The sequence below is a fragment of the Vanacampus margaritifer genome, chromosome 1, assembly GCF_051991255.1.
Source record: "Vanacampus margaritifer isolate UIUO_Vmar chromosome 1, RoL_Vmar_1.0, whole genome shotgun sequence".
NCBI classification, from domain to species: Eukaryota; Metazoa; Chordata; class Actinopteri; order Syngnathiformes; family Syngnathidae; genus Vanacampus; species Vanacampus margaritifer.
In genome coordinates, this window is record NC_135432.1 from 35152139 (window position 1) to 35224227 (window position 72089).

Below are 72089 nucleotides of genomic sequence, written 5' to 3' on the forward strand. Positions count from 1 at the left end.
TAATATTGCAAAAAACAAAGTGTGAAACAAAGTTCTGTGCAATGAACAACACAAGGAACGAAGTTAAACAGTAAATATATAAATTAATAATTGATGTTACCTTAGTTTTGTCAGTATGGTGGGGCTTTAGGACCCAGATGCGGGAAGGCAGAGCAAGGAGGCAGAGGTGCAGTCCAAAAGAGGTTTTAATATCTACTCAAAAAAAGGCTAACTTCAAAGTACAAAACAAATGGAACTAACAAAACCTGAAGCAAAACATGAAAAAACAACTAAGGCGAGACTAACAACATGACATGGATCCGGATAAGGCAAAGAGGTCAGCGTGACGTGGCGAAAGACTTACGAACGTGGCAACAGCAAAAATGAACCGACACAGACGGGGGAGACAACCGACTAAATACACCAACACTAATGACATGACAAGACACACCTGGCTGAGGGCACTGATTGGATGACACATGAGGGTAATGGGGAAAGGTGGACACAATCAAGGTTGACACAGACACCACACGAGGAAGGGCAAGTGACCAGAAACGAGAGGAGTCAGACTTTTCACAATAAAACAGGAAATGACAAGACAAGGGGAAAACATGACAGGGAGTAAACAAGACTGAAAGTAAACATGACAAGTTTCTTGTGCAGTTGTTCTTCAAGAACGGAGCCTCCCGCACTCCGAATTCGAACCCACGTTGGACTCAAATAAAGCACAAAAAATAAAGATTTGGTGGGGTAAGACGGATCTCTCAGTTTCGGTCGTGACGACGTACGCGGGTGCATCGCGGAAGGTAAACGTCGACGTCTCCCTCTCAGCCATGCACTGATTGCGGGAAACCGGGGACATTGCCAGCCTGCGCCCGGCGAGGAGGCTGTCATACTTCATAAACTGTATTTGTTTGGATCGGTGCCACAAAAATCTTGCTCGTTTGGAAACACGTTTGAAATCCTGCGCGAGTGGATGACGTCAGTGCGCTGGTGTAGGTAAATGGTTGCGTTCAAGTGTGCCATGGAAAATCGTCAACTGTTCTACTCTCGCACAGTCACAACTTAGAAAGACATGCTTCAGAACCGAAACATGGCACCGTTTAATTCTACGTAAATCGGTGCTCGGAAATACCGATCCCAATAGGTCCATACCACAAAAAGTACCGTCTTCAGTACCCATCCCTACTAAATAGTCTGGTCTCAGAATACTCAGTTGTCTCTCAGGAGGAGCTAGAGGCCCTTTATATCAGTGTGAAGTTTACGGTTAGTCTTCAAGTTATGGTTGACTAGTCAGGTCAAGTCAAATCAGCATTTATTTTTGTCTACAGTGCAAATTCAAATGGTGAAAATTATGATTGATTTTTCATGCTGGGGCCTAAAGCAGTTAAGACTCTTGGAAGACATTATGATTCCTAGAAATGTCCTTCCCTTGAAAAACATGGTGCAGTGCTATGGTAAATGATAGCAGGTAATATACACATTGGAGTATGATGAATGCACACAACTTTGCACTCTTGTTTTCTTTGCTGCAATGTCTCTATTTCCAGGGACCTTCAACCTAATTCTTTCTATAAGCACCCCTGCATGATAATTTTCCACCAACACCTTCATTATAGACATCATCCATCAAAAATCATTTGCAAATATCACACAGCGACAGCCATGGCAACAAGGTGATTACAAGCCGCTAATGAGAAAATAAATGTTGGCCTGTGCTGGGATGCGAAATCAAGGCAGGAGAGGAGGGCAGGGCCCACTGGACAGCGCTCCTCTGAGCTGGGATTTACAATCAAACATTGACATCAGTGTTTGCTCCCCAAGGGAGCGCGCGTCTGATGTGATTACAGACTGAATTAAAATGTATTTGCATAATCACCATTGACTTCATAACATTTATTTTGTTGTTGTTGCCTTTTTGTGTGTTTTTACGATGCATTTACCCAAGAGATCAGATGGGCCGAATGACACTTGAGTGATTCAAGACTTTGATACAATTTTCCAAATACCAATAGCAGGGGTATGCCCAATGAGCCATGGAGCAGGCGTGTTCTCAAGTGGCTCCACTTAAAACTCAATTACTCTAACTCATTTACTTTAAGTTACAGCAATTTACTTTGACTCTTAGCTTGCTGAAATGGAAATGTTTTTTACACTTCTGGTTTACTCAACAATTTGTAGAATCTATTAGCATGCCAAGCACTTTAATGACATACACCTGTTCATAAGAATATTGTATATTGGAAGAATAATGTCTTCCAGAAGGGTCCACTAGAAAATAAATCGGTGTAAAATGTCCTACATTATGTTGTCATCAGCCACCTGTCTCTGTCGTATCCATACAGCTACTATTTGTCAGTCCAAGTTTCAATAAACAAAGAACAGTAGTTTACTTTTCAGTTCTATTATGTTGATGGAAACCAATTTTATGCTGCACTGCACTGAACCTGTTTTTGGAACAGGCCAGGTTAAAAATAAATAAATAAATAAACTCTTAAAGCCTCAGTGGTCAGCTAAGCTTTGTTAAGTGTGCACCCACGTTTCCTCGCTAAGGACCAATAGGTTCCTCCTCATCAAATATATTTCCCCCTGCAATAATGTCTTTTTATAGCACAAACATATTGATCACCCACTGCATTACCTTCTGCAGCTTGGCCCAGTGTGTAAAAAAAAAAAAGTGTGAGGGCTGCATTATTGCCCTCTATGACTATCCAAGGGTGTGTGGAGGGTGGGGGACTTTGTGTGTGTGTGTGTGTGTGTGTGTGCGTTTGTTAATGTGGTTTAGACCGACAAATGATCTGACATTTGACCTGGGAAAAGTTGACACTTGTGTTTAGAGCGACACAGGCAGTGTCGGCCTAATTCAAGACTTGTTTTTTAATTTTTTAGGGTCTATAAAAACGTTTTTTTCTGTAAAAAGAGAAAAATATGGGCCTACTACTCAGCTAGGACAATAATTATGCATGAATTCATTTCTAAATATCTTATAAATATGATTTTTTGATCTGTCAGTGTAATCCCCTCGTCTGAGATTTTGTGTGTGTGTGTGACATCCTACTGGCCGTTTTTTGTTATTGCACTTTCACACACACACACAAAAGTACACACAAAGGGGGCGGTGGCATGACGTGTAATGTGGGCGTGAGGTACACTGGATCTCCCGCGAAAGCGTCATGCGTCAACGTGGGATGCAGACAAACACAACGCAGAACTGCACAGTAAGTAACAAGCATATATTCATTGTAAATAAACCCAATTTAATGAGAACACGGTTATTTTTGTTGCGGTGAGGTAATTTCATCAAGGCAGTGCAACTTTTTACGCTGTTTTAGAAAGGTTTCATGATAGAAAATGAAAACTTTTTAATTTGTTTACGTAGATGCCTCGTTCGGTTGTTGCTGGTTATTCAGATATCTAATTTAAATACGTACGTGACGGTTGCTCCACCATAATAATTATCTCATATTAGGACAGGCGGTTGGGACTAAGGATGGATGGATTCATTTTGTCTACGAAGCGGATATTTTGCCGTGTTTTAAAAGTTCACGTAGCGTTAGTTTGCCGTGAACCGCGCGAGAACTATACAAGTTTGAATTCTGTGTCGGCAAAATAGCGCTAGCAGGAGAGTTGCCGGTAGCCTCTCAGTACTATATTTTGCTGTGAAACGCGAGAGAACTACAAGTACTAATTCTGCGCCGGCAAAATAGCGCCAGCAGAAGAGTTGCCGGTCTCGCCTTTAACAGCTATCTTGCCGTGAGTCGCGCAAGAACTACAAGTAGGCCTACGAATTCTGCGCCGGCAAAAAACCGCTAGCAGGAAAATGTCCACTGCCTTTTCTCTAACGTTTGTATTTATCTTTGGCCATCTGTTACTTAATTAATGAGCGAGCTTGAGCATTTTCACGTATTGACAATTCCGAGGTGACGTCATCTCTCATTGAAAAGCATTAGACTTTGGATCGTTGTAGTTTGATTTGTGAGGATTATTTTGATTTTAAAATATGAGATGTTTATATTATTGTTTATAACAATCATTTAATTTTTTGAATATTTACTTTTTCTTTGGGTACAGAGGCTCTTGATTTAAAAAAGAAAAACATGCCAAGGCAAAGGTGTTTGAATCCAAAAAAAGAAGCAATGCTTTATATCGATACCGGAAGAGACAAACATGGACTTGATGTGAAATACATCAGTGAATTCAAAGGTAAGATACATCTAACAATAACAGTTAACTAAAAAGTGAATCTTCCACCTGACTTCATTATTATTTTTGTCATTACTAGGGAGAGGGGTCTTTGCTTGTGCTTCTTTTGAAAAAGGAAACTTCCTGCTAGAATATCATGGTGCACTTCTAAGCAAACAAGAATGTGAGAGGAGACAGAGATTGTACCATGACAAAATGAAAGCATTCATGTTTGAGTTTCACTTTGACGGAAGAACTTGCTGGTGCGTATTAAGTCCATGCTCCATTTAATTAGTCCATATTAAAAGTCCATAATTTGTTTAGACTCATTAGCTTTGAGTCAAAACCCGAATGGGATCTTAAATCAAGAAAATCAACACTACCGAGTTCTAACTATATAATATTAATAATTGGTTTTCTATTTGAAGTGTTGATGCAGCAACAGAGGATGGGTCACTAGGAAGACTGGTCAATGATGACCACATCAACCCAAATGCCACAATGAAGTATTTAAATGTGCAAGGAAAGCCCCATCTGTGTTTATTTGCGACACGGGACATTGACCCAGGAGAGGAGATTACATATAATTATGGTGACTCTGACTGGCCATGGAGAAGCAAGGTAATCATATCAGAATGTGATGAGTGGTTAGTGATCTGAAAATCTGTATTGACTGAATTAAACTCATGATGTTTGTCAATTTAAACCTCAGGAATCTGGCCAACAAAACACATCCACATCCAAGCTCACCGTGGAGGAAACTACATCTACAGCGCCCACAGATGCTCTGAAATCTTTTCAAGAGGTAAATCATGTACACTATTTTAGTGCTCTTTTACAGTCCATACGCTATGTACAGGTTAGGGTTGTCACAATACTAAAATTTCAAACTCAATATCGATACCCAGGAAAATACTTGATGCTTAATACCTTTCAATACCATACCAAAAGATATACTAATCCTAAAATAACAAAAATAATTAAGACAATCATTTTTTCACATGCAAATAAATAATTTAAACAAATGAAAGAATACGCCATATTAAAAAATGCCACTTTATTCTACGAATGACTGTCTGAGCCTGTCGTATCACTGGTCTTAATTTTCTTTGCGGTTGGAAGTTTTTTTTTGTTTTGTTTTTTAAAGACAAGCATGTCAATGTGCTCCTGTGCCCTTCTTGGCTTGCAAATGAGCCCTGAATTTACTAAAAATGAGGCACAACTTGAAGCAGCAATGCACGAGCACACTAAGCTAACCATGAGGCCGCGGCTAATGGCTAATAATAAAACAACAGTCACTTACTGAGCATAAGTCTAACCGCGGTAGCCAGCTAACGGCTAATAACAAAACAACAAGGCATCTGGCTTTTTCTTGTCCACCAAAACTGGCACGTTTAGCCCTCCTGCCACCACACTGGTCATACTAAGCAGCTGTAAAACATAGCTGAACAAGCAAGGTTGCAGTGTGGGCTCTCCTGGGTGCGGGAGCCTGTCTTCCGAGGCAGCGATGCTAGTGGAGTGTGCACGGCTGACGCTGCAGGAACGCTACCATGTATCGATAGTATTGATACCATTACAAAGAGATATTGTATCCGGATACGACGTGTTTGAAAAGTATTGATACTTTTGACAACCCTATTAAAAGTACACAACGTGAATGGATTTTAACGCCATCTTTAACTCTTAAAAAAACACACAAAGTTTACCACTCATACATGTCTGTGTTAAATGTTTCCTTCCTGTCTCTTTTGCAGCATTCTGACGCAGAGAAGTCTGCCCAAACCTCCAGAGTTGAACACATTGAACAGGTACATGTAGTTGTTCAATAGATTTCAACGCCATCTGGCAGTTAAAAACTGTATGCATATTTCTGCACTTTCAGTGAATTTGTAATCAAACATCATTTCTGTGTGTATTGTCTCTGTATTTTTCTCTTTCAGTGCATGATGGAGACAAGGCACTCCTCAATGAGTTTGAGCCAGAATGACCTGAGTCCACCGCACAATAGTTCTCAAAAGGTAAATTACTTTATCACTAATGAGTGTCATTTAGCATCCAACTACAGTAATTGTTTGCAGTGCTCTATCAAGTTACCAGTAATATTTTGGTGTACAGAGAAACTTATTGAAGGCTTGATAATATTTTGAATGGACCGAGTGTATGTGTGCGTGTGTTATCACCCAGATTTATTGTGTATTGGACTGACACATTTCGTGATAGTATTTTCAAGTTTTAAGTCACAACCTCATCCATAGGTTTGAATGTGTGTGTGTGTGTTGTGTCCAAGTATGGCATAGACTGACACTGGCATACACTGACTTTCGCCGAGAAAGCATTTCCTGTAGAAGTTGTCGCACTCACCTACTTGTGTGTGTGTGTGTTCACATAATCTCATGGTTTAGAGGGACATTTAACCTCATTGTATCTTTAAGTCTTACAGTCACCCAATATCACCTTTCTGTGGAGTTGAATCACTATACATACAGTATATAAATATACTTGGTAGGCTATTGTTTAAATGACCTAACATAAACTCTGTGTTTCTTGATCCTGCATCACTCTGAATCAGCAACGTAATGTAAAGCGTTGTCTCAATGAAGGTATGTCTATGTTTAATGTTTCCTTCCTGTCTCTTTTGCAGCATTCTGACGCAGAGAGGTCAGCCCAACCCTCAGAGGTTGAAGATATTGAACAGGTACATGTGGTTGTTAAATGGATATCAATGCCATCTGGCAATTAAAAACTGTCAAAGTTTACCGCTCATGCATATTTCTGGAACTTGAAACAAATTTGTAATCAAACAGTCTGATGGCACCTGTGTGTATTGTCTTTTTATTTTTCTCTTTCAGTGCATGATGGAGACAAGGCACTCCTCAATGAGTTTGAGCCAGAGTGACCTGAGTCCAGTACGTCGTGAGCCACTCAACAATTCTCAAAAGGTAAATTACTTTATCACTAATAAGTGTCATTTAGCATCCAACTACAGTAATTGTTTGCAGTGCTCTATCAAGTTACCAGTAATATTTTGGTGTACAGAGAAACTTATTGAAGGCTTGATAATATTCTGAATAGACCGAGTGTGTGTGTGTGTGTGTGTGTGTGTTATCACCTAGATTTATTGTGTATTGGACTGACACATTTCATGATAGTATTTTCAAGTTTTAAGTGACAACCTCATCCATAGGTTTGAATGTGTGTGTGTGTGTGTTGTGTCCAAGTATGGCATAGACTGACACTGGCATACACTGACTTTCGCCGAGAAAGCATTTGCTGTAGAAGTTGTCGCACTCACCTACTTGTGTGTGTGTGTGTTCACATAATCTCATGGTTTAGAGGGACATTTAACCTCATTGTATCTTTAAGTCTTATAGTCACCCAATGTCACCTTTCTGTGGAGTTGAATCACTATACCTGTACATACAGTATATAAATATACTTGGTAGGCTGTTGTTTAAATGACCTAACATAAACTCTGTGTTTCTTGATCCTGCATCACTCTGAATCAGCAACGTAATGTAAAGCGTTGTCTCAATGAAGGTATGTCTATGTTTAATGTTTCCTTCCTGTCTCTTTTGCAGCATTCTGATGCAGAGAGGTCAACCCAACCCTCAGACGTTGAAGATATTGAACAGGTACATGTGGTTGTTAAATGGATATCAATGCCATCTGGCAATTAAAAACCGACAAAGTTTACCGCTCATGCATATTTCTGCAACTTGAAACAAATTTGTAATCAAACAGTCTGATGGCACCTGTGTGTATTGTCTTTTTATTTTTCTCTTTCAGTGCATGATGGAGACAAGGCACTCTTCAATGAGTTTGAGCCAGAGTGACCTGAGTCCAGTACGTCGTGAGCCACTCAACAATTCTCAAAAGGTAAATTACTTCATCATTAATGAGTGTCATTTAGCATCCAACTACAGTAATTGTTTGCAGTGCTCTATCAAGTTACCAGTAATATTTTGTTGTACAGAGAAACTTTTTGAAGGCTTGATAATATTTTGAATAGACCGAGTGTTTGTGTGTGTTATCACCTAGATTTATTGTGTATTGGACTGACACATTTCGTGATAGTATTTTCAAGTTTTAAGTCACAACCTCATCCATAGGTTTGAATGTGTGTGTGTGTGTGTGTTGTGACCAAGTATGGCATAGACTGACACTGGCATACACTGACTTTCGCCGAGAAAGCATTTGCTGTAGAAGTTGTCGCACTCACCTACTTGTGTGTGTGTGTGTTCACATAATCTCATGGTTTAGAGGGACATTTAACCTCATTGTATCTTTAAGTCTTACAGTCACCCAATGTCACCTTTCTGTGGAGTTGAATCACTATACATACAGTATATCAATATAATTGGTAGGCTGTTGTTTTTGAAATTACCTAACATAAACTCAATGTTTCTTGATCCTGCATCACTCTGAATCAGCAATGTGATGTAAAGCGTTGTCTTTATGAAGGTATGTCTATGTTTAATGTTTCCTTCCTGTCTCTTTTGCAGCATACCGACACAGAGAGGTCCGCCCAACCATTAGAGGTTGAAGGTATTGAACAGGTATATATGGTTGTTAAATAAATTTCAACGCCATCTGGCAATTAAAAACTGTCAAAGTCATGCATATTTCTGCAACTTCAGTGAATTTGTAGTAATTAAACAGTCTGATTACACCTGTGTGTATTTTCTCTGTATTTTTTTTTTCAGTGCATGATGGAGACAAGTGACTCCACGTTGACCTTGTGCCAGGGTGACCTTAGTCCAGCACTTGAGCCTCAGACCAGTTCTCAAAAGGTAAATTACTTCTTCTTTAATGAGTGTAATTAAAAGTACAATTACAGTTAACGGTCAACAATTGTTTCCTGTGCATGTCAAGTCATCAGCAATATTTTTGTGCTCTGAGAAACTTCATTGGATGCTTGATAATTGAAGTCAGAGTTTGTACATATTTGTTCATCTAAGTTTTTTTTCTGCTAGCAATCCCATATGCTTATTAAATATTTTGCTAACACTTTTTAAATAAATACCCCCCCCCCCCCCCCCCCCAGGACTGTTGGAAACACCTTCTTGAGGTCTCAACACTGTCACCCTTTGACAAGTGTGTTCTATGCTTGGGACATATATCTTCTTTTACATGGACTGGATACAGATGCAAAGGTAAACCATATATTGATAGCATTGCTTTGAGTCCAAATTTAGACGATACAGCCAGAAACCAAACAAATGATGCCATTGGCCACCGAACAGTTGTCTGCATTGTGGACATGATGTAACAATTTAATTACTGGCAACTCTTCTTACACAATATAAAATACAGCACTGATTGGTACAGAGAAGAAAATTGTTTAAAGAAGTTATGTTGAAACTGTAACTGGCACTGTTTGTTTGACCCAACATTTTCTAACTCTGTTCACAGCATGTTCAAGAGTCTGGCATCTGTCCTGCTACAGACGAAAGAAAGCAGAGGATGAAATATTAGACTCGGATGAGGAGCAGAACTCTGGAAGCAAATATGTCCCTGATTCAGATGAGGATTCAGATTCAAGCATGACTTTGGTGCCTCATCAGTCTAAAGTACGACAGAAGGAAGGAATACCAGCCTTACCCACTAACAACTCTAACAGTTTGGACACACATTTTCCAAATGACGCTGGCACATCAAAATGTTTGCTCACAGATGTCATTGCTGGCGAAACGTCAGATTCAGAAATTTCTAGCAAAGACTCATCAAATAAGCATGTGAAGAACAAAGATAAAAAATCTCTAGAACATCTCAATTTGACCAATAGAAATGACTGTTTTGTTTGTGGTAAGCCACAAAGCAGACTGACTCGCCACCTGAAAGTACACATGTCTCACCCAGAAGTTTCATATGCATTTTACCTCCCTGGTCACTCTCAGGAGCGCAAGACTTTGTTTGAAAAAATGCGAAACAGAGGAAACTTTCATCATAACATTGCCATACTCCAAGGTGAAAATGGACAATTAAAAGTGAAAAGGGTGCTAAAATCTACTGCAGTGGCTGGAAACTTTGTGCATTGTATGCACTGCCAGGGCTTATACGCACGCAAAGAACTGTGGAGACATGTCCGAAGATGTTCGTTAAGGCCAGAAAATCGCAATCTGGATAAACAAGCTGGAAGAGCCAGAGTTCTGTGTTTTGCTACAGCCCAAGATACCGTATTCAGTCAACACTTCTCGAGTGGAATGTGGAAGCTTCTTAGCACAATGAAGACGGATGACATTGGCCTTGCTGTACGAAATGACCTATCTATTGTTCATTTGGCCCAGTCCCTGTACAATAAACATGGTCAAGATCCCACAAAGTACAAACATATTCGACAAAAGCTCCGAGAAGTGGGACGACTGCTGGTATGTCTGCGAGCAAACTACTCTGTACACAGCCTGGAGGAAGCCATAAAGCCCTCAAACTCTCAAACAGTTGTTCAAGCAGTGAAGCAAGTTGCTGGATTTGACGAAGAAAGCCTCTCCTACCATACACCAAGCCTGGCTTTGAAATTGGGGCACACACTAAACAAAATCTGCGACATCATTCATTGTCGTGCACTAATGGCAGAAGATGCAGCACTGGTGAAGGCAACTGAAACATTTAGGAAACTATATACCTCCAAGTGGTGTGAGTTGATTTCCAACAAAGCTCTGAGCACATTGAGCAGTGCCAAGTATAATAAGCCAACAACACTGCCCTTTACAGAGGATATCCAGGTACTTCACCAGTACCTTCAGAAGACTGCTGACAGTGCTGTTAGTAACTTGATGGAGGAAGCAACACCGAAAAACTATGCTGAAATTGAAATTGAAGGTGAGTGTTCAGAATGTCAGATGATCATGTTTAGTAGGGGTGGGAAAATATGGGTACCTCAAGATTTGATTCACTTCCGATGCATCATTAGTACATTTGTATTTTTAAAACAATTGCAGAACTCAAGGAAGAGCAAAGATTTATATTTCATACTGACTTTTATTAAAGTGGCAAGGCAACCTGGTTTACAATAGTGTGTCAACACACATTTCAAAAAGTGCCAATGGCAGCGTTTGCTGTAACAAATGTTTAACTTCTCCCAGTGCAATATGCAGAAGACAACAGTGGCTTTTTATTTTTATGTAAACTTTAAAAATCTATTTTTAGTATCGGTAACTCTGAATCGAAGCAGAATCTTTTTAATACGACGATTGATGCATGAAAAAAAAAAAATTATCGTTCTCACCCCTACTACTAGATGTGGCATCCTTTCCATCTTGCATCTGTTACAGCTGTACTTCTGGCCAATTCTAAAACTTGATGCCTTGGGGTCTGATGCCTCACTGATCTTTTATTATGACTATCTTTTTCTAGGTAACTTATCATTCAGTGAGAATGAAAATAATGAAGGCAGTGACTCAGAGGGCAGCGGCACAGAGGTCGGAGGACCACTTTGTGAAGATGGCAAAGACCTGGATCCAGCCTCAGACTCTATGATCCTTGAGCAGGAACAGAACTCTGGTGGCCAAGGTAGGTTCTCTGTCTACTTTACAAATTTTCTCTCAGCAGACGGGGCAACAAAGGCCGCCCGGTATCAGTATTTGTTGATGAGACAATTTTCACACGTCGTTTTTGTTTTTACCAGATAAGCTGTCACATGTGACGTCTACAGTAGGAGACACAGTCCCTTCAACTGGCGGTAAGACAAGCTTTAGGATCTTTGGATTATGTTATGAAAATATGCAATGATGTAAGGCCTCCTGAGCAATGAAATGAGCTAAAAAAAAACATAAAATAAAGTCACGTAACTGCTTAAGACTAGATGCAGTCGGTAATGGTCTTTTCTTTTGCCATCCTGCAGCCACACAATAGCCTGCATTAGGCCATAAATAATGGCTGTGGAGAGTACTATCTACTTCCTGTTTTTGTGTTGCAGCCACTGTAATTGACAAATAATCTGTGACATTAGTTAGATTTACCTTCTGATTGTTCAAGTATCTGTAAATATATATATATATATATATGTATTTTTTGTTTTGTTTACTTACAGTCCTCTCAGGAAAAGACGATGCTGATCAAGAAAGTGAGGCAAGGAGACAGCCAAAGAAAATGTGGAGCAAAGCCGAGGTCGCTGCAGTGATGCGACATTTTGGAAGCCACATAAAAAAAGGAAAACTTGCCTCCAAAGTTGAATGCAGCCAGTGTAAGCGGGCAGAGGACCCTGTGCTGTCACAACGGACTGTACAGAATATTAGAGACTTTGTGAGAAACCGAATAACCACAGCCAAAAGGCAGGCCCAGAAGAGACGGTAAACCTATTTGCTGGTATCTCACTGAGCAACGAATGCTTGCGAACATAGAGAATTTGGAGTTTTTGTCGGGATTCATAAAAGGTTGCAGAAATGTTCAGTTTTCACTTGTCAGTTTTTCCTGTCGCAAAGTTTTTTTTTAACATGTTCAGACAGTTTTTCACTTTTTGCAAGCATCTTCTGAAACCTTTTATGAACCGTGACAAAAAAAAAACAAATTTGCTATTTACCCAAGCATTCATCACTCAGTGAGATACCAGAATGAGAGTTTCATTTAAAACTAAATTCAGGGAACTTTTTATTTATGTATTTAATTATATTTTCACTTAATGCTTCAGACACTAAGAACTCCCTGCACTTTTTCTCTTAGAAATTAAAACAAAAATCTTAAGGGAGATCTGAAGTATATGCCACAAAGGAGGTGGGACTTACGACTTCTGTAGGTCACACACACGCTGTTTCTGGTTACTGTTGCAACATAAGGGTGGAAGTGCGAGTATGGGGCACGGCCTATATGGCGCTACAATAACTGGTATCAGCGTAGGTGTGTGACTTACGGAAGTTGCAAGTCCCGCTTTCCCCGTGGCATATACCCCATTTACTTGCCTAATTTTCAATTGACCTTAACACAAGCTAATGACCCTGGCAGCACCCAGCACTTTTTGTTAGCAAATAGACCAATTTGTTTTAAAACTTAATGTTTAAAATTAAACTAAAAGCCTTTAACAAATTTGAAAGTTATAAACATGCTTAATAGCATTTCAACATTTAAAAAAATATTAATTTTGACCCCATTTTTTTCTTTTGCTACAAATGAATATCAGCTCCAAATGTGGTTATTGGCCTCTTTGACTAAAAATAATCAGTATGGTGTCGGCACTGTCTATCACTACTACTATAAACTCTATATTGGAATATTAAACTACAAGGCTCTGAATTTTCAGTAGGATAAAAATGGCACACCAACACGTAGTGCGTAGTGGCTCGGAACACCTTGATTAGAAAGGACTTTGTAGAAAACAGTGTACAGTGTCTAGACCAGTCATACTTGTTAATAAAACATCTGTGTTTACTTTAATTTAGATTGCGTTTGTATGTTTTTACGTTTGTGATATTACAGCTTGGTAAGTGTGGGGTTGCTAATTTCTGAGGTTTAAAGGAGCCTGTGTCATTAAATAGACACTTTCCTACATTCTTTGTGCAGTTGCGTCTTAATTTGTGTGGCTGCAAATGTGAGGTAATTGTCTTTTTAAAGTCTCAATAATGTTGATGCTCATTACTGTCGTATTTTTTGTATTAGTCATGAAGAAACACTTACAGGGGTGAATTCATCATCCATCTATATCCAATTGCTCTCTTTTGGTTCTGTTCACCTAATGCATAGTGGTGTCAGGTGGTGTATTTATGTTAATTTTGGGTGGTGGGGGGCGTGACTACCTTGTCCCTTTAAAGTCACCTTAATCCTGTTTTGTCCTTGTAAACCACAATTCAAGTGTCGTCCCAAACCACCATTTTGTCAGGTCTGATATCTCAGGTTGTTAACCTCTTTTCTAAGCTCTGAAGGGTGCTAAATTCTTCTCAATTTTTTTGAAGTGATTTAGCCTTACTCCCATCATTCTAAACCCTTTTAAAAGGTGTGTCAACTTAAATCACCACCGGGCCTGTTTCTGAAATTTGTCAGTCTATACCATATAAACAGGTATGTGTGTGTGTGTGTGTGTGCGTGTGTGTGTGTGTGTGTGTGTGTGTGTGTGTGTGTGTGTGCATGCAGGCTCAGCTGAAAGTAATTCCGGTCAAGACTGAGCTAACGCTCATCAAGCAACTTCACGGGGTTATAAGATCCATAAACAATTCTCTCCACCGGCGTATTGCTGTATGCAAATGTGGCATTTATTGTGAATGTGTTAGTGTCATCACCAAAAATGGGATACTTTACTCTGAGGCCACATCATAAAGAAAAGAGATCAATAAAAGTCATGATGCATAAAGGCAAAGTATGTCAGGCCATGTTGCCATGGGACAACACCAATATACTCCGTAATGAAATCAAATGCAACGTGGGTTTGAAAGCAACTGAGTCATTAAAGGTCGCAATATTTGTCCAACTTGCACTGAATGTAATATTTAGCCGCGTAGGAAGACATGATCTTGATTGACAAGTTTGAACCAATGGATTTCACACGTTCTTCTGCCTCCAGTCACACCTTTGCTTTAAATTAGTCATTTGAGAAGACGTGAGGTCTGCCAGTCAGAAGCATGTCTAAATGGAACCACGAGGAGTAACTTTTGTGGTGCAATGGTCAGGTTTATCCTCAGGGAACCTGCAGGAAGTCATCCTCCTCTGTTCCTCTAGTTTAATGCGGTCAACTATCAAATAAAGCCACCTGATAAATAACCTTTATGAATATTTCTTATCTCACACTGACTCAGATTAGACCACAGCAAATCCTGCCAAGGACATAAATCCCTGCTGTTCGCTCCCACACACTAGCCTTTCTCATCAGTTATGATAACCAAAAAATGACAGCAGTCTTCACACTGCTATCTTTTCCAGAAATATGTTTCTCGGTGGTTATGTTTGTGATAGCAGAGAAGCAGTAAAATATGTTTGCGACAGTGCAAGTAAGCATTTGGAGGTTGTCTGTTGAACTGTCCACAGGTCACAATGTGTACTTGAAGCCAAAGGCTTCTCTTATCACTTCATTTTATCTTACAGTACCTTTATAGTTGCTGTTGTGACACAATTTAATACCAACTTACATCCATCCAAAAACACATTTCTGTACATTGTATCTTGTGCAGTCACTGGGGGATTAACTAAACCACCTTTTCCACTGCTCTTCCAATTTTGATTACCTTGGTAGAGTTAGGATGATTCACGCCATGAGATGACCAAGATAGCAGGGTCAAAAATCTAATCAATGTGCTGATGATTACATTATAATCTAAATTTACAATCCAAAACCATGTGTGTAATGTGTGCATTTAAAGAATGAAAATTGTATCTGATACAAAAAAATTGTATAAGCTTTGTCAATACAAGGACTACTGAACATTAAGTAGTATTACAGTAGACAAAGGGGAAAAAACTGATAAGAATTTTAATTGCAGTTTTTGTCAGTATTGCATGTCTGAAAAATAAAACCCTCCAGTTCAGGGAATTTGATGCTAACATGAAGATGCTCATGAATTTGTTTTATCCGCAAACGGCCTTCACACAAAATTGCAAAACTGCATTTATTGTTCCCTCAGTATCAGCAGATGTGTTCACCGCACAGCTGCTTGTTGTCACGATTGTTTGCTGCTTTATCTTTTCTCTGTCTCTTGTGCTGTTTGCATCTGTGTTGGTCTTTCATCAGGTATGTCTGGATTTTTATGTTTATCACTAACTGCTGCCTCTATAAATAAGACTGTGTGTTTACTGGGGAAAACAACTCCTTGGTATAACCCTTCAATGTGCCAGTGCCCAGAAATAACATACAATAAAATTTAATTTATATATATATATATATATATATATATATATTTAGCCGCAAGGGGGCACAAGCCAGTGTCTTCTTGTGCCGATCCCAAGCCCGGATAAATACAGAGGGTTGTGTCAGGAAGGGCACCCAACGTAAAAACTTTGGCTAAATCAATCATGGGAATCAAATATATGACTTCCCTATCGGATCTGTCGAGGCCCGGGTTAACAACAACCGCCATTGGTGCTGTTGTTGACCTACAGGGTGCCGGCGGAAACTGGACTACTGTTGGTCGAAGAAGGAGAGGAGGAAGGTGTGTTCGTAGGAGGAAAGAGAAGTGGAACACCAAGAGTCTAGGACTGGGAGTAGGGACTTTGATTGTTGGAACTATGACAGGAAAATTAGAGAGCTGGTTGACATGCAGAAGAGGAAGGTGGACATATTGTGTGTTCAGGAGACCTGGTGGAAAGCGAGCAAAGCTAGACGATTAGGAGCTGGGTTCAAGTTATTCTATCATTTAGGTAGATAGGAAGAGAAATGGAGTAGGAGTTATTGTGAAGGAGAAGTTTGTTAGGAATGTCCTGAAGGTAAAAAGAGTGTCAGATAGAGTGATGAGCCTGAAGCTAGGAATCGAAGGTGTGATGATCAATGTTGTTGGTGGGTATGCGCCACAGGTAGGATGTGAGATGGAGGAGAAGAAAAACTTTTGGTTGGACCTTGATGAAATGATGCAGAGCATCCCTAGGAGTGAGAGAGTTGTCATTAGTGCACACTTCAATGGACCCGTTGGTGCAGGAAACAGAGGCGATGAGGAGGTGACTGGCAAGTTTGGTATTGAAGACATTTAACATTTTCTATGCATATTTTTACTGTTTATGAATTTACTTATAGTATATAGATGCCATATAACTGTGATAATGTTTGTGTGAAATATATTGGACATATTAACTGTATTGTAATGAATAACACTTTTCACTCCCTTCCAGCTGGTGAGATAGGAATGTACATGGGAGTCAAGTTCTCAAGTTCTCATGGTGATAACACTGTGGGTCTGAGGGAGTCTAGGTCGCATGGCATTACCTGTCTAATCATATATTTCCGGCTTTGGACGGGGAAATGGAGTAAACATGTCAGTAAATCACTTGTCTGTCTATTATAATTACTAACCCTTTGTCCAGCCTCAGAGGAGGAGTATGCTTTTTTCATCTATAAAACGACTGTGTGTTTTCATATTGACACACTCGAGGCTTAACATCACCTTTGAATGTAAGCATGTCTTGTGTCTTTTAGGAGGTCCTAAAATAAATCTTTTGCAAAAGAAGCTTCTTCATCAGATCTCATATGCAATTATTTCGAACACGCAAAGATTACATTTAATATAGTAATCAAATAATACCTTCAGTATCCAGGAGAGGAAAGCAGAAGGACAGATGGTGGTTGACTTTGCAAAAAGAATGGCTGTCGTGAATACTTTCTTCCAGAAGAGGCAGGAACATAGGGTGACCTACAAGAGTGGAGGTAGGAGTATACAGGTAGACTACATCTTGTGTAGAAGGTGTAATTTGCAGGAGATCAGCGACTGCAAAGTAGTGGTAGGTGAGAGTGTAGCCAGACAGCATAGGATGGTAGTGTGTAGGATGACTCAAAGGCAGAGCAGAGGACGAAATGGTGGAAGCTGAAAAACGAAGAGTGTTGTTTGGCTTTCAGGAAGGAGTTGAGACTCTGGATGGTTAGGAGGCGCTTCCAAATGAATGGACAACTACAGCAAATGTGATCAGGGAGACAGGTAGGACAGTCCTTGGTGTGTCATTTGGAAGGAAAGGAGATAAGGAGACTTGGTGGTGGAATGAGAAGGTGCAAAGGTGGATCCAGAGAAAGAGGTTAGCTAAGAAGTGGGACACAGAGAGGACTGAAGAACGTAGACAGGAGTACAGGGAAATGCAGCGTAAGGTGAAAGTAGAAGTGGCAAAGGCCAAACAAGGGGCTTACAATGACTTGTATGCTAGGTTGGATAGTAAGGAGGGAGAGACTGATCTATACAGGTCGGCAAGGCAAAGAGACATGGGAAAGATGTGCAACAGGTTAGGGTAATAAAGGATAGCGATGGAAGTGTGTTGACAGATGCCAGTAGTGTGATGGGAAGATGGAAAGAGTACTTTGAAGAGTTGATGAATGAGGAAAATGCTAGGAAAATGTTTCCAAATGCCAGGCAGAAGGTCTAGAGGAAGACCAAAGAGGAGGTTTATGGATGTAGTTAAAGAGGACATGATGGTAGTTGGTGTGAGAGCAGAGGATGCTGAGAACAGGGTTAGATGGAGGCAACTGATTCACTGTGGCGACCCCTGAAGGGAAAAGCCAAAAGGAAAAGGATATATATATATATATATATATATATATATATACACATACACACACATACTTTACAGAGTGGCCATTTATTGTGAGCAGTGACGTCTAGACACACCTCTGCACTAACCATGGTGTCTAATCAGCATCTTGATATGGCACACCTGTGAGGTGGGATGGATTATCTCAGCAAAGGAGAAGTGCTCACTATCACAGATTTAGGCCCCGTCCACACGAAAGCCAGTTTCAATGTATCCTTAAAAGTTTCTTACCGTTTAGGCCGTTCGTCAACATGACGGCGCGGTTTCGGAGCTTGAAACCGATCACTTTTGAAACGAGGCTCCAGAGTGGAACGATTTCAAAACGGGCTCCGTACGCGTCCTTCTGGACACCATATGTAGGAGACCCCTCCAGTGATGACGTAATGGTCGCAGCTCAATGACGATTTATTGTCGCAGATTGATGACATATGCGGCAATTCTCGCGTGCCTGCGCGCGAACTGTCAGTCTGTCAACAACAATGGCGGATAGTCGTGTCGTAGTCGTTTTGTGCAACTTCCTTAGCTTGCTTATATGCTTTTGCAGCAAAATATTTTGCTTCTTTATTCCCACGTTCAACCATCGGTGTTGTACTTGAATCACCCGCCATTGTTACATTGATACGTGCAAAGCCATGTTTGTTCTGTAGATTGCAATAAAGTTAAGGGGAAAAAAGTGTTCGTCTTCTTCTTCTTCTAAGCTTTCCGTTAACTCCCTGTGGCTGCGCTACAGCGCCACTCTAGACTTGGCATATACATTACAGCCGTTAAACGTCCTCAGCGTCTTCTTTTGGACACACGCAAGTCTTGAAATGCTTCTGTGCATACGAGTTTGTTTGAGGAATGAAACCGGCTTTGCTTCTGTCTGGACGGGGCCTTAGACTGGTTTGTGAATAATATTTGAGAGAAATGGTGATATTGTGTATGTGGAAGATGTTTTAGATTTTTGAGTTTATCTCATAAAAATTAGAGCAAAAACAAAAGTGTTGAGTTTATATTTTTGTTGTTTGTATAGACTATGGTCATACAGGCAATGCAAAGTCATTTTACAAAACATCCTTTGTGCAAAAATATAACCATTATTCTTGGGTAATGCTTCCTTTATGACATGTTTTGATTAGACAGCAATAGCATTACTTCCTAAGTTTCAGCCGCATTGAACAGTGCGCCAAAAATAAATCTCTCCAGTTGAATTAATTAGTGTCAGACTTGAATTAATTCTAACAGTTTGGAGAGGGTTCCATGATTCTGTGTCTAGACATGAAACTAAATACTTGTCTGTTTTTAGTGTTACCACTTTTAAGGCAGCCATTAAGGTTTCCCTAATCAACATGTGGAATGATAACACACCGACTCTCAATTGGTTCTGCAGCTTCCAGGCAATAGCGACGTGACAGTGTTAACTGAAGGGCTACGTTGCGATACGCGTGCGCATAATTGATCAAGGTTGGAAAACCAAGTAGAGGCAGCTAATGAATCAAGACAATGAGCTTCGGATTTCATTATGGCCGCAAGAAGGGAATCGTTTGAATGGTTCATCTGAGGGATGTGAACTTTCTACTCAGGTCTCGCCTAGCTTATGTGATAAGGAATTTTATCATAAGGTCTAAGTAACATCATCAATTAAGCTTCAAATGTCTTTGTGTCGGTGTGGCTCGGAACCCCTTGTCGGTTAGCACTATAAAGAATATTAGCACTTTAGCAACATGTGCCTTGTTAGGCTGATTAGCAGAGGAGAAAGGGTGCTTTAGGCTTTCCCCCTAGATTGCTTGCTGCAAGATTTAATTGAATTCTCAGCTTGGGTTGCTCAGATGAGCTGCTTAAATGGCAATGGTGGATTTATTTAACTCATTCTGTGTGTGCATGTTATTTTTATTTTTTTTTACAACTCTCAGCTCTTGTGCAACCTTGTCTAAATGGCCATTACTTTCTTTGGTTACTACTGTGCCAAAGCTCCACAGAACAACAACGTTGCAGTCAATAGCACTGATGGTCCTTGATTGATTATACCTACCACTGATCATGCACATTTTTATAAAGCATTAACACAATTTACAAATAGACTGTAGCTCGTTCAAATGAGAAGTAGGTGTATTGTGTTATAATTACAAGGCCAATATTTTCAAATAACAAAGTTCTTTTTTTTAACAGTCAATGACCTGGGGAAAATTCACACAGTGTAAATTAATTACACAATCTTATCTCCATCTTGTAAAACTACAGAGGCCATTCTTCTTTCAATCTTAGAGTGTGCACAGTCTGCCCGAGGGTGCTGATGGTAAGATGAACCCCATGGTGCTGATGAGGCTTTGGGACCGATATGCATAACGTTTGATCGCACTTGGGAGCCCATAAAATACAGGACATAAAAATCACGCTATGCATTTTGTACTCATACCAAAATCGTAAAACATGTTTGTATGAGGGACCACATCATGTGCAAGGAATCTGGGGTAGATCCAAATTTCACTCTTTATACTTATGTCATTTTATATATTCTAGCACAAAAGTTGATATGATGGACATTACATTTGGTGAAACAAATCATTGTCCTGCAAATATATGCTGATACTTGTACACAGTAATCAGCACTAAATGATATACGATATGCTAATGGTATATAATAACCTTCTCTGTTACATGGTTCAAAGTTGATTCTGTTTAACGATTCGATTCTTTGTTGATTTTTTTTTGGGGGGGGGGGATGAATAAACATAGATTAGCATCCACTTTTTTATGTCTTAGTTGAGTCTGTAAACAACAATGAAGGTGAAGGTCCACATCGAGGACTCAGTGGGGTGCCATGGGGTCCCCAGAAAAAAAGAAAAAAAAAGATTTTAAAACAAACACAACAAAAAAAATGTTTTAATCATTCTCTGTAGAAATTTACAAACTATAACCTAGATTATTTTGTGACAATAATGTCCAACTCCAGTAACATTTCAACACTAAGATGAACTCTGAGCACTCAAAAACAACTCCTCCTCCCTGTCTCAATCAAAACAGACACAGCCAGTAGACTGGTGTGTGACTCCCATGAGCAGAGTCAGTGTGGTCGTGTGGAAGTAGCGAGTGTTGCTTTTAAGTCATGGTTCGTTCTGTACATCTTTGCACGTTTTGCAACCTTGAATGAACCCTGATGGGAAAAAAAAGAACACAACACTCGCGGTCCGCAGCATTTACCCTCGCAAGCTGGCGTCATTTAGGCTTTAACATTAGCAGTTACTAAAGGCACGTTTCACAAAAAGGCAAACTGCCAATATATTACTACCCGTACCTGGCGTGTTTATAGGAGAGAACGCTTGCATTGCTGCCGTTGCTTCTGTGTTGACTCCGGAGCGCTCACAAACACGACAGACAGTCATCGCATGCTGTGTGTGCAAATGCGTTTGCATAGTGGTAGTGTTTCCTCCCTTAGTTGCAAACTTTTCTTGGAAGATGTCAGCAAACTTTCGAGCGTAGTGCCATGTTTGTTGCTCGGTGTGAACAGAAATGTCGCGCGAGCGCATTGATGTCATCCCACACGGAACCAATCGAAATCGAAACACTGGGAGCCGGTTCTCAACAAGAACCGGATTTCGATTCCCATCTCTAGGCTTGTATCCGTAGCTACGGAGCACTCCATAATGCAACATTCACACAAACAGCGGGGAAGGTGTTTCCGGCGGTGTGATTGCGTTGTAGTCAATGGACTTCACGATTGCATGCCGGTTGGCACGTTTGGCACGTTTCCGGCGAGGATTTCGCTACTTCGCCCATTTCATCGCCGTTGGCTTGATTTAACATTTGGCGCCATCGCGTCAGCGACAGCCAATCGTGTCAAACAAACTTGTGCGAAAACCAGCGTAGCGTTGCGATATTTTCAGTTTGGTGTGAACGTAGCATAAAGAAGCCTCGCTTGAATACATTCGCGGCATTTTCACGTTTGTGTTTCTACAGCAAAAATGCTTGTGAAAATGTGTGTGCCTATATACACATATATACAAGTATATAACTCCGTGCTTCTGGTGTGTAACACATCAGAAATACTCAAGCCGGTGTCAACTAACATGACGCTCGCAGCAAAGAACTACACTTCTGGAGTGAGGAGGAAACTGACTACTTTATTTAGCGTGGTGAGTGACATAAATATAATGTCTTTTATTGAACGTAGTTAAATGCGGAAATGACATTATTTACTGCATGTAATTATGTTGTCTACGCGTTGCGGTCCGAATGGGATATTCCAAGAGAACACACATGACCAAAACGAGAGTAACTTGGTCCGCCAGACCGCCACGCATGTAAACGTTTTACCTTGATTGTTTCACAAATCGTAATTCTGACTTTAACCCGAATATTGGCTGACTATAAACGTTGATGTGCTGCTTGAGTGGTTTGAACCTTAGTAAGACTTGTCTTCTTTCTGCTCGATTTCATTCAACGATGAAGAATATTGTTTTATATTGTCTTTTTACAAATGACTGAAATAAATTCTTTGTATACAAAATAATAATAAAAAAACTGAAATTTATCTATCCATCTATCTATCTATCGCAACATTTTCAATCAGCTTTATGTTCTTGCCCCAATATGCAAGAGACAAGAGTCTTGTCACAAGACGTCATACAGTGTAACCTGCCAACTAATTAAACAAAATTGAGAAATACAACACAGTAAAGAAAATGAATAACAATGAAACACATCTAGCATTTTCAGTTTTTTACTCTTGGCATGTGGCTGTGGATTACAAGTAGACAAGCCTTCTTTAAGAATAAGTGCCTCTTGTGTTCTTCCCAATTTAGTGATGATTCTCTAAGACCTATTTTAATGCCCATTTCAAGTCTAGCACAAAGCACAGCCTAACTGCATGCGGGTAGAATTTTCTATCTAATGATATTTTCGTGGACGGGCACATCTCAAAAGAGGCGGTTGCGCCATTGTGGGTGTGAACACAGCTGATTTATTTCCTGGACAATGCAAAGACTCCTTTCCTTCCCTTTAAAATCATTGTGCGATAGGTGTACAGTCTTTGACATTTCAGAAGCAGAAATAGACTCGCTGGAGTCCATGCAAAAGATCGGAGGGCGCAAAATACATTTATAAGGAGCTACAAGCACACCTCCACGGGTGGCTAATGTACACTACAGCAAAGTTGGCAGAGCGATCACTGATCACTGCTGCGAAGTGCGAACTTGCTCAAAGCTGGATTTAAGTGTGTCTGCTTTCAGTCACCAAATTGTCACGTGTGCAGGCATGTAGAGGGAAACTCCCTCGGGCTGCCAGAAAACCCAGCATGGGGCAGCACGGCCTGCCAAATTTCCAAACATGGTCAACTAGACTTGTCCTGGCATGATAACCAAGATGTGCCAATTTTTACAGCAAACACACGTTCACTCTGAAAGTAGAGCCCTGTGTATTGATGGTTTCACAGAGAAGTATCACTTCAACTAACTTGGCCTGCCTTGTCGGGGCTGAAACTCAAACAGAATCTGCTTTTCCCATTGGTCGCTATATCAGTGGAGGCTGGTGTTTGTGGATCGCACTCTACTTCATAGGTGTCAAACGCTGGTCCTCGAGGGCCGGAGTCCTGCAGGTTTTGGATGTTTCCTTTCTTCAACACAGCTGATATATGATCAGCTCATCAGCAAGCTCTGCACAAGCCTGATAACGATCCTGCTGATTGGAATCAGCTTGTGTTGGAAGAGGGAAACCCCCAAAACCTGCAAGACTGCGGCCCTTGAGGACTGGACACCTATGCTCTACTTCATCTATCCTTCCTTCCTTTAGTCTTTCCTCTGGTCTCTTGAGGTCTCCCTTATCTGTTGGAATTTGTTGTTTTCTGGGGTTTGATGTTTTCTGGGGTTGGTGAAATATTCTGGTTTTGTAACTGTGGGTGGTAGGTGGTGTTTGGTTGTTGCTGGATTTCACTTGGTTTTATCTTTCTTTCCTTTGATTGTGCTTCCTCTGGTCTCCTGACAACTTCACGATTCTGGCGAGACTCTGAAGTATCCGGTTAAGGTGAAGGGTCTGGGATTTATAACAGGTTTCAGGTTAATTAAAGAACTCACCCTCATGCACGGACACGCATGCACGCAAGAAAGAAAAAAAGTAGAGCGATGATAATGACATGTTAACTCAGGAAGGCTGCTGTAGGAGCCATTTCGTGTTGTGGCATGTGGGTCACCAAGATGGCTGTTAGGTGTCACCCTTGTTTCCTACTTAAGCCTATTTAAGCCAAAAGGTGCTCATCAGTCACAGGTGTGTCATTAGACTTGGAGCAATCTAGTTTTTAGACCGCTGTTAAGGTCGCTAGGAGTGGGGCACATTGTATTTATTATTGGAAAGATTTGAATGTACATTGTAGCACAAGAAGCTTGTTAAAGTGAGAAAATAATAATCTTGAAGGCAACACAATAAGAGATTTGTTTTTCCACCAAAGCGATCAAGCGCGTCAAACACTTCAAATGTCAAAGACAAACTTAGCCACTACAGCTGCTGAATGAATAACTATGAGCCCTCCCAAAAAATAAAAAAATAAATGAGGGTGTTCCCTGTCAAATGTAGCGGTGCACATATTCTCCCAGAGACAAGCATCTTTCCTCTTGCACAATCAGAAAGCTGTACAAAGAACACCCATATTGCACGTTTGGATTCAATTATCTGCTTCCGTGCCCCCCTGGTGACGGCTGCATCATGCCGACCAAACAGGGCCATTTCTAGCTTCAGGGGTTCCCTAGGCAAGATGCTGCTTGGGGGCCCCTAGTTTGCCAAACTACAATGAAGAGATTCCTAAACCCTTTAGATGGTCTGTTAAAATACCACAATTTATTTGACTTTATGATAGGGCTGGGAATCGATTCAAATTTCCTCAATCAATTAAATTTTGATTCACAAGAGTTCAGTTCGATTCGATTCACTTCAATTAAATCGAAATTGATTAATTATGGAACATTCATTCTTCTTAACTATTAAGGACATGAACATAAAAACATGGACATAAGAACTCCACAAACATTAAATTTCAAATAATATTTTGCGGATGAATTAAATAGTATATTAATTAAAGTAACACCATACATGTTATAATCACTTAAGTGTTACACAAACATTGACATCAGCAAGGATGAGATATTAAGATAAAGATAAGGATAAAATATTTTCATGATTCAAATTCAATAATTGTGAATATATAAGTCAGGTCTTTCATAAGTGTAAGACAATATAATTAAATGTATGTGTACAGCAGATTTCAAGAAAATCCTAAGATAAAAAAAAAGGCCTTTAAATTTAATTTCATTATTTTATGAATTTATGGGATAATCGATTCAATAGCAATTATTTGATTTTTTTTAAACCCGGCCCTATTTATTAAGCAAAACAGACTACAGTTAAAATGAAACATCTTAAGTTGACAGTCCTCTTTACGTCAATAAATAAAACAGCTTTTGAGTGTTTTGGGCAAATGGCAAGGGTTATCAAACAAATAGACCCTGAGTGAAATTACAGTAATATTGCGGTAGAGAATATTAAAATTAATATTTTTATATAAAAAATTGTGATGTACAGTGTCTCTTTAAAGCTTGTACACAATTGCAAATTTGTCACTTTTAAGCATTTTCTACAATTATTTACATATACCAGTTGAACTAGGGGCTGGCCAAGGGAAGGTTAACATCAATAAATAAATGCCTGAGGCTAGCGAGCTGGCAAGCAAAATAAATAAACAAATGTGCTAAAAATAAAATAAGTTTTGCCTTTTTTACCTTTCTCTTTTGACCATTTTTCTTCTTCAGTTTTTTTTTCTTCTGTTCTCCTGCGCCGCTGAGATAACTTTTTGATGCCATTACGGTGTCTGTTTTGTTTAATACTCTCGCTAATGGAAAAGGTAGATGGGTAGCTGTCAATTAACACACACACAGTTAACTGTGTGAGAATGTGTGACACAAAAGCACCAGCTACTGCTCATTATCACATTTTATTTTATGTATATCCTATGTTTATTGTTTAAGCATATAGGGGATGTAGTAAACAAATATTAGAGACAGATAAAGACAGGACATTTTAATCGGTAAGACTACACAGCTATAGAGACGACAGAGCTAGGTAGAGACTATAGAGTAACACTGGCAACACTTAAACTAGACCTACGATTATGTATTTAAAAAAGTATATGTTTATGCGATACATTTTTTATGCTATTGACATAAACAGTCGTTTTTTAAAATGAATGAATTACTAATTCACCACTAGATGACGCTAGGGATCACTGACTGTCCCTTTAAGTGTGAATGAGAGAATCTGCCCCCAAATACTCAGATGATAAGTATACATACGTTATTTTCTAGCCCCTTTCACAATAGAAGCCTTAGCGCAGTATAAATCGGCTTGGCGAAATGCACCATTTGTCTCATGTGCATGTTTTGGTTAGTGATACCAGACCATATGATGTAATACTGACTGTTTACACTGCACTCTATTTTTGACAGATATAAGGTGATAACATTTACAGCAAAACATTTCGTAAATATAACGAACTGATTGACAACACTATATACACACAGATTTATTACATTTTAAAAACGTCTGATGTCTATTTTGATTTGATCTGATTTGTTTATCTCTGTCTATTTTAAAACAGTCAGCTTTTTGGACAAACATCAACAAGGGAGACTAGCAAGCTTAATGGTAACATTAAAACTAAGGGCAACTTTATGTATTAATAATATTTGATGGATTGGCTGAAAACTGAAATTCTTTGGCATAAGCTATAATATTTTTATAGTACAAAAGATAATACAGGTAAATTTCGTGCGGTTTCAGAAATTGAAAACAGCTAATATGAATACAGATAAGATACAATTTATTTCAATCTTAATTATTATATTTTACTTTTGTTAAGTTTGGTCTTCTAGTGTTTTCCCGAATTCTCTTTTGAAATTTAAATAGTTGCTTGGGACGCATGGTCGAATTTACTGGTTAAATGTAAAATTTTCCCCTCTTTCTAAACAAAAAGCAAGCAAAATTTATTTACTGCAAAACTTTATATATTAGTCTGAAAAATTCACTAAAGCGATCTTTTTCAGATGGGGGAATTATTGGTCGGTCTGGGTATATCGTCGCAAAGGACACAAACAGTCCATGTTAAATAAATAAATTTAAAATTAAAAGTTAATCTTAATGCGATAATTATAGATAGTCCGTGAGAATGAATTTTACAGGAGGACAATTGGGGATTTCCTTGACCATGGAGAAGGAGTAAGTTTTGGCAGAGACGGCGAAAATAAGGTGAATATGTTCCATTTCTATTTCTATTTTTCCCTGGGGCCCTGGGGTTAGATGTTATTTTTTGATTTTATTTGTTGACGAAAGTTGCATTTATTTAATGGCCGGAAGCACATCCATGCTATATCTATAACATTAAATATTATAATAAAACATTCCAATAATTATTACATTCTGTAAACAAAATTGGCCTCGTCAGATTTGAACTGGCTAAAGATTTGAATTTTTTGCATTTAAGAATGTGCTCAGGTCATGAAAGTCAGCCAAAGGCTGGATCCTAATTGAATATCACAACAGATTTTTTCCCACAAGACAGGCCTACAGAACTTTACTAACATTTACTAACTCCTAACTAATAACACTACCAAAATGCTCTTTCAAAAAGAAGGGATGTGAATAAATGTTTATTAGTGACTAAATGAAAATATTTTGCACCCAGATGAGGTGATGAAAAGGTCAATCTAGTCCAGTCCACGGGGCACCTGGTTCCACATCTTGCCTATTAGACCAGCCGGAGGTCCGCCTTCTACTCAACCCCCACCTTCAGGAGCCAGCCACCAGCGGGAGCCAACTGAGTGACCAGACGTGCCAGCTGAGAGGCCATTCAACTGCTTCCAGTTCCCACCAGACGACCTGAGGATTACCCAATGGAGAGAGGAGGAATGTGTCCCTTTTCCGGGGCGTTCCACAAAGAATGAGTCACACCTTGGGCCCGGTGATCATCTCTGGCAGTAGATGTGGGCTGAAGGATCCATCCATCCATTCCCTTGACCACTTGTCCTCACAAGGATTGTGAGGGTACTGGAGCCTATCCCAACTGGCTTCGGGCAGTAGGCGGAGTACAACCTGAAGAGGTTGCCAGCCAATCGCAAAGCTGAAGGACTCGGTTAAAAAAAAAAAAACGCAAGAACGAAAACAGAACTGACAAACGTCAACAAAACCTTCCCTAGCCCAAACGACAACAAGTCTTCAATCGCGTCTCCAATTGCACGTACATAATGACACTCTTTCTCATACTGACTGTCATGCCAATTTGCTATTTCTGGGATCCCCCAACACAAATTTTGAACATAATCACAACACACTGTTTTCATATATGATATGCTTATTTTACTGGAAAAAACCCCCACAAAAAAACAAAAACAAAAAATCTTTTAATGAATCACATTGTTTTGACATATGACTGACCTCCTCTCCTGCTAAAAAGAATGTTTTCATTTTTCCTCTTCCTATGTTGCACCTGCCATTGCGATGATGAAAATCCTGCTGGAATCCTTTGGTAAAAATGTTTAAATATTTAGTTATTGGGCTTCATTTTAAATAAGCCCAAAGGGCGGACTGAAAGATATAACATTTTTAATACCTAATTTCATATATCAACCATTGTTACACATTATTAACATTCCAATTCTTTATTTTATTCTTGTCGAGATGTTTTGTGTCCTTAGTAGAGCAGAAGGTGTTGATCTCGGTATAATCTGACCTAAACTGGGTCATATTATTTAGTCTAAAAAAGTTCCTTCTCAGCGCTTTGTACACGCTCATTTCGGTCTTGAAAACAAAATTTGCTTTGAAATAACACACACACACACACTCTTTACTTTCTTCATCAGTCACGGCCACCGTAAATTTGGTTCAACTTGTTTGTGAGATTTTGCTATGGGAAAATCCTTCAACTATATAACACATTCTGTCTCAAAAACATCAACCTGACCTTGTTTACGCCATCTGCTCACGGAAAAGTACCAGAGAGTATGTTTAGTCTACAAATGAAAAGGAGGAGGTCTTTTTAACTATAAGAAGCTATTGTACACGTAGAAGAGCACATTTGACGCTCTGAAATCCCACGTTCTTTAAGTGATGTAATCGGAAGCTGTTATCTGTCTCCAGAGATTTTTGCAAAGGTGTATTTTTCTTGCATTAAACCTATCCTCATTTTTGGAACACGCAAAGAGGACAAAATTCCTTTATTCCTCTTCAAATGTTTGTCCACGGTCAGCTTACGTACGTTTCCCATTTTCCCAAAGATGCAATTAAGTGATCATTGAGACTCAAAGCTAGAACTGCACACCTCAAGCACTTCATGTGAACTATAATCTTCAGTATAACCAATGGGCTTAAAACTCAAGTGGCAATGGGTAAGTGTGGGAAAGTAAGATTTCTATACAGGCTGTAATGTGACTTTGCAATGGGCTTGCTTGAGGATAAGCTGCAAAGAAATGTTTGTGTCATCTCACTTGCCTTCATGCTCACCTGCTCACTCAGTTCCCCTTCAACTGTTGACCTCTAGACACACACACTCTCATCCAAGCTTTACCCGTCTTCATTCTTTATTAATGTTTCCAGCACAAAAACGTCAAAGTGTTGTTGTTTTGAACTAAAAATACTTTGGACAGACTCTTTTAGAAATTGCATAAAGATAAATTGCATAAAGATAAATTGTAGATAACGATCTGATAACGATCCTGATTGTAAATCAGGTGTGTTCGTGGGGCAAAACACGGAAAATAGGTTGGATAGGGATTCTCGAGAACCGGACTTGGGCACCCATGCATTAAATCAATCAATGATCAACCAGTTTTTTTAAATAGATCATAGCAAATAATGGCAGGTGTTGCAGAGGTGGGGGTAAGTCGTTATTTTGCAAATCACTAGTCTCAAGTCTTTGCCCTCAAGTGCCAAGTCAAGACTGACAAGTCCCGAGTCAAGTCCCGAATCAAGACTGACAAGTCTCAAGTAGATTCACAAGTCCTACACCTTGAGTTTCAAGTCCTTTCGATTAATTTTGACAACATCGTAAATTATTATTATTTTCTGTCACCATCAAAGTAGGAGTCAGGGGTGAACAATGAGTGGTGCAACAGATTATTGTGTTTGCTATGTGTAAATTTACAGTCTCATTAATCCCTACCATAAGTATATTTGTCTTTTTTTTTTTTTTTTAGCAGGGCTAGATGAAGGAGAATCTGATTATGCTCCACTATAAATGTCAAACTTGGAAACAACTTTACTGATGCCCAACCACCAGTAGATGACATCATTGCCTCCGGGTGAAGATGCCAATCCCCCTGAGGCGGACGACGGCGGGAGAGGGAATCCGCCGACTGGTTGGCAATGCCCGGGAGAAACATGGCCCGCAGACTGGCAAGACGGGAGCGGCCCATCTGAAAGCCTCCATGAGGCCCGTAGCAGCTGGGCGGACCTTGTCCCGCCCTGATGATTGATGTGATACACAGTAGAGGTGTTGTCCGATCGTGCCAGGACATGGCGCCCTGCCACCAAGGGCAGAAAAGAAATCAGGGCTAGATGCACAGCCCGCAGCTCCAGCACATTTATGTGCAGCGATCTGTCCCCTGCAGACCACAGGCCTTGAGCTGTCCTGTGTTGCCAAACTGCACACCATCCACTCAGGCTGGTATCGGTGGTGGCAACTTTGTAACGTGTAGGTACCACCCCCAACAGGACTCCCGCTGATTGAACAGACCGGCGACCCCAAGATGCGAGAGCACCCAAGAACCGACTGTCCAGCAGCGGGTTGAGCCGGAAGTGACAGCAGGCCCAATTGCACAAGTGCTGTCAGGGACGTTAACTTGCCCAGCAAACGCAGAAAAAGGACATAAGGCAGCATCCCATTGGCAGGGAAGAGAGAGATGAGACACACATGAGAGCCCATCGTCAACCCACCGTGGGGATGGCCGAGCAGTCATGGAGGTGGTGTCCAATGACATTCAAATGAACAGAGTCTGCTGAGAGGGAACAAGATAGGACTTCAAAAGGTTGACCTTGAGCCCAAGTCGTGACACCTGCTGTAGAAGCGTAGACGTTTCTCGGATTGCCTGATCCTTGGACGGAGCGCATATCAGCCAGTCGTCCAAGTAAGGGGGAACCTTTATGTCCCTCGACTGCAGGGGTGCGAGTGCCGCCTTCACTACACGTGTGAACACTCGGAGAGAGTGACAGCCCAAATGGGAGTACTCTGAACTGCCAGTGGCGACCCCTGTAGGCAAAGCAGAGAAACTTCCTGTGCTGAAGAGCAATAGGGACGGGGAAGTAAGTGTCCTTCAGATCGATTGCTGTGAACCATTCCCCTCAGGCGATCGTCCTCAACACGGCCGACGTAGTTAGCATACGGAAGGGCAACACCCTGAGGTAAAGGTTGAGACCTCTAAGATCTAAGATAGCCTGTCTTTTTTGGAATGAGGAAGCAGGGGGAATAGAATCCCCTGGATGAGCCAAAGGATCAACTGCTTCGATAGCGGACTTGGTGAGGTAGGTCGCTATTTACGCCGGGAGCCGAGGATAAACACTAGAATTAGACCAGCAGGAATGAAGGTCTGTTAAAAAAGACGAAATTCCGGGATGCAAAAAGACTCGGTTGAGTAGTCCATCAGAGAGAGGTCTCACTCAATAGGAGGCTGAGAAAAGCCAGTCATATCCAACTTAAAACATCGGAACGTGCTAAACATAACAGTGCGCACCAATTCCGCTCCAGCTGAAAATCGTTCAGAAGTAGGAGAAGACGGGGGCAGTGGAAACAGTCCATACCCGAACATGCCTCAGAATCCTGGATGGAGACGGGAATTCCCGGTGACGTCGTCTGCTTGGGAGGGCAATTGGAGTGTTGCATCTGGCATGTCCACCAATGCATAGAGCAACACCACTGCCTGTAGTGCCATAACACTCGCCTGCGAACGGCTCAACAGACTTGCGTTTTGCCCGACCCCCGCGAGGGTGGTGGACCGATTGCCACCGTCGACGATGACCGTCCCTGGAGAGCCGCTGCGTCCTGGTGAGGCGCAACATCAGTTGTGTTCACCAGAGTGTGGCAGTCGAAACAGCAGTCTTCGGGCAAGAAAAAGCCGCCACAGTGCTTCCGGCAAGCGTCGTCGTCCATAGCAGCCACCAATCGACGCACAATGAGTGCGCAAGTCAACAGTCTGCTATCTTCGTGTGGGAGAGGAGGCGAAAAACCGGCCTCTTCACCAACGGAACAATGAAATTCACAAGTGCTCACAGCAACACATAAGTGAACGTCTGTGATGTCATAAACTAGCAGAAGTTATAACAGACAATATCAAAGCCATCAAACAGCATCAAGGCGGCTGGCGACCCACGGACGGAGCCGCCTAAGTTTCGAGGCAATACAAGCTAGGAAAGGATACGAAATAGTAGCGGGTTGTATTCAAAACAAGTCAAAATAACCGCAGGCAAGACGTCAACAGTGGCTGACGTCCACCAGGCATACTGACAAACTTGAAGCCGCACTCAGCGATGAGGAGCGGAGATCATGTAAAGATGAAAGGGGAGCTCCAACGTCTATACATAAATTCCAAAAGTCCAAATACACAAGCCGTCGCAACCAAGGGGGGCGGAACCAGCCACCAGCAACGACGACGAAGAACGGCGGTAAACGCCGTGAGTGACCACGCGAGAAGGTCAAAGAGACTCGGTTGCGGCTACGATCCCCTTTTATACATGAGGATCACGTCAGCCGGAACCCTGGAAAGGTCCTTTTTGTGTTAGTGAATTAGACGTTTATCAATGAGGCTCAGTCATTTGTATAATGGTGGGCAATTTATCCACTAAATATATTTCTAGTGTAGGGCTGAACCCTCAAAATTGTTATTTTTCAGGCGATCCCAAAAATGGAATGTTTATTCAACCATTAACATTGCAATCTCAAAGAGAGTAAGCCATTTTCAACAATTTAGAAAATAACCCCCATGCGCGTGGAATGACCAATAGTATAGATTTATGGAAACAATATAAATTTTACTAAATTGTGAGATGAGGTTTCAACCTATGCCAGCGATATGTATATTATCACCTCATTTAACTATACACAAATAATACAGGCTCACCGTAGTAACAGTGCAGTTAATGACACATTCTACCATCTGCGCATGCTTTGTGAATTAGACACTACCTGTTTGCTCCATTTTTACAGGGTTAGCACCATGCAAAAGACACGCAAGCCTTTAATCAATTTGTCCCTCAGTGTGCTAATTATTTATTTATTTTTAATAAACCCAGTTTATTAGTAGACATAAGTAGATAAATGCAGCAGATTAACTTTAAACTTGGTTGAGCATGCATGCAAGCTTTAACAGTAACATTTTAAACTCCACAATGCACCTGCCAATTATTATGCCATCAACTCGAGTGCACAGCAGCATCAGCAACCGCTGACATTCTGATTTCACCTCCAAAACATTAGTATTTGCTATATCTGAACGATTTACTTTTAGTTTACCTTAAATAGGCTGCCTTATCACTTTATGTCTACAAAAATGTATTTGTGTTTATATATATGTATATATGTATACGTGTATATATATGTATATGTGTATATATATGTATATAAAGTGAATACTTTATTATGCATTTGGATGAGATTGCATTTTTCTGAGCACAAGTACTTCCTTTTTTTAAAATGATCATATGACGAGAAACCCATTAATTTAGTAATGTATCCATTATTTATGTTTACAATGATACCCAGTGGTTGTGAACTTGCATTCTACAGGTTACGCTCTCTAAATCAACCGGCAGTTGATTCTCTTGGTAATATATTGCATCATGTAGGCTTTTTTTCCCCTCTCTCGGTCTCGTTCTCGTGTATGCACGCACGCACGCACACACAGGAGACATTTAGGGTGCTAATGTAAGCCTGAGTGTTCTCTCAGCTTAAATGGTGTCAGCAGTGGTTCCAACGACAAATCGGGTGATGCTCATCATCTGGTGCTTCCCATCTGTCAGCTCAAGCATGCATGTATGTGTGTTCTTATTGAGTTTATACATATGCAAATAGACAGTGCATATGTGCAGGGTGAAAACAGATAGAAGAGAAAAGTCAGTGTAAATCCTTTTCTTCTTTTACCACACTCCTTTGGCCCAAAACCGTGTGGAATGAAGATTTGATTTATAATTCAGAGCTTTACATAATACGGCTTGCCCCAGTTTGGGGAAATTAAGAGTGATGACTCTTTAATTCTCTAACATGCAGACAAACACTGACCCAAAAAGCACACATTTAGGAGATGTTACAGGTGGGCAAAGGACCAATGTGCTCTTAGTGTAAAGATGAGTGTGGCTATGTCAAAGACTAATCCGCATACAAATGTCGTCCATGTGATATTTTTAGCATCAAGACAACATTCTGTCAACTTTTTGACAGTAAATAATGACAGCAAACCAATGTGATTACTAAGAGCAGCAGCAGCCTGTACCGAGATGGACAAGCTGTGGAAAACAGAATGAGGACAGTGAAAACAAACATAGGGAGGAGCAGATTTTGTCCAATTTCGCCTAAATTTGAACCCTTTTCGGCTTTCTGAGGGGGCTGTGACTCTTTTTTTTTTTTTTTGCCAAATTGTCTAGGGATTCCCAAACTGTGCTCTCTTGTGTTTGCACAAGATTAAAACTGAAATGGCAGTTTGGTATGATGATCACAGATTTATTACCAAACCGTCTGAAAAAAGGGGGCATTGACATGTGGAACAGTCATGGAAGAAGAGATTATCAGGAGAAAAACAAGAAAGTATGAGTAGATGAGAACAGTATTATTATTATTATTATTATTATTATTATTATTATCCATCCATCCATCCATTTTTTTAACCGCTTTTCCTCACAAGGGTTGCAGGGGGCGCTGGAGCCTATCCCAGTTGGCTTTGGGCAGTAGGCGGGGTACACCCTGAACTGGTTGCCAGCCAATAGCAGTATTATTATTATTGCCTGTATCATTTAAAGCGTGTGGTGCTATTGTTGACATTTTAACATTTTATTTTATATTTTAACTGTTTTGAATTTAGTTATAGCTGTGTAGATGTAGATATAACTATGTTAACTCAATATAGCTTGATGAGTAATGCTTTTGTCCTCTTTGTTATCTGTTCTCTTTTCCCAGAAATGAGAAAGTTAATAAGTTTATTTTATTTATCTAAGAAGTCTAGTTTCTGTTCGTTAGAAATCCGTTTTTTGAAAGTTCAAGGACGAGCTAGCATACTGGGAGAAAGTAATCTTATTTTTGTACTTAAAGGGAGGGGAGAGGCGTTTTCCTGGGAAACATTGTTTTTTCTAATAAAAGTCCCGTGTCCGAGAGAGAGGACACACATTTGGACAGAAACATGGCTTGGTGAAATTCCTTTGTGTCATCAGAAACTTTCTGATTAAAAAACCTTGCAAGGACCCTCTTCATGAGATCTCAACTCTGATTTATTTGAACACGCAAAAGATTACAAAAACACGTAATCTAACACTATCATGTATTCAAACGTGTAAAACTAATTTATTGCTATTATATCCTTGACACCTTCCTAGAGCTGCCTTTCCTTTCAAGTGCAAGTGACTAATATTTTTAAAAACACTGCCTCCAAGGTTGCTAGATGATATTCGTCAACATCTTTTTTTTTTGGTGATCAAATTTTTCAATTTACATTTTATTTTTATAAACAGTGAAATAAGTAATGAAAAATAAATACTACTGTTACGGGTGGCCTTGATGATCAGCCTGCATTCCCTCTGGCCGCCATTAGGTGCTTTCGTTTTCTTTTGGCTATAACTCCTCGTAGCAATTAGTCATTATTAGGGGGATACATAGTGGAGTGGTGAGAAAGTGAGGTGCATTTTTTCCTTTTGACACAACATGGCTTATTGTCAATGGTGAGGTTGCCTGTTTTTGCATTATTTAACCTTTTGTCTTTTCTCTTTTCCAACAGCTGCCCACCTCTGGTCATGAGTAGCATGCTGGTGTGCTTTCCTAGTTTTAGATTGGGCTGGTGACCGCCGGTAGCCCCATTCATTCGTTGTTCCTTTGTTGATTAACCAGCTCAGCGGCCTTGTGGTCAAATGTCCGCCCTGAGACTGGGAGGTTGTAGTTTCAATCCTGGCTGGGTCATACCAAAGACTAAAAATGGGACCCATTTGCCTCCCTGCTTGACACTCAGCATTAAGGGTTGGAATTGGGGAATAGATCACCAAATGATTCCTGAGCACGGCTCCAGCTGCTGCTCATCGCTCCCTCAGAGAAGGGTCAAATGCGGAGAAAAAAAATTGCCCCACTTCGGTGGGTGTGGTACTTTAACTGATTTTGTATTTTGTCTTTTTCTAGGTTAGGGGGACAACACTGGATCTGACAGCCTTCAACTGGGTTGGTCAAGTGTTGGCCCTACTTATTTTCATTTTGGTCAGTCCTTTTGTTTTTACGTTTAAACTTCTTTTTGATTGTGCTAAATAAAGCTTGTGGTTTTCTTTATCTCACTCATTGTTGTCTGGCGTCCTTTATATGTTGTGGTTATTTATTGAACCAAAGAGGCCGTAACATAGATTATACAGTAAGGCCCAAAAATCTTTGGACAGTGACACAAGTTTTGTTATTTTAGCTGTTGACAAAAACATATTGATGATACACATTCACATATTCAATGTATAATTAAAGTGCAGACTCTCAGCTTTAATTTGAGAGCATTCACATCCAAATTGGAGCAAGGGTTTAGAAATTACAGCACTTTAATATGTAATAGTCTCTTTTTCAAGGGAGCAAAAGTAACTGGACAATTGAAGGCTGCAAAAAAAAAAAAAGGCTGCATGGACTCTTCCCTCATAAACCTGTCATCAATTACGCAGTTAAAAGGTCTGGAGTTGATTCTAGGTGTAGCGTTTGCATTTGGAAGCTGTTACTGTGAACACACAGCATGCTGTCAAAGGAGCTTGCAACGGGGGTGAAACAGATGACCCTGAGGCTGACAAAAAAGAAGAAAACCATCAGAGAGCAGAAATGTTAAGAGTGGCCAAATCAACAGTTTGGTACATTGTGAGAAAGACAGAGTGCACTGGTGAGCTTGTAGAGCAGCTCATAAAGGCCTGGACATCCACGGAAGACAACAGGGGTGGATGATTGCAGAATCTTTTCCATGGTGAAGAAAACCCACTTCACAAGATCCACTCAAGTGAAGAACACTCTCCAGGTAGTATCTAAGTCTATCATAAAGAGAAGGCGTCATGAGAGTAAATACAAAGGATTCACCACAAGGTGCAAACCATTAATCAGCCTCAAAAATAGAAAGGCCAGAATAAACTCAATAAAAAATAAAACACCTGACGAAGCCAGCCCAGTTTTGGAACAGCACTCTTTGAAAGGATGAGACTAAGATCAACCTGTACCAGAATAATGAGAAGAATAAAATTTGGAGAATAATTGGAACAGGTTATGATCCAAAGCACATCACATCTTCTGTAAAACATGGTGGTGTTAGTGTGATGGCATGGGCATGCATAGCTTTCAATAGTACTGCGTCACTTGTGTTTATTGATGATGTGGCAAAAGGCAGAAGCAGCCGGATACATTCTGAAATGTCTAGGGATTTAATTTCTGCTCTGATTCAGCCAAATGCAGCAAAGTTGATTGAACGGTGCTTCACAGTACAGATAGACAATGATCCAAAACATACTGCAAAACCAACCCAGGAGTTTTTTTAAGCAAATAAGTGTAATATTCTGCAATAACTGGTCAATCACCAGATCTCTACCCAATGAGCATACATTTAACTTGCTCAAGACAAAACTTAACAGGTTTTGGTGATGTCCATGGGTTCCAGACTTCAGGCAGTCATTGCCTGCAAAGGATTCTCAACGAATTATTGAAAAGTACCATTTTACTCTACGTTATGTTTATTTGAGCCACTGAAATAAGGAGCATTTGCATAAAAACAGCTACAATTCCTACATACTTAATCATACATTTCTGTTCAACCCCTTGAATTAAAGCTTAAAGTCTGAACTTAAATTCCTTTGTAGTTGTTTCTGTTTGAATCCAATGTGGTGGCATGCAGAGCCCAAATCATGAAAATTGTGTCACTGTCCAAATATTTCTGGGCCGAACTGTACAAACAAACAAATATATCCCTGGAGCATTTTCATTCCGTTTGGCCGTTCAGATTTATTCTCATCGTAATGCATGGCTCCATGTAAACCCAGCTTATACACATCAATGTCAACTTGATATTTCACTGCATCAAGTAAGTCAATTCTTTGCATTATGTCATGAAGGAATATTTTGATTACTATTTTAAGTGTAATCTTTGCGTGTCCAAATAATTGTATTCAGGATCTGATGAAGAAGTTTTCCTGCAAGAATTTATTTAGAGGCCTCTAAAGACACAGTCAGAATATCACATCAGAATGCAACGTGATGATTCCAAGTGTGTGACAATTGTATGAACATCGACTCATTTATACAAAAAAGATAAAAGGTTCCTCCTCCTGGCTCTTGATTGAACAAAGGGCAGACATGTCATCTCCTAGTGCCCAAATGTGTGATGTTATTAGCAAACAGACGTGATGTTATTAGTAAACAGACATTTACATACAGTTCCCCTTCTTGACTGGGGGAGAAATGCAATTAGGATCTAACCCCAGACTTTTAGTCTCTAATGCCAAAAGACTCTGACACATCATGCACATTGCCCCTCCAACAGCATTTGAGGGTACAAAGATCAAATAAAGTTCACAAAATCATTACTCCACTGTATTCTTTTAAACACTCATGCTTATATCACATTGATATGCCTATAAGTAAATTCAAAAACAGTAAAACATCAAATTGAAAATATTAAATGTCTTCAGTCCTACCATTGAACTTCTATAAGTTCAAAAACCGGACATTTAATCCCACAATAGTCTAGAGAGAAAGTCCAGCGCGGATCTTGATCGTCGCAAAATGAAGCAATGTTTATGTGTGGAGTTCAGAAAATAAGAATAGCAGGTGAGAGAGAGAAAGATAGAGGGGCTTAGCAGTCAAAATTCAGTTTGATTCATTAAAAAATTCAGTGGAAGGGTCATAATAAATGTGAGGCATAACCCTATGTGATGTGGTTAAGTGTCACGACGCAATAGCAGATGTGTCCGTCCCTCGAAGCCATCTCCTGATGAAGGTCTTGTTGAATGAAAAGTGCGTTCGACAGTTGGTCAAAAAAATTTTTTTAAGAAGAGGCGTTTGTCAGCCTCTTTCCGAACCCTGGCTCACTGCCAGAGATCGCAGGAAAGGTCACGGGACTTCATTCCCAGTGTGACTCAATCCTTGTGAATTGATGAAAAGGGGATTTGAGTGATTTCCCCCTTTCAAACAGCAGATTGACACTTGATCAGCTTTTCCAACTGTGTCAATCCGTGCCCAGGGAAAAGGCACTCCAATGAATCTTCTTTCCTCTGCGTCCTTGGGCAGCTTGTCAGGTAGACACTGGAACCGGGTGTGGTGGGATCCGTTAGATGGCTCCAATTGGTGTGGACGCAAATCAGCAGCTTAGTCATCCCCCTCAGTCGGTTTCAATTGATGTGATTTGATGAGCCTGGGACCTCTTGGCTCACGTGGTGGATGTGGCCCCCACCATTATGATCAGCAAACCAATCTGTGTGCAAAATCATTTTCATTTAGTCACTCATAACATACATAGTCTTCATTCTTTACTTTGAAAAGAGCACCTGGTATTTTTTAGCAAATGTTAATTGTTTAAGTTCTGTAGGTCCTGAAACATGCTGTTGGACACGGAAAAAGTTATTTTTGTTGTGGCATTCAAACAGAATCCGTGTAATGACATTTGTACATTCAATGGCATAATAATGAAAGTCTTGTTGCCATTGAAACTTTATGAGGCCAATTGTTTAATATTTCTATTTTTCTTTAATGTCCTTGAGATCAGAGATAATATACTAAATCTAATATGTTTTAATCTCAATGCCTTTTCTATATCTTATGAAGTTTTGTTTTTTCAAGTGGGTTCGTCCGATCCAATCATCCTAGGAAACCCTCATGATGGTAGATAATGATTAATCAAATATTTTACCATGATATTTACTGTTGTAGATTTTAGCATAAATGTGCTCTTTGTCGTACATCAAATTTCTGTATTTTTAACGCTGGTTTCTTATTATAGCAGTGTAAATCATTTAAAAACAACATCATCTTAACTCAGAACTATTCATGTCCGGCCGGGCCATGAACAGTCTGAGAAGAGATTTATACTTATACCTTAAATAAACACTGCAGTTCATTTTTAACAACTTGTCTCATGAAAAAATGTCACCCAGGTGTGTCAATGTTCCTTCCACACCTAAATGGCATATTCCATGGGCTCTAGAAATTATACTTTTCAATCGTTTCTGAGATGGAACATACTTACCGTATTTCTGCTATAAGGGTCGTCTTTTGTCATCTTTGTAGAACTTACTTTTCCTCCAAGTCAAATCCTCCCCATTCGCTGCCTGTAAATTCCTCACACCAAACTTCATTCTCACATCAGACTTCCTTTTGATACACAGACAGACCAGTCATTCTCACATCAGACAGACCAATCATTCTCACATCAGACTTCCTTTTCAACAAACTCAGACAGACCAATCATTCCCCCATCTGATAAAGATCAATTTTGATCATTTCAGACCTGAATGTGAAAACTGCAGCCGCTTCCAAATTGCTGCTTCAAAGAGGAAAAACAGACACCTTGTGTCCTGTAGATTAAAAAACAACCAAATTGTGACAATTTGGCCAACACCAGAACTATAAAAAGATCTCCAGCTGAGCTAGCCAGGAGCCATAAAAACAAAAGTCTTTGAGGCAAGAGTTTGTAATGTAAATTTGAATCCTGTAGATTAGAAAAACAACCAACTTAAGCAGATGTAAATTAAGATACTGCAGCGGAGGACTTTTAGGGTCAGGAAAAGAAGAAAATCTTTTTTTTTTTTTTTAAACAACCCCATTAATCTATTGCAGGTCACAAATCTTCCAAATATCTGCCATCTCAACTAGTAAAAGAAACGAGTTATAATCAGAAAAACAAAACAAAATCCCTACTTTAAACCAACCAAAAAGTATTCTTAAGATGCTAACTAACCTCACCTCTTCTACAGAGTAGTGGGGGCTTGTAAAACACAGCAGGCAACTTTGCAGATCATGACCCAATTAAAATCAGTGCTGCGACCTAAATCGAAAATTAAAAATTTAACCAGCAACTTCGGCGTAAGTGTTCCATATCTGAGTCCACTCTGAGAAGCCAAAGTTATAAAAGAGAAATGGGAAAAAAAACTAGAAGGCCAAATTCAACAAGCATCAAACAACGGAAAATATAGTATTTAAGGATTAGAATGAATTTTGTACTACCCTAATTCACATAAGCTGTTCTCAATTTCCGAAACTGCGTTGCTATAGATCACATCTCCTTTCTGACATAGTACAGAGTGCAAATGTCTACAAACAGAATACAACATACGACCTCAGGCACCAAACTCAGATGATTCCAGAACTTTGAGTCCACAACTGGAATTCATATTCCTTCCTGTCCTTGTCGATAGCAGTTTATGCAGGGCAAAGTTCAAAGCAGGCACTGGGCTTTGTGTACTGGAGTTCTCAGGAAAAGTTCATCATGGCAGAATCGATGATTATCCTGTCGGCTCAAAAAGTTGCTGGACATTATGCTCAAACAATGCATAAGAGTCATTGAACAGTCACAGGACGAGCGGATTTACAGTGTACCATCCTTTTTGCAGTCCGTGTGGTCACTTCCCCCCCGAAAGTGACCATTGTTCAGTTCGCCGTCCACTCTGAACATCAAGCATAGCAGGAGAATGCTGTTCATTCCATTTCCAGCACTTTTTGGTAGAGTCACCCAAGTGAAACACCTTTCAGTCAAAGATTGAACCTGCCTGAAACATTTATACACTCGGAACAGACAGAGGGAGATGAGATCACAGCAAGAGAACACTGCTTGTTGTCATTTAATTTCCAAGAAAAAATAAAATAAAAAATTTCCCCAAAATATTTTGTTTTCCAAACCCCTAATTTATTCATTTATTTATTTTGTGGTTTTATTTGAAGTTGATCACTACACTATAGCTAGTAGTAGTACCATATTTACGCATATGTCTACCATAGACATCTTCATTACGTGTTACCTCAAATTTAAGAAAATGTGACAGCTGTCACCCTGGCCACTTGGATGGAAGTCCTTTCCAGACTTCTAGAATGGGACTCAGATAAAGACAAAGGTTAAATCATTTTCACACTTACGAATAAGTTATCAGAGATGCAGGGGAAATATAAAATCAAAAATGAAAAGTCTATTTCAATTAAAATTTGGTTTTATTACTTATTCAACTATATTAAAATTTGGTTTTATTACTCATTCAACTATAAAAACACAGATCTGATTTTAAAAATAATATGATAGTGGCCTGTAGTTAACACCTAGACCTCTATATCCTTCCGCATAGCAGGACCAATTTGATTTTAACAGATTAGCATCAGAAGACCCCTGCTATTCACACACAACAGACTACAAGTCTCCCAAATGGAGACAATGGAAGAGAGGACTAAACTTATCACACCCCCTTTCCTTTTTATTTAGTTTAATTTAATTTTAACAGACAACAGTACAAATCACCACCTTCTTAAAACAGCAGCTCACGGCCCCCATCCTCACAGACCTTTAGTCCCTAATCAAGCGTGGGGGGAAGAGCTTTAAAAATTGTCACAGACAAAGGCAGAATTCTCCCCTACTTTCAAAATATGCAGATTTCCTGCTTACCATTCTTTTTCACCCTTTTTTGAGGACAAAGAATTTTGGAGGGAAAAAATTACTTTCCACCCATCTTTTCTTTCTTTCCTACAAAACGCCATTCATATACATCCTATCTTATCTCGCTCATTTTTGGAGACACAAAATACCTACCTTCCAACAAACTCAGTCCTTCTTTCACTTACTGTAACTTCAGTTTCCTCTCCCTTGTCATAAAGGCATTGAGGAGAAAAAACACAAAAACAAGAAGAAATCAAATCCCCCCTTTAAACTCACAATTCACACATGCTTCACATATTCATAGTTTCAACAAACACTCACACAACACACACTCCTCAACTTAATTCAGTGGCGTCTCAGTTGTTGAACCACAGACGAACACAAACCTCTCCGAAGTGCGCACTCATTTGTAAAATACACCGTTTATTCGTCTAATAATAACTTCACCACGTACTTATAGCTCAAATGTCGACTTATTCGCGCACAATCCATCGCAACGTTACGGCTGCGACACAGACACGTCGCGCACATTGTAAGACAACCAACGAAAAACCGCGTGGCCACAACACACCATGGAGCTTAACAAACAAACAAACGCGTTCACTCAACAATTCATTTCTAAGCCAAGAGCTCTCGCTTGGTTCAAATTTTCCCCCCGGGTCATCTTTCACAGTCAACACTTCATCCAATTTATGTTCCAATTTCTTAACAGATGCGGCTGCCCGCAGCTAACTCATCCTTAGCCTTAAAAACAGATTCGCACGGTAGCATCTTACCAAAAACTCATCTCCTGCGCAAACCTCGTACGCTGTCAGAGCCGCTAGCTTAGCATCAGTTTCCTCATTCTCAAAATCACTTAACATCGTCATTTGCGCAACTTTCACAGAGCTATCCAACGCTAACATTCTAGCACAAACCAACATTTGGCTCACGACCCCACACGTCTAACTTTTCTTCCATTCGAAGAAACTTATAGAAGTGTTTTTCACGGAGGTAATCAGCGTCTGGCGCTGTTTACACAATCAAATTCCACAAACACACCACACTTTACAACGGTGAGAACCAACCACTATCACAATTCGTGCGCATTCATACATTTAAAAGAGTTTCATACTTACGTTGACGCTGTGGTGGAAATGCGTCCAGCATCATGAACTCACTGTTCGCTTAGCGACCAATTCTGACTCTCGACCGGAAGTCTATGCAAACCTCCTTAGTTACGGTCAATTTTTTCGTCCATAATATGTAGTAATTAGTCGTTTTTAATATTTATAAAGTCAGTGACGTCTCACTTATTATACTACGATATAACAGATCAAAAGTATTCTCATTAATCCCCCCCAAAAAAAAATATATATATATTTTTTTTTTCAGACAAACACAAACAAGACGAAAACGAAACAGATATTAAATACCTTTTGCGCGACTTCAACAAATATATCCGGATCTTCACGGGCGGCTTAAACCACACAGCTCTCGAACGTAACAATGTACGGACGGCTAATATTACACCACACACCGTTAATATACGGGTGTTCAACACAGCAGACGCCTTGTGTGATCAACACAGGCCGCTTAAAACACAACACACAACAGCACTCACTTAAGTGTGATCAACACTTAGCGGCTAATAACACAACTACAATCAACCCAACAGCCAATCCCCCGTGGTACTCAATGTCACATGCCGTTTTAAACGGCGAAGCGCTTCGACTTGACGTCACTTCCGTAAACACGGGGCATTTCCATGCGCGACTTAATATTTTCCCGGCTTCTGATTTAACACAACAGACACTCACCGAGGAATTATGTCCCTCGGTTCAATAACTCCACACAGCACACACCTTGTTACCACACAGGCGGCTAATCCACTCCGCACTCCCAGTATCTTATATACTGACGGCTTATTCATACGAAGAAATAAAAACACAACCTATTCCACCGCGGAAAAAACTCCCATGCATGGTTCAATGTCGTAGTAATTTTCAAAATCGAGGACTTTCCGTCCCACCGTAAGAAATACTACTACAACCCCCCTAACTTGTTCACAGATCCCAAATACAACTTAGCACAGACGAAATGCAACTGTATTGATCCCAAACAACCAGAATTTCTCTACGTGGATAAAATGTCCACTCACCTTGTTAATATTTTTGCGCTTTAGAAATCCGGTGTTCAGGATCAATCACAGCTGTTGAAAAACGTCTCAATAAGTCCACGTCGGCGTCACCATTTTGAAGGAATATTTTGATTACTATTTTAAGTGTAATCTTTGCGTGTCCAAATAATTGTATTCAGGATCTGATGAAGAAGTTTTCCTGCAAGAATTTATTTAGAGGCCTCTAAAGACACAGTCAGAATATCACATCAGAATGCAACGTGATGATTCCAAGTGTGTGACAATTGTATGAACATCGACTCATTTATACAAAAAAGATAAAAGGTTCCTCCTCCTGGCTCTTGATTGAACAAAGGGCAGACATGTCATCTCCTAGTGCCCAAATGTGTGATGTTATTAGCAAACAGACGTGATGTTATTAGTAAACAGACATTTACATACAGTTCCCCTTCTTGACTGGGGGAGAAATGCAATTAGGATCTAACCCCAGACTTTTAGTCTCTAATGCCAAAAGACTCTGACACATCATGCACATTGCCCCTCCAACAGCATTTGAGGGTACAAAGATCAAATAAAGTTCACAAAATCATTACTCCACTGTATTCTTTTAAACACTCATGCTTATATCACATTGATATGCCTATAAGTAAATTCAAAAACAGTAAAACATCAAATTGAAAATATTAAATGTCTTCAGTCATCACCGGAACACAAAGCAAAAAAATCAAAATTCAACAGTGTGACACCATAGCGCAAAAACAGCCACAGTCCTCTATAGCATGCATTGCTTATACAAATTGCACACTTCATATTTCTTTGCAAATAGCAAGAAAGCGCCTGCGACACAGATTTGCTGAGGATGATTGAAAGCTGTCTGCCAAAGACATGCACAAATTGGATTTAGGTGCACCAGCTTTGTGAGAATGGCAAAGGGGTTGTGTGTATGGCAAGCCCTTTGAGCATTTATTCCATATCCTTGATAGCAGACAGTAGTGTTTACTAACCAGTGCAGCCTTTGTCAGAACTAGGTGGACATTCAGCCATACTAGTTATGCGCTTTGTCGTACCACTTGTACAAAAACACTGACATGTCACCCATTTTTTGCAACTTGTGCCACTTTAATCCAACTAGTGCTGACACAAGTATAACTAGTGACACATGCAAGCATGCATGTAGTGCCCAACTCGCAGCTAGTCAGCTTTTGTATGCACTAGTTCCCCACTGGACCAAACAAGTAATGTTCAAAGTCTTATAAGTTAACTAGTAAGGCACAAAAGCTCTAACATGTTCACTAGTTGACCGTGAATTATTTTAACATGTTAACTAGTTACTTCTGATTTCCTCCACTAGCTTACTAGTGAGAGTTGAAATACCTACTTGTTAACTAGTGAATGACAAAACACTGACATGTTAACTAGTGAAAGCCTCTTTAAGTCTACATGTTAAACTAGTGACACTCAAACGTTTTTACTAGTTAACTAGTGATGCCCAAAATTTCCACGAGTTACACTAGTGAGACTAGTGAGGTCCAAAATGTTCACTAGTAGAACTAGTGGACGCCAACATGCTCACTAGTCAACTAGTTTTACAGTCTTTTGAATTTGTTAGGTAGCTATGATGCCCAAATGTTCACTAGTAGAACAGGTGAAAACCAAATTGCTCACTAGTGGCACTAGTTACGCTACATGCTAATCAGGAGGCCGGACAATGCCATAAGTGGGTAACTCCTATTGGCTCTATGATCAGAGCTCAACCCAGGAAAATTTTAACCCCGTAAAGCCTGAATTTAAGCTTCCACAGTCATTTAATGCCCCTTGTATTTATTCAAAATCAATACAGTGCAATCACTTACCACTTTATATGCTATACTAAATAAAAAGGAATCCAGTGCAACAGTTCTGAAATAAATTCGCCCTTCTTGAGGATTTGAATTGTCATTTGTTGTTAAATCTGTTCAAACTGCTGGTGGTAGGAAATGTATCATGATTGGCTGATTGGCTGTCCGAAGTCACACAGATCTTGTCTGGTGCAACCTGGGTAATAAAGGCGGAGTAAGAACTTGTCTGGATGAATAAGTGTTCAAAGTGCTTGCCGGCAAGCACTTTGTATATTTATTCCTTAAAGTGTTGTTGACATTTAACATTTTCAATTCATATTTTTACTGTTTTTGAATTTACTTATAAGTATATAGATGCCATATAACTATGTGTAGTTAAATGAATAACACTGTGATAATGTTTTTGTGAAATATATTGGAATCTCTCACTCCCTTCCAGCTCTTGAGATAAGAATGTGTATGTTTTAAAAGTTGTCAAGTTCTCATGTCATTAGTCATTTGGTCGTAAAAATTGAAGGTCCAAGGTCAAAGCCTGTCTACATCATTTCTCCGAGGCTGGTGGAGAGCTGAGATAAACATATCGGTGTATCATGTGTCTGCTTATTAACTCTTTTACTGCCAAAGACGTTAAATGACGTTCTGCAAAAACCTACGGAGGAGCACCAAAGACGTTAAAAGACGTCCACCCATTTTTTTTATTTTTTATTTTTTGAAACGGCTGCAGGGAAGCCTTGCGGAGCTGCGCTGAAAGTTTCAAGCAGGTCTAGTGAGCCTAATTACTATTTTTGGCCCCTAGAGGGCAGCGATGACTTTCTTTTGACAAGATCGGGTGGGCGTCAGCAGAAGACGTAAGGCGGGGCTAGAGTGTTGAGGGGACAATGGCTGAAGAAGCCATAATGGCGGTTGCAAGCAGCTCACGCTAGAGCCGTTTTTTTCAAAGACGAAAAGCATCGACCAACGATAAAGAGCACATTGATGAAGACGATGATCATCATCGATGATGATGATGATGGTGACTCCGTGGTTGGAAGCATTGACGCGGCAGTAGAATACGTTAGGCGGAGCTAGATGGAGGAGGAAGCGGACAATGTTGCAAGCAGCTCACAGTTGGGAATTTTCAACGCTAAAGAGCACATTGATGACGACGATGATTATCATCGATGATGATGATGGTGACTCCGAGGTTGACGGCGAAGTTGGAAGCGTTGACGCGGCGGCTATGACGACGTTATAAAGGTTCACGGGCTAGCGATGCTGACACCGGAAAACGCGGAGCAAAACCGACCACGCTCAGGCGGACGTTCAGGCGGACGTTCAGGCGGACGTTCAATCAGATGACGAAGAGTGCCCCGAGTCCAATGCATATTCATCGGAGGAGTGGGTACTAGTCTGCTACTTGATATTTATTCCCCGGAAAAAAAGGCCGTCAAGAAAGTGTAATGTCTGCACGTGAAACGGACAATGAAAGTGAAAGTAATCTGTTGTGCGAATCCTGCTCCCTCTCCTTGCACGCAGGAGAGCGTTACAAAAAGAAAAACTGTATTTGAAACATCCACATAATTGTAAGTAGTACCACAGTTGCACACATTTGTAAATAGTTTGCGAAATTGTTTTGTCAAATTGTTACACTGTTGAATGGAAATAAACGTATTTTGCAAACTAAAAACACTTTTTCATTGTTGGTGAAAGCGTTTTACAGAAGTAAAGCACTGTTTAGGTGTTTGTGGCATCATTCATGGACAAAAAGAAGTGTACAATTCACTAGAGTGCATGAAATAACATCGTTTCACAAAAAGCTCGTTTCAAAACAGAGCATTTCGGTGAAACTAACCATTTTCTATTGTTGATTACTGAAGAACGGAATAAGGTAGAAACAAACTTTTTTTTCTGATGAAAGATGAGAGTTCAATCTTTCATTTGGTAGGATGTGTGTTTCCATAGTCCAAACACAACATTTTCTGTGGACCTTGAAAGATCAGTCAAAATGCTTAAATCGTCTGGCACTGGCGACATCCCGTTTCTGAAAACGTCTGGCAGTCAAAGAGTTAAGAACACTAATTCTTTGTCAAGTCTAAGGGCGGGAGTATTCTTTTTACAAGTATAAAGCAACTGTGTGTTTTCATATTCGACACACTGGAAGCTTAACATCACCTTTCGAATGTAAGCTATTCTCGTGTGTCTTAAGAGCTCTTAATAAACTCCTTGCAAGGAACTTTTTCATACGATCTCAATTCTGATTTATTTGAACATGCAAAAGATTACACTTAGTAATCAAATAATGCCTTCAGTGTCCACTATATCAAGGATATCAAGCATGTCAACATTCACACAAGGATGTCAACATGCACACCGAGCTTGATATCTGTGATATCAACCTCAGCGTGCCCACTAGTAGGCTAGTAGACACATTACATTGACCTTACAAGATAACGATTACGCTTACATTGAGCATACATGTTAACAAGTAAGGTTTTATTGAGTGTACATGTTAACAAGTAAGCTTACATGTTAACAAGTAAGCTTACATTGAGCGTACATATTAACAAGTAAGCTGACATTGAGTGTACAAGTACGCTTACATTGAGCTTACATGTTAACAAGTAAGGTTTTATTGAGTGTACATGTTAACAAGTAAGCTTACATTGAGCGTACATGTTAACAAGTAAGCTGACATTGAGTGTACAAGTACGCTTACATTGAGCATACATGTTAACAAGTAAGGTTTTATTGAGTGTACATGTTAACAAGTAAGCTTTTATTGAGTGTACATGTTAACATGTAAGCTTACACTGAGCGTACATGTTAACAAGTAAGCTGACATTGAGTGTACAAGTAAGCTTACACTGAGCGTACATGTTAACAAGTAAGCTGATATTGAGTGTACAAGTAAGCTTACATTGAGCTTACATGTTAAAAAGTAAGCTGACACTGAGTGTACATGTTAACAAGTAAGCTTTTATTGAGTGTACATGGTAACATTGTTAGGAGGCAGATCTTTTCCTCCGCGTGTTCGTTTTCTTTCGGGTAGTGAGAATGTTGGTTATCCGAATACAGGTTGGAGATCGATGAACAGTTATTTCGAAGCTTTTATTTCTACAGAATATTCCGGGCACAAGTGAGTTACAGACAATGGCTGCAGCCTCTCACAAGTGTGAAGATTACAGAGGACTTACAGCATTCTTATACTATCTTGAAGGGCGGTACCACAAAGTCCCCAGCAAACAGCCCACCCGGAGTTCACCGGACATGAGATAGGACTTCAAAGACATCATTCAAACACATTGACTTTAACCACAGACAATGGCCTATTGTTGTGGAAATAGAGGAGGTTTTTCAGACATGACGGCACCTGGCAGAAATTGCGATAACACTCACAAAGATACATCCGCAGAAAAAAGCTCTACTGAGGAAATAAGGAAATTAAAATAGTTATGACTAAATCTGGGCAGAAGACCCTCTTCAATCCCTCTTTCGGACTCAAAAGAGTCCGACACAAGCAGATAAACATTTTCAGAGAAAAATCCCAGCGGGATCTTCGTCCTCTTCATCGGATGAGATGATGATCTTGGGTTGCTGCTGGAGGGCGCTGTCAGCTTCTTCAGGACCTTAGGCTACACTGCCTGGTCCCAGGATGAGTCACCGGGATTATTCTGCCCGTATACCGTGAACTCAACCTTTAATAGAACGATGTCAGTGGGAGCCGGCTTGCTTCTCGGTTGTTGTTGGGTGATTGCCTGGTGCAGGGACAATGGCTCCAGCCGGTGTCCTTGCCGGTCGGGTGGAGGAGATGTGATACCACGTATCACCTTTTCCGTGCAGGCGAACTGCAGAAGATGTCCTCCTTGTGGGGTCCTGTCCACCTGGGCTCAGACCATTTTCGTTTAATCACTTTCAACCATACATATTCACAATCATTTATTTCTGAAGGAGCATGTGGTTGTTTTTTTGTTAGTAAATGTTAGTTGTTTGAGTTCTGGAGGTCCTGGAACGTGCGTCTCTTCCAATGGAGCTGTTGGAGCCGGAAATGGTCTATTGGCGTGGCATTCAAACGGAGTCCAACCCTTAGTTGAGTTCAGTGACATTTGCACATTCATTAATGCAACAGGAAGAGCTTGTAGCCAATTCCAATTTGATGAGGCCTGTGCTTTAGCCAATTTTTCTTTAATATTTCTATTCATTTACTCAACCTGTCCTTGGGATTGGGGATGATACACTGAACCAAATGTGTGTTTTAGCCCCAATGCTTTTTCTACTGCTTGTAGATGTTTGTTTTTTAAATGGGTTCCATTGTCTGATCTATTTTTTCTAGGAAACCCATGTGATGGTATGTAATGATTAATCAGATGTTTTACCATGATATTTGCTGTTTCAGATTTGCAGGGATATGCCTCTGGCCATCCTGAAAAGGAATCCACTATTACCAGCAAATATCTATATCCTGACACTGGTTTTATCATGCCAGTGAAATCCATCAAAACCACCTGACCAGTAGCAGTCACGTCCGGATCGTGAGTGCCCTGGGGAGGTTTAGATGTAGGCATACTGTTATACCTGCTGCAAACACTCCCTACCACAACCTAGCTGTTTCTACACCTCTGTCACCTCCTGTGGATTGTCACATTCAGACTCACTTACAGTTGGTTGGAGTGTAGGTCGGTACCCCACAACCTTTTTTTTTTTGTTCGATCTGCTGATTCGGTTCCTGCTGATACAAAATCATTAGTTCCAGAGTAACCTTTACATTTTATTACTGCCACCGCTTTTGGGAGCATTAAAGCATCTCGCAATTTAAGAATATCATCCTGATGTTTAATGGGTGTACCGGTTACAGTTTGGAAATCGTTTCGCTACCATTCTTTTAATGCAACATGAACTGTCATGTGTGCATACGCCGAATCTGTGTAAATATTTACTGACTAGTTTTCTGCCAATCTGAGAGCTGCTGTTAATGCCAAAATTTCAGCTCTTTGTGTTGACTGAGAGCCTAAAATTCTTTCTGCTTGGACTTCTTCAAAACCTGTTTCTGTGGGTTGGGTTACTGCCAATCCAGATTGTAGGCCATCGTTGCCTTTGAAGCAACATCCATCTGTGAAAAGAATCAAGTCCGGGTTGTCAATAGATATCGCAAATTGGGTGTCTTTGCTCGTATTTTTCCAATGGAGTTGATGCATACAGACAAACTTGTTGACTTCTTCCTTCCCCCTTCTGATAAAGGGCAGCAGAAACACTGCTGACCTTTTCAGACACGTCAAGATAGAACATGCGACTGTAATCAGGAATCACAAAAGCTGCAGCAGTGGAAAGATGCTGTTTCAAGGAGATGAAGAGCAAAGACCTGGTGGCTTCAAGACAAGAAGTTTCCGATGGAGCTGCCAGCAAGAGGTGATCCACATACTGCACCACGAGAACAACAGGGGGCAGTTCAAGTGGAGACAGCAACTGGCGGAGACAGTCGTCGAAGAGTCCAGGTGAAAGGACAAAGCCTTGAGGCAGGCGATTGTAGGAGTAGCAAACACCATTCCAAGTGAAAGCAAAAAATGGCTTCATTGAAGGGTGGAGTGAAATACAAAAGAAAGCATTAACCAGGTCAATGCAAGTGAAATGAGTGTGGGTTGATGTAATTTGGACAATGCCGAGTGAAGGTTCGGGACAGACAAAGTAGGAGTTAAGACGGCCGTATTAATCACTCGCAACGCCAACAATGAAAAAGTGTTTTTTGATAGCAAAATACGTTTATTTGCATTCAACAGTGTAACAATTTGACAAAACAATTTGGCAAACTATTTACAAATGTGTGCAACCATGGTACTATTTACAATTGTGTGGATGTTTCAAATACAGTTTTTCTTTTTGTAACACTCCCCTGCGTGCAAGGTGACGCAGCAGGATTTGCACAACAGATTAGTTTCACTGCGATGGCCCCTTAGCGTGCAGACGCTACACTTTTTTGCTGGCTTTTTTTTTCCGGAGAATAGCAAGTATATACTGCAGTGTGTGTTTGGCTATGTTGCCATCAAGTCTACTCTCAGGATCATGATACGGTGACGTTACGGTGGTGTTACGTCTGGCTTCCTCATGCCCTTCAGTTCCTATACCGGGTGGTTGATCCATCTTATCCGCTCCATTCATGGTGGCATCGTAGTCCATAACCAGTATCTTCTCCGTGATCAGACTGTACCCACTCCTCCGATGAATATGCATTGGACTCGGGGCACTCTTCGTCGTCCGATTAAACGTCCGCCTGAGCGTGCTCGGTTTTGCTCCGCGTTTTCCGGCGTTAGCATCGCTAGCCAGTGAGGCTTTATGACATGATCATAGCCGCCGCGTCAACGCTTCCAACTTCGCCGTCAACCTCGGAGTCACCATCATCATCATCGTCGTCATCAATGTGCTCTTTAGCATTGGTCGATGCTTTTCGTCTTTGAAAAAAATGCTCAAGCGTGAGCTGCTTGCAACCGGTCGCCATTATGGCTTCCTCAGCCATTGTCCCCTCAACACTCTAACTCTGCCTCACGTCTTCTACTGACGCCTACACAATCTTGTCCAAAGAGAGTCATTGCTGCCATCTAGGGGCCAAAAATAGGCATTATACTAACTAGATCTGCTTGATACTTTCAGCACAGCTGGCCAAGGCTTTCCTCCACCCGTTTCCCCAAAAAAACAAAAAAAACTTGGTGAACATCTTTTAACGTCTTTGGCGCTCCTCCGTAGGTTTTTACTAAACGTCATTTAACGTTTTTGGCAGTAAAAGAGTTAAAAGACACGCCCAACATGTAGGAAAAATGTCTAACGTGTTCTGTCAAATCTTGAACAAGTTCATTTCTTGGTCTGACTTGTGAAAGAAAATGCCTTTCACTAGTTAACTAGTTAAATAAACATCAGTGTCACTAGTTAACTAGTGACTCAGTCTGGATGTAACTACCTTGCAAGAGAGAAACCAAGTGATTCACTAGTTAACAAGTGAGGTCAAAACGAGCCCAACCAGTGCCACAAGTGGGTATATTTGCCTTTACTTAGCTCAATGTAAGCTTACATGTTAGCATGTAAACTCAATGTAAGCTTACATGTTAACATGTACGCTCAATGTAAGCTTACTTGTTAACATGTACACCTAATAAAAGCTTACATGTTAACATGTAAGCTCAATGTAAGCTTATATGTTAACATGTACGCTCAATGTAAGCTTACATGTTAACATGTATGCTCAAAGTCAGCTTACATGTTAACATATAAGCTCAATGTAAGCTTACATGTTAACTCTTTGACTGCCAGACGTCGCCAGTGCCAGCCGATTTAAGCATTTTGACTGATCTTTCAAAGCGGAGAAAAAGAGCTTTTTGTGAAACGATGTTATTTCATGCACTCTAGTGAATTCTATACTTCAGACAAAGTAGGAGTTAAGATGGCCGTATTAATCACTCGCAGGTCATGAACAATGCAAAACTTTCCAGTATCTTTCTTCTCAACGGGTAAAATAGGCGTGTTATAATCAGAGCCGGAAATTTCACACAAAACTCCTGCTTTGAGCAAACCGTCAATTGTTTCCGAAATGCCAATCATCCCAGCCTCTTTTACAGAGTATTGGGGAACATATATTTGTCCTGGTTTCATCTGAAACACAACAGGTGAGACGTTACAGAGACCAACATCAGTGGGATCCATGGACCACAGCGTTGTGGGAAAGAAATCAAGAAGGTAACCAGCAAAATTGTTGTCGGTTGTTTTACTTCCATGGTGCCTATCCAGAAGCTGGTGCTCCAAAACGGAAGTGGGTAAAAATGTATTAGACTGAATCCAATAAGCATCAAGTGTCGGGAAATAGAGCAATTAACTCTTTGACTGCCAACCGTCTTCAGAAAAGAGAACATGTGGGTGCCAGCTGATTTAGAGCATTTTGACTGATCTTTCAAGGTCCACAGAAAATTTGGAAACACAGATGACTACCAAATGAAAGATTGAACTCTCATCTTTCATCAGAAAAAAAAAGTTTGTTTCTACCTTATTCACTTTTTCAGCAATCAACAATAGAAAATAGGTTAGTTTCACCCAAATGCTTTGTTTTGGACCAAAATACAGAGAAATCAAGCTTTTTGTGAAACGATATTATTTCATGCACTCTAGTGAATTTGACACTTCTTTTTGTCCATGAATGATGCCACAAACACCTAAACAGTGCTTTAATTCTATAAAACACTACCACCAACAATGAAAAAGTGTTTTTTGATAGCAAAATAAGTTTATTTACATTCAACAGTATAACAATTTGACAAAACAATTTGGTAAACTATTTACAAATGTGTGCAACTGTGCATGTGTGGTGTGTGTATGTGTTACTATTTACAATCGTGTGGATGTTTCAACTACACAATTTTTCTTTTTGTGTGGTATATTGTGTAACACTCCCCTGCGTGCAAGGAGACGCAGCAGGATTTCACTGCGATTGCCCCTTCGCTTGCAGACCCTACACTTTCTTGACGGCCTTTTTTTCCGGGGAGTAGCAGGTATGTACTGCAGTGTGTGTTTGGCCATGTTGCCATCAAGCCTACTTTCAGGATCATTATACGGTGACCTGGTGTTACGTCTGGCTTCCTCATGTCCTTCCGTTCCTATACTTGCAACAACTTCCTCCTCCTCCTTATCTTGTGGTAACAGCCACCCTCTCTCACCACCTGCTGAATAAACTCCAAAAAGTGTTGACACTTCCCAGGATTTTTAGTTTTGTGCAGGATATATGCATTGAACATGCATATTTGAAAAAGATAGGCAACAAATTTTTTGTGCCATTTCAATGTTTTCCGCGTGAATGGGTGGTAAGAGATGTTCTGATCCATCTTATCTACTCCATTCATGGTGGCATTGTAGTCCAGAACACACACTGGTTTCTGGAAAGGCACTCTTTTTTTCTGTGCCTTCCGCCACACATCCACTGTCCGTATTTCATCTTTGTGAAAAGTAGTCACCATCCTCAATAAACGTTTGTCCTGCCATGCCACAACCAAAACCTTTGTGTTGTGTCTTACCAGTTTCCCTCCCACTGAAGGAATATTTTGATTACTATATTAAGTGAAATCTTTGCATGTCCAAAATAATTGTATTCGAGATCTGATGAAGAAGGTTCCTTGCAAGGATTTATTTAGAAGCTTCTAAAGACAAAGTCAGGACACCACATCTGAATGCAACGCGGGGCCCCAAGTCTGTAACAATCTACAGAACATCGACTCATTTATACTCAAAAGATAAAAGGTTAGTAAGCAGACGTTTACATACAGACATGTCGACTCCAGGTTAAACAAAGGTGTAATGTTATTAGTAAACAGACATTTACATATAGTTCCCCTTCTTGACTGGGGGAACAAATGCAATCAGGATCTGACCCCAGACTTTTAGTCTCTAATGACAAAAGACTCTGATAACATCATGCACATTCTATCTTCAATAGCTTTGGGGGTACAAAGATCAATAAGAGTTCACAAAATCACCATCCCACTGTATTCTTTTAAACACTCATGATTATATCACATTGATATGCCTATAAGTAAATTCAAAAAACAGTAAAAGCACAAATTGAAAATGTTAAATGTCTTCACCACCCCAAGGCCAGTGTTTGTTAGGCAAGTGATCTCACTGGGTTCACCCGTTTTTCTTCAGTGTTCCACATACATTGATACGTGCTGCCAGGAGACGTTCACACAAGCCAATAGAATTATAAAAATCTATCTATCGATCTAGTAAATTGAAAACTGTATCAGGCAGAGAACAACTGGTACCTACATAGGGTTGCATATTGAAGCAATACCCCGTTTGGGAGTCACACAGGATGTATGACTTGAGCCCATATTTTATCATTTTTGGGGGGTTGTATACTTTGAATGAAAGATGTCCCTGAAAGCTCATCATCCCTAATCAATACAGCCATTCCTCCCGGGTTGGAACAGTTCTTTGAATTTCTGGACAATGTGGTTGAAAAGAGGACGGATTTTGAATAGTTTGTCGTCTGAACTATGTGTTTCGTTGTTGTTGAAATGAAGGAAACTCCAGATGAGCTGAAAGCGGTTTCGAGGCATCGCGTGACTGAAAAATGGTGTCGTTTCTATTTCGTCTTGAGTCCAATACATTTCTATACTGGGCTTGTTTATATACCCAATAAGAAATTGGAGTGCAAAAAAAGTTTTTAGTTCGGACACAGACACTGGCTTCCAAGCGCGACTCCTACGGTGTGGCAGACTTTCAGTCTGCTTCTGGATAGACTGACGTGCATAGAGGTTTGTCTGGTCAGCAATGTGCTGGAGAAGTTCGTCCGTGATGAACAACTGCAGGAAGTCAGCTGGCAGGGTCGAATTCAGCTCTGCTGCGGCACCCCTTGGTCCTGGTTTTGCAGTAAAGGAGAAAGTGTTTGGCTGCCAGCCTGCTTCATGCCAGCCAGAATTTTTGGGATCTGCAAATATACATTTCAATATCATATAATATTCATTTTAGATCAGTGTGATGCAATATATATATAAAAATATATATGTTTACCTTTTTTCTTGGATGCACTGTCTGATGTACATTCTGTAAATTATAGAAGACATTTTCCATCAAATATTTTATTAGTGCTGTGTTGGAGAATCTTTTTTTTTTTTTTTTTTACCTTTATTCTGCTCACTGTGAGAAGCGTCACTTTGAGCCCTATGAGCTACAGCTGAAAGAAATATATACAATTACAATAATATCGAAAGACTGTTTTATTTTGTTGTTGCAGTGTATTGAAAACACTTTTTTTTATACCTCTCTTTGTCGTAGAAACTGCAGTGGGACGTCGCTGTGAGCACGATCCACGATCTATGAATTCTACATTCACGTTACACACGCTGCTAGCACCTCGCCGGAAAAGTTAGACAAGTTAGATAACTAGAAATCTCACAGCAAGTTTGTGCTTACCTTCACAGTCTTCTGAGGATGAAAGACTGTCCGAATCAGTGTCTCCGTGATCAGACTGTACCCACTCCTCCGAAGAATATCCATTGGACTCAGAGTATTCTTCATCGTCCGATTTAATGTCCGCCTGTGCAAAAGTGCTCGGTTGTGCGCCACGTTTTCCGGCGTAAGCATTGCTAGCCGATGAGGCTTTACGACGTGGTTGAAGCCGCCGCGTCAACGCTTCAACTTCGGCGTCAAACTTGGAGTCACCATCATCATCATCGTCATCAATGTGCTCTTGAGCATTGGTCGATGCTTTTCTTCTTTGAAAAAAAATGCTCAAGCGTGAGCTGCTTGCAACCGGTCGCCATTTTCGTTTCCTCAGCCATTCTTCCCTTAACACTCTAGCTCCGCCTCACGTGTTCTACTACTGACTCCTACCCGATCTTGTCCAAAGAGAGTCATCGCTGCCATCTAGTGCCCATAAATAGTCAATATACTAACTCGATCTGCTTGATACTTTCAGCAAAGCTGGCCAAGGCTTGAATAACCCCCCCCCCCCCCCCCAAAAAAAAACATAGTTAACATCTTTTAACGTTTTTGGCGGCACTCATTTGGATTTTACTAAACGTTATTAAACGTTTTTGGCGGTCAAAGAGTTAAGAGTGAAATAAATTTTGCCAATCAGTGGCCTGTGTGCATGCCAGGACAAACGGACCGAGATCCTTCACTCTGTGCTGAGGCGAGATCATCAAGGAGACATGTGGGAGTTGTTCAGGTCTCAGGGACACCGAAAAGGCGACACCTGGTTTGTCTGCAAACAAATCACCCATGTTCAATTACCATATGTTGTTTTCAATTTCCTGAAATGCCTCGCTATAGATCTCATCCCCTGATCTGTCATAGTACAGAGTGCAATGCATACAATCAGTTACCATATCATAAGATCTGAGGTTACGAACCCAAAGTCACCAGAGAGCTCAGCTTCGAGCCAATTACTGGATACCAATTAATATTCACTCTTGGCCAGTAGATGTCGGCAGTGGCGCATGCCACAGGGCATTGTTCAACAAGCGGGAACTGGGAGGTGGCACTGGAGGCAGACGAGGCAGAGCAGCAGTAGGTGTTATCATCCGGAAATTCCAGGATAAGTCCATCAGGGCTGCATTTGATGAGAGGGCATGTGGCGATGAAGAGATCTCTCCCCAAAAGATTGACTGGACAGTTAGGTGCAAACACAAAAGAATGCAAAAGAGTCTGTGAAAAAACATTGAACAGTCACTGAGCATGTGGATTCAGGGCACCATCATTGTGGAAACTGTTCACCGGATGGAGGCAGATACTGTTGGTTTGGCACCGGGGAATGTTGTTGCTGCGGCGTGCAGTTTGTTGGCCTCTGCCTCTCCTCCCAGACGCTTGAGGTCGCTGTCTGCAATCGCGGGCCCAATGACCAGGCCGTTCACAATTGAAGCACATGTTAGGCCACCCAGGGGGCGCACCTTGACCCATGAATGAACCTGCTTAATACATCATGCACTTGGAATCTACAGAGGGAGATGAGATCACAGCAAGAGTGTTTTCTTCCTGCTTTTTCAAATTTTGCAACTGCACCATAGCAAGTTGTGTTTCTGTACTTTTGTGTTTGTCTACCTTAGACTCTTTTTCTTTAGCATGTCTCCTTAAATGATGTTTAAGATGTGACAACCACCGGTCAACCTCAGAACCGGGAAGATCCCGACTGGCCTCCATGGCCTGTGCCACAGACTTGGGAACGCCCTTCAAAATGGCTGCTCGGAACACTTGCGAATGCAAGGTGGAGGCCGTAGGGGCGTGTCCTGTTTTCAGAGTGTAATCAGTAAGGGCCCGATCAACAAAAGCCGCAGCCTCCTCGTCTGCTTTGGAAGCGAACACCAGATTTGAAATAATACACTCAGGGAGGGGAAACAAAGGTCTAAGACGACAAAAAAAATATATATATATAAAAAATAATAAAGAAAAGAAAAAAAACAAAAACAAATTTACATTAACTCTTTTACTGCCAAAGACGTTAAATGACGTTCTGCAAAAACCTACGGAGGAGCACCAAAGACGTTAAAAGACGTCCTCCCATTTTTATTTTTTTTTTTTGAAACGGGTGCTGGGAAGGCTAGCGGAGCTCTCCTGAAAGTTTTAAGCAGGTCTCGTGAGCCTAATGACTATTTTTGGCCCCTAGAGGGCAGCGATGACTCTCTTTTGACAAGATCGGGTGGGCGTCAGTAGAGGCGGAGCTAGAGCGTTGAGCAGGAGATCAGAATGGAAAACAAAGGAAAAATGGCGGCCGGTCGCGAGGAGCTAACGCCAGAGCTGTTTTTTTCAAAGACCAAAAGCATCGCTAAAAGAGCACATTGTTGATGAAGATGATCATCATCGATGATGAAGATGATGGTGACTCCGTGGTTGGAAAGCATTGACGCGGCAGTAGAAGACGTTAGATGGAGCTAGATGGAGGGGGGAACGGGCAATGGCGAGCGTTTGCAAGCAGCTCTACACTTACAAGACAAAAGGCATCGACCAACGCTAAAAGAGTACATTGATGACGATGATGATGAAGGTGAATCCGAGCTTGACGGCGAAATTGGAACCGCTGACGCGGCGGCTATGACGGTGTCGTAACGCGGAGCGCAACCGAGCACGCACAGGCGGACGTTCGATCGGACGACGGAGAGTGCCCCGAGTCCAATGCATATTCATCGGAGGAAGTGTGTACAGTCTGCTACTTGCTTTTTATTCCCCGGAAAAAAAGGCCGTCAAGAAACTGTAACGTTTGCACGCAAAATGGACCAATGCGAAAGTGAAAGTAAACTGTGTGCGAGTCCTGGCGTCTCCTTGCACGCAGGAGAGCGTTACAAAAAGAAAAACTGTATTTGAAACATCCACATAATTGTAAGTAGTACCACAGTTGCACACATTTGTAAATAGTTTGCGAAATTGTTTTGTCAAATTGTTACACTGTTGAATGGAAATAAACGCATTTTGCAATCAAAAAACACTTTTTCATTGTTGGTGAAAGCGTTTTACAGAAGTAAAGCACTATTTAGGTGTTTGTGGCATCATTCATGGACAAAAAGAAGTGTACAATTCACTAGAGTGCATGAAATAACATTGTTTCACAAAAAGCTCATTTTCTCCGTTTTTTGTTTCAAAAGAGAGAATTTCGGTGAAAGTAACCATTTTCTATTGTTGATTACTGAAGAACGGAATAAGGTAGAAACAAACTTTTTTTTTTCTGATGAAAGATGAGAGTCCAATCTTTCATTTGGTCGGATGTGTGTTTCCATAGTCCAAACACAACATTTTCTGTGGACCTTGAAAGATCACTCAAAATGCTTAAATCGGCTGGCACTGGCGACAACCCGTTTTTGAAAACGTCTGGCAGTCAAAGAGTTAAAATATTCAACTATTAAAAAAATGTTAACTCTTTTACTGCCAAAAACGTTAAATGACGTTTAGTAAAAACCTACGGAGGGCCGCCAAGGACGTTAACTCTTTGACTGCCAGACGTTTTCAGAAACGGGATGTTGCCAGTGCCAGCCGATTTAAGCATTTTGACTGACATTCTTTCTTATCTTCATGAGAACTGGAAGGGAGTAAAAGTTCCAATATATTTCACAACAACATTATCACAGTTGATCTTCTTTTCACTACACAGTTTATATGGCATCTATATACTTCTAAGTAAATTCAAAAACAGTAAAAATATAAATTGAAAATGTTAAATGTCTTCAGCTTACATTGAGCTTACATGCTAACATGTAAGCTTACATTGAGCTAAGTAAAGGCAAATATACCCACTTGTGGCACTGGTTGGGCTCGTTTTGACCTCACTTGTTAACTAGTGAATCACTTGGTTTCTCTCTTGCAAGGTAGTTACATTCAGACTGAGTCACTAGTTAACTAGTGACACTGATGTTTATTTAACTTGTTAACTAGTGAAAGGCATTTTTTTCACAAGTCAGACCAAGAAATGAACTTGTTCAAGATTTGACAGAACACGTTAGACATTTTTCCTACATGTTGGGCGTGTCTTTTAACTAGTGGACCCTTATGTAGCACTGGTAAGCAACTGTACACAACTAGTATAACAAATATCTAACATGCAATGAATTTTGTTGCACTAGGTAATATTTCTAGTATAATAGGCGTCATTTACATCATACTAGTTTAACAAAAATTCTTACTAGTTGACATGTGCGCACAACTAGTGAACTTGCGAAGTGTTGTAACTGGTAAACATGTCAAATAGTGAAATTATTTTCACTGGTTAACTAGTTGTGTGCACATGCCAGCTAGTGAGCAATTGTGTGAAACTTGCACAGTCAAAGTGTGTACAAGTTCAGTCTTGAGGCCGACACGTGAGACAAAATACCTTCTACTAGTAAACTAGTGATAAGAAAATCTGTGTCACTAGATTACTAGGTACTCACTCAGTACCCAGATAGTTTACTTGTAGGAAAACACGTGTTTCACTAGTTAACAAGTGGCATCATAATGAGCCCAACTTGTGTAACTAGAGGATAGCTCTGCATTTACTAGTTAACTGGTGAACATTTTGAGCCTCACTAGTTAGCTTGTAAGTTATAAATAGATGCAAGTAGTTGTGTAGTCTGGGTTTCTGCATTCACTAGTTAACATGTAACCGTAAAAGGCATTCACTTGTGAACGAGCTCCAATTCCTTAGGACAAATTGTAAACTAGTGTAAAACGGGGGTGGGATAATGACAAAATCTGAATATTACGATACGATACGATACGATACGATATACTTTTATTTTCCCCGTGGGGAACTTTTTCCTGGACTCCGTCCAGCTGCAGTTTACAGTAAAGAGAAAACAACAGAATAGAAAGAGATAAAATTAAATAAATAAGAAGTGCAGCAATAAGTAGAAGACTTCCCAGAAGTCTTCACAGAAGTGTACATGTGTAGAGAAGTACATACATGAGGACTGCACACACCCATATACACACACACACTCCTATATATATATATATATATATATATATATATATATATATATATACACATGAGTATGTACAGCATGGTTGCATATATTACACACACACAACATTGCACCATATATCTTATTGCACTGGGTTAATGTCGGTTGTTAAGCAGTTTGATGGATGTCGGCAGGAATGAGTTCTTGGAGCGGTTCAGCCTGGTTCTGGGGGCCATGAATCTTCTGCCGGAAGGCAGTAGCTTGGTGTATTTTAACTGCAGAGCCAATAGGAACCCTGGATGCACGTCGGCCCCACCTCCTCATTAATTTTTTTGGGGTGTAACTAGTTTACTAGTTCGCATGTTGGCATCCACTAGTTCTACTAGTGAACGTTTTGGACCTCACTAGTTGAACTAGTTCAGTCAAAATGTCTCACTAGTGTAACTAGTGGATATTTGGGGCATCACTAGTTAACCAGTAAAACATTTGCGTGTCGCTAGTTCAACATGTAGACTTCAAGAGCCCTTCAATAGTTAACTTGTCAGTGTTTTGTATTTCACTAGTTAACTAGTGGGTGTTTCAGCTCTCACAACCTAACTAGTGAAAGGAAATCATAGGACACGTCACTAGTGAGAAGAATTCACGTTTGAGTAATTAACACGTTGCTGAAAATGAGCGACTAGTCAAGAGTTTCTGTGCAACTAGTATGACAAAGTTCATAGCCAGTGTGGCTAATTGTCCAACTAGTGCTGACAAAAACTGAACTAGTGAGAAACACTACTGTCTGATATCAAGGATATGGAAGAAATGCTCAAAAGGCTTGCCATGTGTGTCAATGTTCCGCAGCTACCGGGTTTCTATAGCACAAACAGTTACAGCAATGAACAGTATCTTCAATGCTATAATGATGTTCTTTCACTAAAAGTGAGAGACTATTAAATTACAGCCTCTTGCAGTTCAAAGTACATTTTGGTCTATTGTCTTTATTTTAGCATGTTATCAGAAATACTGGCCCGTTGATTGCTTTAATGCCATTCTGCCAATGAATTAATATTTACCAGGGGGTGGATGGCTGTAATTGAAAGTGTGCATTTGTACCGCAGTGGTTAAGGTAGGGTCCACATGCAAATTCGCCATGCTGCCATTGTTTTGGTTTGTATCATTATGTTTAGCCGGAGGGTGCAAATGCAATTTCTAACTTCATCATCTTTCAATGAGGGGTTGACAACTGCTTTTCTGCCGTGCTTGCTGCTTTTGCTTCCTATTATGCTTCCACCCACTCTCTTTGTTTCATCAGGTCAAAGTTGATTTAGTCTTTCATTTTCATTTGTTTGTTTTGTTTTCCATTCTGTATATCTCTTAATTACCAGTACTGTAAAATCAATGTGAACTGTACCTCCAGCTAAACAGTTTTCAAGGTTACATCAGCCCATCAGAGACAAAACTACTTTCATTTGGATATTTGTCTGCGAAGTCAGTATATCGACTCACTATCCTGTTAAGCAAGTAACTAAATTGGACTACCTGGAACGGAAGAAATTTCAAGGTCCACCACAATCAGGTTTGGTGGCAGTCATAAGGTTGCAAAATTCCAAGAAGTTGGACACTTTCAATGGGAATTGAAGGGAATTTATGGGAATAAATAAATACAATTGAAGTTTGACCCTTAACAAGGAACTTAAATACAGTTGGGGAAAATATGTTGTAGTTTAATCTTGACTAAAACAACCAGATGTAATATAAGTACAGGTCCTCAACTTACTATCTAAATGTAAGTTATAATGTTATGCTTCCCAGCTTTGCAGATGCAAAGACGATCACATTTGGTCGGTCCCAAGCGCGACTCCCCCACCCCCTTCACTCCTACTGCTCACAGTGCATATTTGGAATGACTTGAAATGTTGCTTATGCATGACAGGGAGTCCTCAAGTGACGGATGAGTTCCGTTCCTACGCTGGCGATTTTTCGACTTAAGTTAGATTTCACTGTTAAAGTTGATATTTACTTTATTAAAAATTTAATTTAATTTTCTTTATATGTCCAAATCCATTTGCAAAATTACAGCCTGATTGCTACAAAGCTTAGAAACAGGTAATTGGTTTAGTATTGTCAAGTCTTTTTGGTAACAAGTGCTGCCCCAAATAGAAAAGACACACAGCAAACTATGTATATTCAAACCTAAATAATCAAGAAAAGAGGAGCTACAAGGCTCTCTTACCTAAAATAATTGAATAAGTAGGGATTTATTGCCAATGATAACATGTCGAAAAACAAAACAAAACTGTCAACAGGTGAATCTACTGGTGCCGAACCATAAGTATGCTGTATGTTAGGGTTGTGCAATTAATTAAAATTCAATTAGAATTTCAATTATTACACTCCACAATTACAAAATCAGCTTTATCGTAAAAAAGATAACTGAAACTAATTTTGAGTTGTTAAATTTATGTTTGCACCTTTTTTAGGGATTTTAACATAACTAATTTAATAATTTTTGTTTCATCCAAAAGGAACTTGCATCATTATAGTTTCAATTAATTTTATTTGTCCTAATAATTTTTACGTTTAAACATTTTCTTGTTTTGTACTAAAAAAAGAAATGATTGTCCTAATTGTGATTTCAATTATTGCCAAAATAATCGTGATGAATATTTTCTTCATAATTGAGCAGCCCTACTGTATGGGTATGTTTTATATCCAAAAATTTAATTAGCATCTTCAGAAAACATGTGGCAAGTAATGACATGTCATTTGGGACAATACTGGAAAAGATATTTTGACATTAAAAACTAAAAATATCCATCTATTCTCTGAACTGCTTTGCATATATGCCCCAAATGTACGTTATCACCTATGTGGGAATACACTTCAGCATGAGGAACAGGTGGGCAGGTTACCACAACCATACATTTAGATATTATTTGCTGCAGCATCGTTAATTCTATTACTCATTTCTTTCTAATTGTATGCAATCAGAAGCAGCAACTCTTTGACTACAGCAACCCCCTGGAGAGCCATGTTCAACATTAATGCAATTATTACACAAACATATGCTGCAGTTGTTATTTTGGCACTGCGAGGCCGTGGGGCTAAAAGGCTTGTCTGGTGCCCAGATGCTCATTGGGAACGTTTGTGTGAAAGGTATCGGGGGAAAAAACGCTCAAATTGTTGTAACTGGCCTGCACAAGGTGGGAAATGCTAACTTTGGAATGACTGGGCAATATGACGATATTTATCTTGAAGACGATAGGGGAAAAAAATATCGTGTCATTTTCTTCCTATCGTGTCTATCGTCATTTGTCACTTAGAGCAAAAAGCAAACAAAATAAGTGACAGAGAACGCTTGTTTGACATACAAAAGCATTCATTCTACATGCTTGTTTCACACAGCTGTCACCAGGTGGTAACCTGATCAAGTGGACATGGCAATGAATGATACATAGTTGTCATACATTACAAGCTTACGGTGTGAATCTAACATCCATCCATTATCTGAACTGCTTGTAGTCAATGAAAATTTATAGAAAACGAGGTGGGTAAATGCAAATAATACTACTACTTTGAAAAACTTAACTACAACAACAAACCTGTAATTATTAATTAACGTTTTTATTTTTATTTTTTAAAGCCTACCTCAAAGCATGCTGGGTACTCCTTTTGGCTTATTAAAATAACCTAGTGAGAGCTGTGTGAAACAAGCATAGCAGTTTGCGGGTCTAAATGGGCAGTTTTAGCATAATTAAAACACAGATTTTTAAATTTTTCTGAAAATTGAACGACGAAGAAAGCCCCCAAAAGCTTCGCTGGGATGCTTACGTTACCTATAAGCGGGGGGTACTCAAGTTGAGGCGAGATTGGTTCTACTACTTACGGCGCAGCATAGTAACGAGCTTCGGCTCGCTAATACTGCACATAAACACGTTGCGCTTTCGCTCCCAAGTTGGTAATCACAGCGTCTGTGGCGGCGTATAGAAGCACTTCTTCTGTTACAAGTATTGAAGTTCTCACGAACAGATTACAAGGCGTGATAAATGAGGAAAAGACATAGAAGCCATGCTATGCTAACCGTAACGTTATTGTGAAACTGACATTAATGGGGTTCCGCACGAATGCTATTTTTAGGCCGCAAGGTCACGTGACTTCAGCAGCTTGAACCGGAATTAGGTCAAATATGAAAGTAAACACAGCTGTTATGGAATTTGCAGAAACGACTCCAGACACTACGACCGTCCACATATGAAGGATGTATTCTTTATTCATTTCCCGAAGCCAAAACTTCAGAGGGATAAATGTGAACGTGGATCAACTTGTGCGGACGCCTAAAAGACCTGTTTAAGGCCAGCGAAGTGAGCTTTTCACCTTCATATGTAGTAAACATGTTGTTGGTTGGCATGCATGCATGCTCCTACGATGATAATCATGCTCTTGCCGGCCACCGCCGTCTCGAAGAGGCAAGCGATTGTCTTTATTTTTTGTTTGTTTGGCACTACCCCGACTGCCAGACGACAATAATGAATGCCGAGGAAAAACGCTAAAATGGCGTTGCCACTGTTGTTCGGACCGGTCTTGCCTAACACCTGATTTTTTTTTTTTTTTTTGCCTTTCGTGCAACTATGACATGTATAAAAATGTATCTGTAAGGCCTTTTCTGAATTAAGGAAACAGGTTTATAAGCGGGAAGGATATAATAATTTAAAGAATTGAGGTATTGCGAGTTTTGTTGGTTGTGCCCAAGAATTTCCGAATTTGGCACCAGGGATATGATTCTCAGACAGAATTAGTAGATTTAGCGCAGTAGCCGCCGGGCCAGCATGTGTCACTTTGTCTTTTTCACATGTGTGATAAACTTCAGGTTGCCTTTGTGGTGGTAAATATGCAACTTTAGCATTTGACGTGAAAAACAGTTCAAATCAAAACCTTCATTTTGTTTGTTGAAGCCTTTCAGAAGTTGACTTGTTGATGTGTTGTTGTGATGCACAACCCAAATGCGCTTCAGCTTGAGGTCACAAACTATTTATTGGCTGATGTAATTTCTGGTCAAGAACAGAATTCACCTCAAGTCATCCAGATCCTGAATTAGCAGAGCAGACCCAGACCATTACACTATACCACCATTGCTGTGGTATGATGTTCTTTTACTAAAATGCTGATTTACACTTTGACCAGAATAACGAGACACATATTCCAAAAAAATGATCTTTCTATAATTCCAATCACGAGGGAATTTGTACAATGGGCATCTTTCACAATCATCTTGCCTTGGCTTGGTATCTTAACTCTTTTACTGCCAAAGACGTTAAATGACGTTCTGCAAAAACCTACGGAGGAGCGCCAAAGACGTTAAAAGACGTCCTCCCATTTATTTTTTTTTTTTTTTTGAAACGGGTGCTGGGAAGGCTTGAGGAGCTCTCCTGAAAGTTTTAAGCAGGTCTCGTGAGCCTAATGACTATTTTTGGCCCCTAGAGGGCAGCGATGACTCTCTTTTGACAAGATCGGGTGGGCGTCAGTAGAGGCGGAGCTAGAGCGTTGAGCAGGAGATCAGAATGGAAAACAAAGGAAAAATGGCGGCCGGTCGCGAGGAGCTAACGCCAGAGCCGTTTTTTTCAAAGACCAAAAGCATCGCTAAAAAGCACATTGTTGATGACGATGATCATCATCGATGATGAAGATGATGGTGACTCCGTGGTTGGAAAGCATTGACGCGGCAGTAGAAGACGTTAGATGGAGCTAGATGGAGGAGGGAACGGGCAATGGCGAGCGTTTGCAAGCAGCTCTACACTTACAAGACAAAAGGCATCGACCAACGCTAAAAGAGTACATTGATGACGATGATGATGAAGGTGAATCCGAGCTTGACGGCGAAATTGGAACCGCTGACGCGGCGGCTATGACGGTGTCGTAACGCGGAGCGCAACCGTGCACGCACAGGCGGACGTTCGATCGGACGACGGAGAGTGCCCCGAGTCCAATGCATATTCATCGGAGGAAGTGTGTACAGTCTGCTACTTGCTTTTTATTCCCCGGAAAAAAAGGCCGTCAAGAAAGTGTAATGTTTGCACGCAAAACGGACCAATGTGAAAGTGAAAGTAAACTGTTGTGCGAGTCCTGGCGTCTCCTTGCACGCAGGAGAGCGTTACAAAAGGAAAAACTGTATTTGAAACATCCACATAATTGTAAGTAGTACCACAGTTGCACACATTTGTAAATAGTTTGCGAAATTGTTTTGTCAAATTGTTACACTGTTGAATGGAAATAAACGTATTTTGCAATCAAAAAACACTTTTTCATTGTTGGTGAAAGCGTTTTACAGAAGTAAAGCACTATTTAGGTGTTTGTGGCATCATTCATGGACAAAAAGAAGTGTACAATTCACTAGAGTGCATGAAATAACATCGTTTCACAAAAAGCTCATTTTCTCCGTTTTTTGTTTCAAAAGAGAGAATTTCGGTGAAAGTAACCATTTTCTATTGTTGATTACTGAAGAACGGAATAAGGTAGAAACAAACTTTTTTTTTCTGATGAAAGCTGAGAGTCCAATCTTTCATTTGGTAGTATGTGTGTTTCCATAGTCCAAACACAACATTTTCTGTGGACCTTGAAAGATCACTCAAAATGCTTAAATCGGCTGGCACTGGCGACAACCCGTTTTTGAAAACGTCTGGCAGTCAAAGAGTTAAATACCTTCCACTTCTAGATCCAACACCGCATAGCTGGTGTAAAGGATCTTTCAGCCATTGGCTACTCGTAACGAACCGGACTACAGGGCCGTCCCCAGCATAGTTTGGGTAAAATGTTGCTCCAAGAGACTCTCATGCAGCAATGCGATCCGTGACCCTGTGTCTCAAAGCCCAGACAATTCCAGACCCTCCTTTTATATTTTCATGCTTGGACAATGTCCAATAAATGCTTCCCTAGCCCTTGTCTCCTCTTGTGCACAGTCTACCACTACCCCTTGACCGAGAAGCTTATTGGCCCCTACATAATCTAGTTTTATGACCAGCTAATCCACATTGGCGGCGGATAAACCTACCTTGTCCATCCATCTCTTTAAGAGTCTCAAAATCTGCCACCTGAGGTAGTAGGGGCACACTGTTACGCATACTAGTGATGGGAATTCCGGCTCTTTTTAGGGAACCGGCTCTTTTGGTTCGGCTCACTAAAAAGAGCTCTTTCGGCTCCAAAATGGCTCTTTAGATTTTTTGTCGCTTAAATAAATATTTTACCAACAACAATTTAAAACTATGCGCAATATGAATTACTAATGTGAAAAAATTGCACTATATCAAATGTTTGTTGTATAAAATACACTTTTATTTATAAACGACAGTTATAAAAAAAGAAAATAGAAACAAATTAGATACAAACATTTAACTATTTACAAATGAACTTAAATAAGGTTTAACAATAACAATTTTCAAGTGAAACAACAGACAAACAGCAAAATATAAATTAAAATGTGTAAAATAAAAATAAAAGAAAAAATCTGCATCCAGAAAACAGTGTTCTTCAGTCTAGATTTACATTCAGAAATGCTAAGTGCCTCATCTTTGAGGGGCTGATCCTATTTCTTCTCTCCGTTAATATCTGTCCTGCTTTTGAGAAGATTCTTTCAGATGGGACTGAAGTGGCAACAATGCACAGTCTCCGTGACATGACATGTGCAAGTCGTGGGTAAATGAAAGACTTGGTCTCCCACCAGCTCAGTGGGTCTGCACTTCTCTGGAGAAGGGGCTCCTCAAGGTAGGATCTCACTTCCAGAATTGAATCGGCTGAAGGATTCCTTCTTTTAGTGTCTCCACTTGCCCGTTCTTCAAAGAACCTCCAAACAGCAGATGCTTGTGGCTCCTCTTGTTCATGCTCTGCCCCTTCTCCCTCTTGACCCTCTGGCAGTGAAGCTGGCTGGCTGGATCTTGCTGCGGCTGCAGTTACTCTCTGAAGAGCTTCATCAACCACTCTGTTATCATTAAAGGCCAGCTTCTTGAATCTGGGGTCAAGAATGATGGATTCTGAGAGAACAGTGTTGTATTCAATTCGGTGGAACTTTCTGTCCATGGATGCACAGAGAGCAGCCACTAACTCTGTCACTTTCCTTGTGGTTACTCTGGTCTGGTGTTCAGCTGTCACTCTCTACAGACCTTTGCACATGATTAACACTTTGGAGGCTGTAACATAGCTGAAAAAGAGTAAACAATAAGTGTTAGAATTATGCTTTATTTTATTTAGCATATATTATTACTTCTGGTAATGTCTAATCCGCGTTTTATACCAATAATGCAACAACAGCTAATAATAAAAACAATGAGAATAATGTAATAACATTTGTACACTTTACCTGTCTGCACTGAACTCCACAGTGACCTGCTCAAATGGATCCAGAACAGTGCATGCCTCCTGCAGTACCTCCCATTCCTCTTGGCTCAGAGGATCAACTGATGCATTCATAAGAGCAAGGGTAGAGATGACTGCATCCTTGGACTCCAGAATCCATTTTATCATATAAAAGGTGGAGTTCCACCTTGTGACACAGTCTTGTTTGAGCTTCAGCTCAGGCATGCCCATCTGTTGTTGGGTAGATTTGAGCTTGTGTGTGCCTGTTGTGCTACTGTGCAAAAACTCCACTATCGCCTTCACTTTGTCCACAGCAGGCTTCATCACCTTCAGAGCATCTCTTACAATCAGGTTGATTGTGTGTGCAAGACATGGGTGGTGGGTCCATTTAAGGTTTTTAATTGCTTTGGTTATGTTAGCTGCATTGTCACTAACACAGCAAACCACTTTGTTGTCCACGCCCCACTCTTTTGCCACTGTTAGATGACGCCATAATTTGTCATCATTTGCGTGTTCCAAAAATTGGAGATGAGACTTCTTTGTGACAAAAGCTCCTTTGAAGGATGATTTATTACGGAGATCTCCGGTCACCATCTTGAATATCACGTAAAGAGTGTGTCAATCCAAGAGTGCGCGCCCCCTCTTTTGCGGAATACAGCTTTTAAAGAATCCAAATCAGTAAGAGAACACCTATTCTCCTCCCATCATGAATAAGTAAAACAGACTGGTTCTCACACAATATGTTACATAATATTATTTTCGTACACAGTCCGCAGCTGTGTTCATCTTTTAGACAAAA

The 72089-nt window shown here is 40.3% G+C and overlaps 1 protein-coding gene and 3 long non-coding RNA genes across 4 annotated transcripts; 1 reads left to right on the plus strand and 3 right to left on the minus strand.

Moving 5' to 3' along the window:
* The first annotated feature begins 2728 nt into the window (after positions 1-2728).
* On the plus strand, positions 2729-13641 carry LOC144038589 (uncharacterized). Its single transcript, XM_077551183.1, has 18 exons — positions 2729-3197; positions 4051-4182; positions 4262-4424; positions 4590-4782; positions 4874-4966; positions 5916-5969; positions 6102-6179; positions 6803-6856; positions 7011-7100; positions 7740-7793; positions 7948-8037; positions 8664-8717; positions 8865-8951; positions 9206-9314; positions 9574-10980; positions 11515-11670; positions 11786-11839; positions 12191-13641. Exons 2-18 carry the CDS (start codon positions 4077-4079, stop codon positions 12451-12453), a joined length of 3105 nt encoding a protein of 1034 aa, XP_077407309.1. The 5' UTR covers positions 2729-3197; positions 4051-4076; the 3' UTR covers positions 12454-13641.
* A 14304-nt stretch (positions 13642-27945) lies between these two features.
* On the minus strand, positions 27946-32592 carry LOC144039542 (uncharacterized). The gene is made up of 2 exons (XR_013289479.1): positions 28267-32592; positions 27946-28194 (listed from the first exon to the last, which is right to left on the minus strand). It is a non-coding gene; the product is annotated as an uncharacterized LOC144039542 (long non-coding RNA).
* A 6085-nt stretch (positions 32593-38677) lies between these two features.
* Positions 38678-45338, minus strand: LOC144038594 (uncharacterized). Its single transcript, XR_013289252.1, has 2 exons — positions 44546-45338; positions 38678-39968 (listed from the first exon to the last, which is right to left on the minus strand). It is a non-coding gene; the product is annotated as an uncharacterized LOC144038594 (long non-coding RNA).
* Positions 45339-57393: 12055 nt separating this feature from the next.
* LOC144037576 (uncharacterized) lies at positions 57394-58334 on the minus strand. Its single transcript, XR_013288969.1, has 4 exons — positions 57855-58334; positions 57718-57768; positions 57606-57638; positions 57394-57522 (listed from the first exon to the last, which is right to left on the minus strand). It is a non-coding gene; the product is annotated as an uncharacterized LOC144037576 (long non-coding RNA).
* Positions 58335-72089: the final 13755 nt, after the last annotated feature.

Excerpts from the sequence above, each read along its gene's own strand:
- LOC144038589 (XM_077551183.1), top strand. The coding sequence starts at position 4,077 with ATGCCAAGGCAAAGGTGTTTGAATCCAAAAAAAGAAGCAATGCTTTAT. Across the intron at positions 8,952-9,205 it reads CTCAGACCAGTTCTCAAAAG|GACTGTTGGAAACACCTTCT; the intron begins GTAAATTACTTC and ends CCCCCCCCCCAG. Across the intron at positions 10,981-11,514 it reads TGCTGAAATTGAAATTGAAG|GTAACTTATCATTCAGTGAG; the intron begins GTGAGTGTTCAG and ends ATCTTTTTCTAG.